Source organism: Ovis aries, chromosome X (genome assembly GCF_016772045.2).
Source record: "Ovis aries strain OAR_USU_Benz2616 breed Rambouillet chromosome X, ARS-UI_Ramb_v3.0, whole genome shotgun sequence".
NCBI classification, from domain to species: Eukaryota; Metazoa; Chordata; class Mammalia; order Artiodactyla; family Bovidae; genus Ovis; species Ovis aries.
In genome coordinates, this window is record NC_056080.1 from 22487011 (window position 1) to 22559099 (window position 72089).

Genomic DNA, 72089 nt, shown 5'->3' on the forward strand with positions numbered 1-72089 from the left:
AGAGAATGTTTTGCCTATGTTCTCTTCTAGGAGTTTGATGTAGTTGTGTCTTATACGTAGGTTTTTAAACCATTTTGAGTTTATATTTATATATGGTATAAGGGAGTATTCTAATTTCTTTATTTACCTGTAGCTGTCCAGCTTTCTCAGCACCACTTGTTTTAGAGGTTCTCTTTTCTCCATCGTATAGTCTTGCGTTCTTTGTCATAGATTAATTAATTGTAGGGATGTGGGTTTATTTCTAGGCTCTGTACTCTGTTCCATTGATCTGTAATGTCTGCTTTTTTCCAAGACCACACTATTTGGTTGCTGTAGTTTTGTAATATAGTCTAAAGTCTGGGAGGGTTATGCCTCCAGCTTTGTTCTTTTTTGGTGGGGAACAGGCACTGCACAGTGTGGCATGCAGGATCTTAGTTCCCCGACCAGGGATTGAACCTGTGCCCCCTGCAGTGGAAGGGTGGAGTCTTAACCACTGGACTGCCAGGGAAGTCCTCAACTTTGTTCTTTTTCCTCCAACTTGCTTTGGCAATTCTGGGCATTTTGTGGTTCCATATAACTTTAACGATTAGTTTTTCTATTTCTTTGGAAAATGTCATGAGTATTTTGACATGGATTGCATTACATCTGTAGATTGCTTGGAGGTAGTGTGGCCATTTTAACAGTATTAATTCTTCCAATTCAAGAGCATAGGGTCGCTTTCCATTTCTTTGAATCATCTTCAATTTCCTTTATCAGTGTTTTATCTTTTTAAGTGTAGAAGTCTTTCACCTCCTTGGTCAAGTTTATCGGTAGGTATTTGATTTTTTTTGATGTGATTTTAAATCTGAATTTTTTTATTTTCTTTTTGACACTTCATTATTAGTATAAAGAAATGCAGCAGATTTCTGTGTATTAATTTTTTATCCTGCTCTCTTGCTAAATTCATTTGTTAGCTCTAATAGATTTTGTGTGGAGACTTTAGGGTTCTGTCTACACATATCATGGCATCTGCAAATAGTGACAGTTTTACCTCTAACCTTCCAATTTGGATACCTTTAGTTTCTTTTTCTTTTCTGATTATTGTAGCTAGAACTTCCAATACTATGCTGAATAGAAGTGGCAAGAGTGGGCATCCTTGTGTTGTTCCTGAACTTAGAAAGAAGGCTTTCAGCTTTTCACTGCTGAGTATTATGTTGGCTGTGGGTTTGTTGTAAATGGCTTTTCTTATGTTCCCTCTATACCCATTTTGGTGAGAATATTTATCAGGAATGGATGTTCAATTTTGTCAAATGCCTTTTCTGCATCTGTTGAGATGATTATGTGGTTTTTGTATTTCCTTTTGTTAATGTGTTATATCACATTGTTGAATTCATTTTGCTAATATTTTTGAGGATTTTTACATCTGTATTCATAAAAGATACTGGTCTGTAATTTTGTTTTTATTGTAGTGTGTTTGTCTGATTTTGGTATCAGAGTGATGTCTTCATAATATGAATTTGACACTGTTTCCCACTCTTCAGTTATTTTGCAATCATTTGATAAAGGTAGGTATAAGTTGTTCTCTGTATGTTTGGTAGAATTCCTCAGTGAGGCTGTCCGTCTTGGACTTTTGTTTGCAGGATATTAATCATATTGTTTAGTGTTTCTCTATCCTATGTATTGGAGAAGGCAATGGCACCCCACTCCAGTATTCTTGCCTGGAAAATCCCATGGGCGGAGGAGCCTGGTAGGCTGCAGTCCATGGGGTCGCTAAGAGTCGGACACGACTGAGCGACTTCACTTTCGCTTTTCACTTTCACGCATTGGCGAAGGAAATGGCAACCCACTCCAGTGTTCTTGCCTGGAGAATCCCAGGGATAGGGGAGCCTGGTGGGCTGCCGTCTATGGGGTCACACAGAGTCAGACACGACTGAAGCGACTTAGCATCCTATGTATAAATTTTTTTAAATTTCAGTGTCATTTTTTAAATGTCAAATTCTACTAATATTTTTCATATTAGATTTCTCTTAGTTTGTATTTGTTTTATATATTTCCTCTTCCTTTACATTAATCTTTTTGTTTCATCATGTGCTTCATTTAAGTTATGTAAAATTGAAATTTAATTCAATTTGTGAATGCTAATTTTTAATAAGGGAGTAGATTCCATTTATATTTATCATGATCACTAATACATTTGTTTTATTATTCATTTCATTTTTCTATGCTACTTTGTTTTCTCATCATTTTTTGGTGGCACAGTGGTAAAGAATCCACCTGTCAATGTAGGAGACATAGGAGATGTGAGTTTGATCCCTGGGTCGGAAAGATCCCCTAGAGAAGGAAATGGCAACCCACTCTAGTGTTCTTGCTTGGAAAACCCCATGGACAGAGGAGATTGGCAGGCTACAGTCCATGAGGTCACAAAGAGTTGGACATGACTTAGCGATTGAACACGTGCATGATCATTTTTTATCTGCTTTGTGATTTTTACATTTATTTTTCTCTTTTGAGTGTTTGCTTTTATCTTCTTTGTTTCTTTGGAAGGCCTATGTGTTCCTTTTGATACTGGTAAGCTTTTTTTTTTTTTTTCCAGTGGCACCATGTAGCTTGTGAGATCTTAGTTCTCTGACCACAGATTGAACCCTTGGTCCTCAATACTGAGACCGTGGAGTGCTGACCACTGGATCGCCCGGGAATTCCCTGATAACTATGACTTTTAAGTTTTTCAGAAGCATTCTGTGGGTCTATGGAATGTCATGTACCCTGTATTGTAATAGCAAGAAAGTTCTCCGTGACTGTTAGTGTCACTTCAGAAGAAATCTGAAGGCAACTTTTTAAAGAAGTTCCTTGTAGCCAAGGATAATTTGGGATAATTTGAACATTAGTAAAAATAATTGCATCAGGGAATTCCCTCGCAGTCTAGTGGTTAGGACTCTGAACCCTCACTGTTGTGGGCCTAGGTTCAATCCCTGGTTGGGGAACTAAGATCCTGCAGTCTAGGTGCAGCATAGCTTAAAAAACAAAAACAAACAAAACAAAACAAAACAAAAAAAAAACCTGCAGTGAATTGAGACACATTGAATATGTTTGAATCACGAGTATAAGACTACCAAGAAAACTTATTTTTACCTTAAAAAAAACAAAACCTGTTTATGGTAGTTGACTTTTAAAATAGTGGGATAAAGAAGTCAGGAGATACTCTCCTCAGTGAAATAACCATTTAACTGGTAAAAATTATTTTAAAAAGTCAATCATTTTAAGTATCTGGAATTTGTTTTAAGGACATACAGCAAATAGAGAAGCATTTATTCAAGAAAATCCACAGACCTTAGTGATGGACCGGGAAGCCTGGTGTACTGTAGTTCATGGGGTTGCAAAGAGTCAGACACGACTGAGCAACTGAACTGAACTGAACTGAAGAACAATGGGAGCCCGTAGAATTTGAGCCAAGGACTGCTTACCATCCCCCAGCTCAGTATGATGGAGGCTCTGCTCTTAGAACTCTTAGAAAATAGAACCAGAAAGATGAGGCTCCATTCCCTTACATCTCCTGGTCTAGAGCTTTGGTTTCACTCCAGGGAGGCAGGCCAACGCCACCTCTCATCACAGCCAGCTCTGTGCTGCAGAAGGTATATATCCAGGCAGGGGCAGGGCAGAGGATTGGCGATCTCTCCTCTGCCCAGCTTCCACAGTAAGATGGAGGGTCTGCACACGTGTGGCAGGCTGTGTAGTACTGGGTTCCAGCATTCCTGCTCCTGTTTGCTCACAGGGCAAAGGTTCCATATCAGGAAGAGCGAGGTGATAAGATGAGGGGCTACAATCCCTGCCCACTTATCCTCCTCCAGAGCAGATGTGTCACTCTGGGAAAAGTGGGCCACCAGCCTCCTCTTCCCTCAGCTCAAGCAGAGGAATACAGAGGTCCCCTTAGAACTTAGAACACTGCCTGTCACACAGTGTGAGTGTGTGTGTGTGTGTGAGAGAGAAAGACAGTTTGGCAGAGCACACAGATCTTTTCAGTTACAGTCTTTTTCCCCCAAAACTTGAGCTGTTGCTAGACTTTTTCTTCTGAAAACTGATGTTGCAGAGAAGTCTGAAACCAAACTGGCTTTGTTGCCTTCGAGCGCAGTGGTTAAGAGCTCTGGTCAGACCGCCTCGCTTTGTGTCCTGGCTCTTTGACTTGCCCGTGATGTGCGACCTCGGGCAAAGCGACTTGACCTCTCTGATACTCTCTGATCCTTACTGTTGTCCTCTGTACAGTGGGGCAGCTCCTAGACCTCCCTGTCGTGGACCCTTGGGATCTGTTAGCCAGACCAGCCTTCCTCTCTTTTCTTCGTCTGTTTCTTCTCACTCTAACCTTTTAGTTCTGGTGGGACTTCTAGTCACAGTACCCTCAGCCCCTGCTTGAATATCACTCCATCCTCTTGCCCACCGTCATGGATCCAAGGGCGAGCATAGAACATAAACCGGTGTCCTTCTGTGGGGAAACCAGAAGAGGGACTCTGTCTTCTTCTGGGGCAGCTGAGCTGGGACACTGTGAGCCCAGAGCTGCCTGTGTGCATCTGGGGGAAGCCTGCCTGCTCCCACGCGCGATGAGAGAGCTGAGGCAGCTGGAGGGCAGAGGGATCCTGACAAGATGGGCTGAGTCGCTGAATCCAGTCCACTTAACGGCCAGCACCACCATTTTATTGGAAGGCTATGAGGGTTAAATGAGAGAATTCATGGAAAGTACCATGTGGCGTGTGGAACTCAAGCCCTCCATTAATGATCACTTGTTTTCTCCCTGAATGAAGGCAGGGCTCTCCCCCCAACCACCACCTCCCCTGCCCCTTATTAAACATTGTTGCCAAATGTCTCTGTGGGCAGGTAGTTAATTTCCTGTGAACCAGGTGAGTTCTTTCAGTCCACAGATACAGATCTTCCTCTAGTTTAGGAAGACCTTCTTCTCAAAGAGCTTTCATCCTACGCCTTGGTGGGAACAGTGAGTCCCTGGTGCTGGGGCTGACTCTCTGTTCTTCCTATCTTTATCTTTGTCCTCCTCTGCCTGATGAGTTCCTGGAGGCGTGGACGTGGTCGGCAGTGTTAATCTCAATAGCGGTTGACTTCTTCCTTGTTCTACCCCCAACTCCCGGGGCCACAGAAGCCCAGGCGGCAGAACTCCTTGCTTACATAAAGCCTACTCCTTTATGCTGGGTGGTTGTGGAGAAGGCTTCAGCTGTTTCCCGGGCCAGGCCTGCTGTCTTTCTAGCAGCAGTACCAGCAGGTACCTGCCATACACTACTTCTCAGTGATAGACTTCAGGCAAAGTTATGGGGACGAGGGCAACTATGCAGGTTCCACAGACCCCTGATGTGCAGGCCTAGCCTGGGCGCTAGTAAGGAAATGCAGAATCTCAGGCCCCAAACTGGACTCACTGCGTCACAGGAAGCCTTTCTCACAACATTCCCAGGCGATTTGTGTGCCCATTTGAGAAGCCTGGCTCCAAAGCACAGGCCACTTTAACCCTTTTATTCACAGTCCTTTTTTTGGAGTGGGGAGATCTACTCACAAGTCATTCTTCATAGCGAAATCCTTCCCAGACTCCTCACCAGCCCACATCATGTCATGTTTACTGCTTACTTCATCTTCATGTGAAATTTCCCTTACTGTCACTACCATAAAGTGGGGGCTCTATTGCCAAGGACTAGGAATCTTATATGCACAATTCACACTTTATTGAAACTTTAATTTTACTAGGTCAGATTCCTGCTGTGTCCTTGGCTCGCCTCACCTTTTGGAGAATTACGAAACTTGCCACATTTCTGCCAGATGCTTCTTCCTGTTTTGTTCTCAGTTTGGGCCGTTTGTTTCTATTTGCTTGATGTTTGTATGCAAAAACAATCAAAAAACATTTGTGGTTTATGTAAACACAGAGCACAATTCAAATTTGTTCCATATGAGATTCTCTGACTAATAATTCTAATGTCCTGTATTGCTCTAAGGTTAAGGTTGAATTATCATTTCTTTTTAGCATATTTATTGAATGTGTTTTGGGGTGAAAAGTCATTATGTCATTAAAAAGAAGTCTTTGTTCAAAATGTGGAAAAATTTTCAAGAGCTGCTTTAACAAATGTTGCTAGCTGAAAGGTCATTCTGTAAGATAGTTATGTTCTTGGCAAAAATTTAAAAGCACAAGCACATCAAGAATTGGCCAAGGAATGGGGAACTGGGAATTCTCTTCTGCTGGAGGGAATGTATATTAGTACAGTCATTTTGGAAAGTAATACTGAAAATGTGCCACATCCAGCAATTTTACTTCTTTGATACTCAAAGAGAAAGTTTTTATAAATGTGGGCAAAGATGTATTAAAGGATGTACTAGAATTTCTTAAAGTACTATTGGTGTGTGGGCCACTTGTTTATGTTATCACCTGAGCTCCTGGTTAAACTGCAAATTCCTCAGCTGTATACTGTACCTACTAAAAATAAGAATTTCTAGGAATTGAGGCCCAGGAATTCACATCTTTAACAATGTGTTCCCTTCCAAATTTGAAAGGCATTGCTGTTTTCCTAATATGTAGTCTAATTTTATTTCTTTTAGTGCTTATTCTTATTGTTTTGAAAATAAGTGGTATTATATGGTCCACAGAAAAGTGAGAAAAGAAGCAACTAGTATCTGTAATGCTTGCCCTTCTGCAAAGATTCTTTGAAAATTTGAAGGTAATGTTTTTCCTTCTATGTTTATATATGTTTGTTTTTTAAACTTGCTACGGAAAATTTCAAATATATGCACAAAGAGAATAATGTAGCAAGCACCCATGTGCGTATCATACAGCTTCAACGATTGTTTGCTCAACTGCAATCTTCTTTCAATTCTATCCACTGCTCAACCTCAACCTCTTTTCCACTCACCCTCTTTGAAGACCATCTCTGACAGCATATCATTTTATCTGTAAATATTTTGATAATATATCTCTAAAAGATAAGGACTCAAAGATATGATCTCACCATCTTTACACCTAAACCAGATTAACAATAATTTATGTCAGCATTTATCTGGTTAGTGTCGATAGCAATCCAGTCAGTGTTCCCATTTCTCTAATTGTCTGATTTTTTTATACTTACTTGACTTAAGATTCGGATGAAGTTCATACACTTCAGTTGACTGAGATATCTTTTGTCGCTTTTCTCATCTGTTGGTTTCCCCTCCAATGTTTTTTGACTTATAATTTATTTATTGAAGAAAGAAGATCCCATAGTGTTTCCTACCATCTAGATTTTGTCGATTACATCCCTGTTGTTTCATTGGTATATTTCTCTGTTCTTTTATTTCCTGTAAATTGGCAGAGAAAGCTAGTGGGTTGATTAGGTTCAGGTTTCATTTTTTTTTTCACCGATGCACTGAGTATTTCCGTCATGAGGCATATGTCTGGTTGTTACTCTAGTTAGCAGCTATTGATGATCATTGTTCAGATCCATTGATTTATTAGTGGTTGCAAAATGGTGATATTCTATCAAGTCTTCTTCATATATTGTAGGGATACTTATTCAGTTCAGTTCAGTTCAGTCCCTCAGTCATGTCCAACTCTTGTGACCCCATGGACTACAGCACGCCAGGCCTCCCTGTCCATCACCAACTCCTGGAGTTTACTCAAACTCATGTCCATTGAGTCGGTGATGCCATCCAACCATCTTATCCTCTATCTTCTCCTTCTCCTCCTTCCTTCAATTTTTCCCAGCATCAGGGTCTTTTCAAATGAGTCAGTTGTTCACATCAGGTGGCCAAACTATTGGAGTTTCAGCTTCAGCATCAGTCCTTCCAATGAATACTCAGGACTGGTTTCCTTTAGGATGGACTGGTTGGATCTCCTTGCAGGCCTAGGGACTCTCAAGAGTCTTCTCCAATACCACAGTTCAAAAGCATCAGTTCTTTGGCACTCAGCTTTCTTTATACTCCAACTCTCACACCAGTACATGACCACTGTAAAAACCATAGCCTTGCCAGATGGACCCTTATTGGCAGAGTAATGTCTCTGCTTTTTAATATGCTGTCTAGGTTGGTCATAACTTTTCTTCCAAGGAGTAAGCGTCTTTTAATTTCATGGCTGAAATCACCATCTGCAGTGATTTTGGAGCCCCCCAAAAAGTCTCTCACTGATTCCACTGTTTCCCCATCTATTTCCCATGAAGTGATGGGACTAGAAGCCATGATCTTCGTTTTCTGAATGTTGAGCTTTAAGCCAACTTTTTCACTCTCCTCTTTCACTTTCATCAAGAGGCTCTTTAGTTCTTCTTCACTTTTTGCCATAAGGGTGGTGTCATCTGCGTATCTGAGGTTATTGATATTTCTCCCAGCAATCTTGATTCCAGCCTGTGCTTCATCCAGCCCAGCATTTCTCATAATGTACTCTGCATATAAGTTAAATAAGCAGGGGGACAATATACAGCTTTGATGTACTCCTTTCCCAATTTGGAGCCAGTCGGTTGTTCCATGTCCAGTTCTAACTATTGCTTCCTGACCTGCATACAGATTTCTCAAGAGGTAGGTCAGGTGGTCTGGTATTCCCATCTCTAAGAATTTTCCCCAGTTTGTTGTGATCCACACAGTTAAAGGCTTTGGCATAGTCAATAAAGCAGAAGTACATGTTTTTCTGGAACTCTCTTGCTTTTTTGATGATCTAACAGATGTTGGCAATTTGATCTCTGGTTCCTCTTCCTTTTCTAAATCCACCTTGAACATCTGGAAGTTCACAGTTCATGTACTGTCGAAGCCGGACTTGGAGAATTTTCAGCGTTGCTTTGCTAGCATGTGAGATGAGTGCAACTGTGTGGTAGTTTGAACATTCTTTGGCACTGCCTTTCTTTGGGATTGAAATGAAAATTGACCTTTTAGTCCTGTGGCCACTGCTGAGTTTTCCAAATTTGCTGGCATGTTGTGTGCAGCACTTTAACAGCATCATCTTTTAGGATTTGAAATAGCTCAACTGGAATTCCATCACCTCCACTAGCTTTGTTCGTAGTGATGCTTTCTAAGGCCCACGTGACTTTGCATTCCAGGATGTGTGGCTCTAGGTGAGTGATCACACCATCGTGATTATCTGGGTCGAGAAGATCTTTTTTATATAGTTCTGTGTATTCTTGCCACCTCTTCTTAATATCTTCTGTTAGTTCCATACCATTTCTGTCCTTTATTGTGCTCATCTTTGCATGAAATGTTCCCTTGTTATCTCTAGTTTTCTTGAAGAGATCTCCAGTCTTTCCCATTCTATTGTTTTCATCTATTTCTTTACGCTGATCAATGAGGAAGGCTTTCTTATCTCTCCTTGCTATTCTTTGGAACTCTGCATTAACATGGTCCACTGGAGAAGGGATACTTCTATTAAAAGAATATTCCCTTCATCAACTATTTTTTTAAATTTGAAGTATAGTTCATACAGGGCTTCCCTAATAGCTTAGTTGGTAAAGAATCTGCCTGCAATTCAGGAGACCCCGGTCTGATCCCAGATCTGCTGGAGAAGGGAAAGGCTACCCACTCCAGTATTCTTGGGCTTCCCTTGTGGCTCAGCTGGTCAAGAGTCCACTTGCAATTCGGGAGACCTGGGTTCAGTCCCTGGGTTGGGAAAGTCTCCTGGAGAAGGGAAAGGCTACCCACTCCAGTATTCTGGCTATTTCAGTATAGTTCAGACACGATAAATACTTGATCTTTCCCTTTACTAGTTTTTAAAATAATGGTTGGTTCTCTGCATGGATGTGTGCTAAGTTGTTTTAGTCGTGTCCAACTCTTTGCGACCCTATGGACTGTAGCCCACCAGGCTCCTCTATCCATGGGATTCTCCAGGCAAGAATACTGGAGTGGGTTGCCATGCTCTCCTCCAGGGGATCTTGCCAACCCAGGGATCAAACCCGTCTCTTGCTTCTTCTGCATTGGCAGGTGTGTTCTTTACCACTAGTGCCACTTGGGAAGCCTGGTTGGTTCTCTAGTATTCTCCAAAGGTGATCATATTTTAGATGTCAAGATATAGTTCACATGCTATAAAATTCACTAGTTTCTAGCATAGTCACAAAGTTGTGCAACCGTCACCACTAGGTGATCATTTTTAAAAGCCTCAGTATAAACTCAGGGACATAGATGATGTATTTTGATCCAAAGCAATTATTCTTTTAACATTCAATTGTTTTTCATCTTTAGCCAGCTGGAGCCTCTTTAAACTGGCTCCTGAGACCTTCTGACACTTTCTTTCTTTGCTTTCTTTTATGAGAAGATATCGCTGGTTCATCTTGTACTGTTCTGCTCCAGCCCAGGAATCAGTCATTTCTCCCAGAAACCCTGGTCCTGTAGTGGGAAATTATATATAGAGATCCCAGTCTGGGTGCCTGGGGTGCTCATCATTACTGGTTATTGTTTCTAGACCTCATATATTGATTTTTACCTCGTCAGTGGAGCTAATCTGTTTGCTTTGTCCTATGATTTATAATCCATGAGGTAGAATTTAGCTATTAGTAATTTTCAGGAATTAAACAGTGTCTTATTCAACTAAGGATTTGTGTGAAAAATACTGTTCGAAAACCACCTAATTGTCACTCAGTGTTTATTTTAAAATTATTTCCCTTGGGTAGGGTGGTTTAAAGATTCAGAGTAAAAATTCTTACTTGGCATTAATTATAGTCAGCTGAATTCCAACATGATGCAACGTGTTCATGTTAAGTATAACTTAAGTATCAAGTACCAGATAAATGATAAATTTTTATAGGGCATGCTTAGTTCAATAAAACTTAAGTTCTTGCCAGGGGAAAGTAAATGCTTTTTTAACCTCTGGAATATAATATAATGAATTATCACAACTTTTATTCAAGAAGGTCTATATTTCTCATAAGCTAGTAATTTATTGTTTCTTATTTGGATTTCTGTCAGTCAGTGATGAGAAATGAAAAGCAACAGCTTCTTTTTTTAACAGCTTCTTTTCTGAATAATCTTTTTCTGAAGAGATGATTGAAAGGCCTTGTATTATTCCTGGCTCAAGGACCCATAAACATGTCAGGGATTTTTAGTTAAGTTATTAAAACACTGTCGAAACCTTGAGTAGTTGCTTTTAACTATCTGATATACATTAACAGCTCTGAAGGAACAAATAAATTTTAGCACTTAACCAAAATCCCTTTGACTGCTTTGAAACCATCTCGTTTGTATTCACAGCATATGCCTTTGAAATGTTCTGCTCTCAATCTCCCTAAATAAAATTTCACTTTATTGTGTGTTTATTTAAGTGAGAAAATGAAAGCACTTAAGAATGTTTGTATTCAGCCATACACAGCCTCCTTATTCTTAGTTCCCCAAGGGCAAGCACCATATCTTTTTACTCCCTGTGCCCAGAATTCTCTAGGTCCCTAATACTAAAACAACAAAAGTATGAGTGCAAGAGAGGCTGCAATAGGTCCCTTAAATGCAAGGTCTCAGGTGCTTAATCACTTAGTGCTTGATTATCAAATGCTTTCAGTGATTTTAGGTGTCTTCAGGGTCCTGCTGTGAATATTTTCACAACCTATATTTTGTGTTTTATATAATATGGAACAATCTCCTTTTTAAAAAATATATTTATTTCTTTTTCGGCTGTGCCGGATCTTAGTTGTGGCATGTGGGATCTAGTTCCCTGATCCCCTGCATTGGGAGCATGGAGTCTTAGCCACTGGGTCACCAGCAAAGTCCCAACATCACACCATCAAACAATTTCTGATCTCTGCTGTTCATACTTCCTTTGCGACTTCACTTTTATAACATGAGAATTTTGTATTAAATGTAGTTCCAGTGAAATGATTTTTATCATATACTGTTTCTTACAGCCTTCTGTAAATGGATTTGAAATACCTTTTTAAAAAATGCAAAAAAAAAATTATAGCTGACCTCATCTGTACAATCATCCATAGACTAATCTTTGTTGGACTTCAATAATGGTCTGTTAAATATAATTAATAGGACTAGGCCATCCTTTCCTTGTTTCCCATCAAAGTTAACAGTCTTTTAAAAAATATATTTATTTTTGGTTGTGCTAGGTCTTAGTTGCAGGGATGTAGGATCTAGTTCTCTGACCAGGGATTGAACCCATTCCTCCACATCTGGAGCAGGGAGTCTTAGCCACTGGGACCACCAGGGAAGTCCCGTAACAGTCTTTTTATGGATGAAAGGCAATGGCAAAAGGCTCTTTAAAAGTATCTGTACCTAAACTGCTTTTGGCTTTTTAAATTGAGTAAACATCTTTTTTATGTTCCTTGACACTTTTTCCTCAAGTGCTAGTGGACTTAGAAGTATTGGAGGGTAATTATGGAAGAACTAGAACAAGAATATTGACATTAGGTTGTGTCCTATGTTGCTTAGTTACATGACTGATGAGACCCATTCTTGACATGTCATAGCATTAAAAGGAGGCCCTTGGAAAGTACCTATTAAATGCTGGTTACCAATATTTTGAAACCATATTAGTGTGGGTATACAAGCAATTTTTCACTTTTTTTTTAACTTGAAAAAATACTAGTTTTATTTACCTTTCTGTGAATAGTCAGTATCTCAGCCCAGTGGAATTTTCTATAAATGATGACATGTCATTTATCATTTAATTGCTTGAAAAAAATCAAGCTTAAAGCCTTGAGAGAAAATTTACCATCAAGTACATTTTCAGAGAGTACTTCTTACTGTACCTTTGCTTTTCCTTTTTGAAAGCAACTTTATAGTTTTAAGAGGTCTGAAGGAAAGGACAAATTGCATTCTGGGAGTTTTAAAAAGTCATCACGGGATACTAAAATAGAAGGCCTCTATATTTGAAGAGATTTCACACTAATATGCTGTTTGCTTTATAACTTTTGTGTTCTTTACTGTTTAGAAGTATCTTTAACATTTAGTGAGCTGAACAAAGAAATAAAGCATATCAGATTCGAATTAATGTAAAGGCTACATTATTTAGCGTTTAACTAGTAAGTTTTAAACATAGTTTGGGTTCACTATGGAAAAAGCATACCAATTTCAGTAGCGAAATTGCAAAATACACATTTTTGGAGTTGATAAATGTTTTATTTACTCAAATACATATTTTTCTATGTCTCTTTAAACTTTGAAAGGCTTAAGTAGTTTGTAAAAAACACCCATATCGCCATTCTGCTGCTCCCTCTAGATTTATTAAAGAATGTGAAAAATTATTTAGTTATGAAACAATCACACAAGACATATATTTCAGACTCCCCAACCGTGAAACAGATACAGAGAAAATATACGTTAAGAATTGCTGTTCGTTGCAATGTGCGAAACAAGTTTCAAAATGTGACACGTAACACTTTTTATTTTTTCCGCCATAATCAATTAGGTTTTCTGAACGTTTATTAAAAAGAAAAAATTAAACGGTTGTTACGTGCTCTAGGATAACCCTTCTCCCCCTCCTTTTGCCCACACACCCATTTAGACTGGCAAGCCTATTTTCATTTTATTTCAAAGTTGCTTTTTTTTTTTTTTTTTTAAGCGAAGGCAGGGGATAGTGGGGGTTGCTAAATTTATCTTCTTCTCCAGCCACAGGGATGAAGAAAACACATTTACTGCGGGCGGGGGTCTGAGGGCCTGCAAACAACTCGAGCAGGCGCCTGGGCCAGGACCGGCGCGGAGAGGCGGTAGGTCTCCGGGGAGGGCCCGGGGGCCGGCCGCGGCCCTCGGGAGATGGTGGGGGGCGGCCGGGCCGGTTGCGGGCCGCTTGCCTCTCCACGGGGTCGGCAGACCACGGCCCCACGCGGGCTTTTACGGCCGAGGCGGCGGCAGCGGCGCGTGTGTAGCGGCGGCGGCAGCGGCGGGCGGGAGCGCGGAGGAGGTGGAAAGAAGGGGGGCGCTGTCACGGAGACTGCGGCCGCCGGAGACCCCGCCGCAGCGAGGCCACTGGGCTCCCCGGTCGCGGAGCGTGAGCGCGCCAACCGGGGCGCCAGGGGGACACACCGGGCGAAGGAGGGGGCCTATCTATCCTTCCGCATTTTCCTGGGTTTCTCTCCCGGGCGGTGACGTGACGTGCTGACGGCGGGCCCGTGCCGGGGAGCTGGGCCGCTTTTTGTCAGCTCCGAACTCGGCCCCTCCTCCCTCCCTCCGCCCGCCCCACCAGCCGGAGCCCGGCCCAGTGCTCCAGAGAAAGGCCGGCCTGCAGCACCCGCCACCGTCGCCGACCGCCCGCACGCCCGTCCGGTGAGTTCCGGGCGCCGCCGCGGCCGTAGGGCCTAGCCTGCGCGCAGGGGCCTGGTCCCGGCCTGGTCGGCGGCCCGCGTGGCGCCCTTCCGCGCTAGGCCGGGCGGTGTGGCGCGCGGCGCCGAGCAGGCCCCAAGGAGGCCGCAGTTAGGCCCGGGGAGGAGCCCGGCTGCCTCGAGCGGCGGCGGAGGCGCGCTCCGCGAACGGGCGGGCGTTGGGGGAGGGTTGCCCGGTGGCCCTGGAGACGGCCGAGGGGCCCCGGGTCGGTGTCGCGGCCGGCCTGGGGCATCTTGCGGGGGTGAGGCCTGGCAAGGAGGCGAAGGCTGCAGGCGTGAGGTGAAGGCCGCAGGCCGGCCGGGCCGATTTTCGCTATGTAAATATCGACGGGGGGGGGGGAGGGACGGGGGACAAGATGGCGGCACCTCGGCGCCTGCTACAGGGGACGGTTGAGGGGGTTGCCGGGAGGGGGAGCCGCCATCTTGAAGGCGGCGTCTGAACAGAAAATTCCGCTACAGCCCGTGAGGGGGGGTGGGAGAGCGGGCGGCGGCGGCGGCGGCTCCGGTGACGGGTCCCGGAGGCCCGGCACGGCAGCGTGTGCGTGCGGAGGGGGCGTGCTCGCTCCCCACAGCGGCCATTGCCCTCGCCGCCATGATGGGCGCTCGGGCTCCAGGCGCTCGGCGGCAGCGCCACCTTCCTGCCCTGCCTCCCGCAGCCCCGTGACTGGCTCCTGCTTCCGCTGTATTTTAACTGAGCTGCCGCAGGCGGCCATAGCTGGCGCCCGGGTGCCGGTGCCATCTCGTCCCTCAGGTCCCTTCCCCCGCGCTGGTAGTCATTTGAGGGTCGTCCGGACGGATGGCCGCCCAGGCTTGTGGATTCATCACGCAAAAGGGACCCCAAGACATTTTTCAATTTTTACCACATCGAAGTCACACGTGACTGTTAGGGTGCCCTAGATGCAGTTGTTTTCCAACAATCACTGTCTTCTCGAGTAAAAAAACTAAGGAGTAAAAAAGAAAAAAACATTGATAGGTAAGAAGTTCTTACCACTTTTATGCTGTAAGGGAAAAATGCAAATTGCACAGCACGGAAACGGAGGAATGAAAAATCTTACGGAGTCATTTGAATTTCATTAATTCGGCAACAGCTTTCTAGCAAAGATACAGTTAAGCTCTTAGCGATCTGTTGGTAGCATTTTTTTTTTTCGGCCAGGAGTAAGAAAAGGGCAGAAGTTTTATATTCTTAACTGAAGGACAGCATAAAGTGATGCAGTGCTGTTCCTGTACCTGGTACGGTATTCAGTTTTTCTATTTGATGTGAAAAATTCTACGGTGCAGTTCCACCTTGTAAGTAGTTTTGATTGCATACTCTACTCTCCCGTGAACTCGGAGCCCAGTGCCAGCTGGTGCTCCGAAAGATTAAAAAGATTCTTGTAGTGCAGACGCCGACTCCAAGAAGTTCGTTGTTCAGAGGCAGATGAGGTGAGATGTACTGAGGTGGTGCGGGGAAGGTACAACCAATTATTGGGGTTTCAGAGGAAAGCAAAGTTAGGTCACATTTTGAGGTTACTGAAGGATGGGTAGGACTTTGACGGAGATGGGGGTGGGGAAAGGGCGTTTCAAGGGTGAACGTTTCTTACAGAAAACAGCAAGTGTGTATAATTTGGCTGGAGTAGATGGTGTAGGTAGGGGAGTGGTGGCTAAGGTAGATGGAGCTTGCTTTGCAGGTAGAGAGGCTTTTACTTGATGGGAAAGGCCCAGAGAGCCCTCAAGTATCAAGAGTGATGACGCACCTGAGCCTGGCTTTATAGTCTCTTGGTCCTTCCGCTGGCCTCAGAAGTTTCAAAGTTGAGATATAATGAGAGTAGCAAGTTAACCTTGAAAAGCAGTGTTTCACTACAGGAATGATTATCAAGAATGTTCGGAAGTTCAGCCAATTTTGCTGCTTTAAAAAAAATTTTGTTATAGATAACTGCTCCTTTTTCTTGTCCTAATTTCTCACTTCAAGTAACCTTTTGTTCAAGAGTTGCTATAATTTCTGTAATAAACCAATGGGGAGGGACTTCTAGCTGTTCATTTACCGTGGTTGAACATTACAGGATCAGTGCTGTGGGTTACTTTACCAAAAGGAGGAATGAACCTGTAAGTATCCCATGGTGATTATTAAAGAAGTCAGTTTTAATGATGATTAAAAAGGCAGCAGCCTTCAGATGGCTTTTTTGGAATCCCTATTTTTCTGCTTGGTAAGAGGAACCACCTTTTTGATTAAGAGGGTAACTAAGGCTGTTCGCTACACTAAGCCTTCTCATGTTTTGATTAATATTTGAACTAGTCTAGATGCACATTTTGGGAATGTTTCCTAGAATTTTATGATAATGTAAATTTATAGGTAGCATAAATATTCATTAGAAAGTTGTTTCACTTTTTCCATTTTTTTTTTTTAAGAGTCTCATGTTGATTGTAAAGGGCCGTGGGTTAGAAACGTTTGAGACAGTGCGTTGTAGGAGGTGGACTCTTAAGCAAGATACTAAGGTGGGCTGTGGTTGTTGAGATGGTAAAGGTAAATGTAAACTTGAAAGAACCAGTTGCTTTGTATCTTGACAACTGGGAAACACACAGAACTCTAAAAGAGAGACTTGTTATTGCTGCACATGCAGTACAGCAGCAGTGGATGTTCCAGTACAGCAAGAGTGGATGAATAAGATTCAGAGTTGGACTCAAGTTGTATAGTTAAGAGGACAGACATCTGTGGTTTGAAACTGGTGGAACACTGGCCATCTTGGATAAACTAAGTGTTGATTTTCAATTTGTGTATCTTTCAGATAGATGCAAGTTTGCCTTTTTTTAAAAAGCATACTCATAATGCATTGAAGAAAAACTTTGGTAAATGCTTCTTTCCTAAACCCATCTAGACTTTTATTGCCCCTGGTGTCCTTGTTTGTATTATTTGTGTTTGTGTACACTGGCAATTCCTGACTTCTCTTTTTTACTCTTTAACTCCTCAACCTGTCCTTTAAACCACTCAGCCTCAGCAGAGATTACCTAATCGTTTACTTAGGCCAGAGAGATAGACGACTGTCAGATATAAGCAATTCAGTTTCCTTCCTGCCACTTGAAACTCTTCCTTTGTCTCTCCCTAGGCTGTCCTCCTGTTCTTCGCTTGCAGGAAGAATTGGCCCCCTTCAGGCCCAGACGGTCTGCCTGTGGGATCCACCGGTCCCAAAGGATGGAGCTCTGTCAGTGTGCTTCTGCCACTTCCATCTTTGCCCTCTAACTGCTGGTGCCTTTCCCTGTCCTTAAAAACATTCCTGGGTTTGCTCATCTTAAAAAAACTTCAGCTGTTTTTCCTTTCACCAGCACTTTTATTTCTGTTCATCCCACTCTTCCTAGATCCGATACTTCCCCAATTGGGAAGCTTTTCCACAGCATGTCAGCAGGTGTATCTCGTAAAAGTGTCTGTGTCTCAGAAACTCTGTGCCTTCTCTGTCTTCTGGATGGGATTTTCCTCCAGGTCAGTCATCTATGCTGTTTTCTTGAATCTTTTCCCGTGGTTTTGGTGCCCTTTACAATGCCCGCCCTCTTTTCTAGTTTCTCATCTGGCATTTCCAGTTGCCTATTAATCACCTCTATTCAGGTGTCTAACATGGCTGAAACCAGATCTATCTGGAACATAGTAGATGCCCAGTACTGTTTATTGAGGGGGGGGGATTGTTCTTTAAACCCAGAGCCCCTAAAATAACTCCTGCTGCTAGCTTGTTTTCTTTCTTTTATGGCATCATCATTTTTCCAGGCTTCTTCTGTCTCATATAGCAGTGTCGGTATGTTTTAATTTAGCATGTAACCTATTCTGTTTTAGCTGTGTATTTATATTTTTGTTATCTTTTCTAAACCTGTAGAGACAGGTTCTCATTTATCCTTGTCCCAGAGCATTACCTGGCACATAGTAAAGACAGTTACCTAAAAACAATTATCTCAATTATTGGGTGCAGAGAATTGTATGTAGTTGGGTAGTTTTCAACTATTAAAGTATCTTGTCTAGTCATCGTGTTCTTTGACCAAGGGGTGTATGTAGTAAGACATACCACATAAGCTGAGTAATCCCCACTGTTTAAACTTGGGGTTAATATAGTCAGTCTCCTCTTATTCCTGTCAAATTATTTTCCAAAGAATTTTTTTTTTATAAAATCCAGGAATCTTGTAACTATATTTTACTCAAAGGGAGGTGCATTTTGAGGAAGCTACATGACCTTGAAAATAAAACCATTAGGATTAAAAAAAATTTAAAATTTTAAAATTATGAAATGTCTCCAAATTACTAAAAAGCAAGTATCGCTTAGATTTAACAGATCCTAAATATCTTACACGTATTTTTTTCATAACTTGCTTTGTGTTTAAAGAAAACCTCACAGATTATAAAGAGTGCCTCCCTATCCCATTCCTGTCTTGTCTTTTCCAGAAATAACCACTGTCCTACTACGTATGTACCAGAAACAATATTAAGTACTGCTTTGTGTGTTTTAACTTTACATGTATGGTATCGTACTGTGTTGATCATTATATATATATTTTTTCACTTCGCAAAGTGTTTTTTGAGATTTTTTTCATGCTTGTATGTGAATCTAGTTTAGCGATTCTCAGAGTGCTCCAGGAATTCCCAGGGATCCTTGAGATTCTTCCAGCCTCATTCTTTTGTGCACTGCACAAGTACTGTACAAAGGCGCCACGAAACATGATGTCATGATAGATGGAACACAGACGCAGTTATGGGAATCCAGCTGTCCTCTATTAAGCCTGTCTTTGAAGAGATTTGCCGAAATGTAAAACAGTGCTACTCTTTTCACAATTTTTTTGTTTTGAAAAATAGTTATTTAAAAATCAGTGTTCATGTTTACATACAGTGGGTTGATTTTTCTATCAACTAATAAATCTTTTTAAGATGTCTCGGATTTAATTTCTAACATAAACATGTCTAGATAAAACCCACATAAACAAAAACTCTTTGAGGTCTTCAATTTTTGAGAGTGTAAAGAGGTCCCGAGTCCAAGAAATTTGAAAACCACTGATATACTTCATTCATTTTACTTATATTTTAATGTGTATATATACTGTGGTTTATTTATCTGTTCTTAGGGAGGAGCCATTAGGTTGTTAGCCGTTTTCTGCAATTTCAAACAATGTGGCCCTGAGCATCCTAATAGGGGGTTCTTCTCTCTCGAGACTGTGGAAGTCGAGTGGCTACATTCAGGAGTCAGCACATTTGTCAGTTTATTGGGAATTGTCGAATTGTGCTCCATTTGACATCCCCACCAACTGTGTATGAGCCTCTATTTCTCCAGACCACTGCCAAAAGATTAGACTTTGCAGTTTTCTCCAGTCTTTTGGGTAAAAATGGTATCTCATTGCTGTTTTCATTTTGCATTTCTTAGATTACTCATGTTGTTGAACTTTTTTTCCCATGTATTTACTGGCTGTATGAGTTTTCTGTGACTTACTTGTGCCTAACCTTGGTCCATTTTTTATTGGATTGTTGCCTTTTCCTCATTGGTTTATGGTTATTCTCTTTATATTCTGAGTATTAATGATGTGTAGTTTTACACACCGAAAATACCATTTTCTAGTCTGTGGCTAATCTTTTAATTTTTGTGCAATGTTTTTTGTGTAGGACTTCTTAATGTGAAAGTACTACTTGTCAGTTTTCTCCGTTTTTTTTTTTTTTTAATACATGTCTTATGTTATATCAGCAAGAAATTCTTCCCTTGCCCCAAGGTCATAAATGATATTGTACTTTTTTCATATTTAGGTCATTAATTCATTTGGAATTTTTTCTCTATTGTGTGATGTAGGGATCTAATCTTATCTTTTTAAATAAGTGTTCTTTTTCAGAGTTTTAAAGCTGTTTTCCTTCCTTTATTTTCAGGTCAGTTTGTTGGTTTGTATGAAAAACTGTTGGATTTTTATTGTATTTGCATCAAATTTACAGAATAATATATAGATAAATATAGATATATGCTAAATAGGGGAGCTGAGATTTGAGTCTTGGGTGTATTCTACTTTTCATAAAGCTCTTGCACAGCTTTTATTAGATTTTTTGCTAGAAAAAATTTGTATAATTTTTGTTATTGTGAATATCTTTTAGATGTTGTTTCTAGTTATTGCTGATATATAGAGAGTACTATGGACTTAATGTGTTGATAGTGTAACCTTGTTGAACTTGCATATTACTATATTTCATAGATTCTGAAGTACATTCCCCCTCTCCATTATATCTTACATCTCTCCCCCTCAGAGAGTCATATAGATCTTCAGTTGATAGTGTCCTGTAATCATGGTTGTCCTCCAATCGTGGTTGTCCATGTCTTGATGTTATCGTCTTTATATGCACGTACGTGGTCAGGACTCTTCATTTTGTCATCACTTAAATGAGATTGTGGATTGTTGTTTTGTAATTTCTTGCTCAGCAATACAACTGAAGGCAGAAGGAATTGTGAAGTGAGTGTCTTACCAGAAAGAAAATCCCATAGATAATAATGGAACATTTATGAAATGCTATATCACCAATACTCTTATTGGTAGAGGACAGTATTGTTAGGAAAAATTGAAGAGCTTTAAGTAGAAGAGCATTAGTAGAACCCTGAATGTGAAGTTTTAGGAGTACCCCTCTATCAATTTCTTTTGCTTCTATTTTTTCTTCTGTATATGCACAGGCTATGATGGAAATACATCTAAATCAGTCTAAAAGAATTGTCTTGATAAGTCTAAAATGAAATTTGTAGATGTTAAAGTGTAGTATCAGTTTAATTGACAGTGTGTTTTCGTTAGTTGTAGGTAGAACAAGGATGCATCTTAAAACAGGTGGTATTTTTGGATTCAGTGAAATGTGGGAGTTTATAATTTGTTTGTATTTTCTAAATACATAAGTGTATGTGAATAAAGATGTTTTATTTCTTCTTTTGATTCCTTTTTGCCTCTTTGTTTTTTGTTTTCTTTTTCTTCTACTTCATTGACTAATGCCTCCAGCACAGACTTGTATGAAAACATTGATAACAGGCATTATTGTCTAGGTACTTTAATGTTTAATGGAATGCTTCTAATATTTTATCATTAAAAAAGATATTTTGGTGGGGTTTTTTTTTGAAGGGGGTATGTATTGAATATTTCTTTTTGAAACAAGTTGTGTTTAATAGAGATGATCTGTTTCTGGAAAGTTAGAATTCATCTGTGAAGTTGTCTTTGCCTGGTGTCTTTTTTTTTTCTGAATTGTTTTTTAATAGTTTTTTTAATGGTGATAGGTCTTTTGGCTTTTCTTGAGTTTTCTTTATACAAAATAAATTATTATAGAAAGATATGACATTTCAAATATATTGGTATAAAATATAGTCTTCTCTAATGACTTTAAAATGTCTAATTTCATTGATTTGTTCCTTTTTTTGATGAGCACTGCCAATAACTTGCCTATATTAAGGCTTTTAAAATAGTTCTTTTTATTGATCCTTTTTGTTTCTGCTCATATGGTTAATATTTCTTTCTATCTTATTTGCATTTATTCTGACATTTTAAAAGTTTAATTTGAAGTTTAGCTCCTTAGTTTTTTATCTCTACTGTTAAATGCCTTTAAAACTATAACATTTATTCTGAACTGTAACTGGGTAGTGAATTTGATGTGAATTGATTTTTTGTTATTTATATCTAAATGTATTGTGATTTTTATAATTTTCCAATTGCCCATTGAATTACTGAGACTTTCAAATTTATGGGATTTTTTGGGGGGGGTGTTATTATCTCTGTGACGTTTCTGATTTTACTACTTTATAGTTGAGGGACGTTGATTAATACACAAAAATAAATTGTATTTCTCTATACCAACAACAAACAATTTGAAAATCAGATTTAAAAGCCAGTACAGTTGATTGATTGTTTCACATTTTTGTTTTAAAAGCCAGTAGTACAATTTGTAATAAGATCACAAAACATTCAATACCTTGAAATAAACTCAGCACAACTTACTAAGACCTTTAGTTAAAAAGCATTACTGAGAGGAAATGAAAGATGAGCTAATAAATGTAGAGAGACACAGTGTTCATGGATCATGAGTGTCCATATTATAAATATGTCAATTTTTACATACAGATTCAATGAAGTCCCAATCAAAACCCCAACAGGTATTTTTTTTTTTTGATAGATCATATCAGATTTATATGGAAATGCAAAGGGCCTGGAATAGCAAAGCCAGTCTTGAAAAAAAATGTTGGAAAACTTACACTACCATATATCAAAGCTTATTATAAAGTTATAATGATTAATGTAGTGGGTGCAAGGCTGAATTGGTCAGTGGAACAGAATAGTCTGAAAGTAGACCTATATATATGAGGTCAATTGATTTACAACAAAAGTGTGTCGGGATTTTAATTGAATGTAGTAATCAAAGAAAATTAATACTACTGATCCAGTATATTGAAGAGCAAGATTGACTTTTCTTTGTATTTGTATTTTTTTTAAAAAATCCTACTTAGTAGAGTTTTCAGTTATTCTTATTATCAGTGGTATTTTACGTTTTTAACTATGGCATAAAAAAGCTTTTGTCTTAAAAAAGAAAAACCTTTGCCTTCAAGTATATTAATTTTGTATCAGCACACTTTTATGAATTCACTCTGAAATTAAGATTTTAGTTGATTCTCTTGAATTTCCTCAGTAAGTCATATGTAAATAAATATAGTTTCTTTCAAATAATAATTATATCTTGCATTTCATTATCTTACTGCTTTGGCTATCAGTTCCCATACAATCTTAAATAGTAATAGTGGGCATCCTTGTCTTAAGTTTGACTTGAGAAGAAATACTTCTGGTGTTTCACCTGAGTTTTAATACATTTCTTTTCGTTATAAAGTGATGCTGATACCAGTCTCCTATCTAAAAATACATATTGTAACATGAACTAGTTTTTGATTTGCATGTACTTGTGTGTTTTTTAAAACAACTTTATTGAGAGAAAGCTGTTACACAATACACCCTTCAAAACTGTACACTTCAGTGAGTTTTTTTGTAGATTGAGTTGTTCTCCTATCACCAGTAATTTTAGAACATTTTTATCACCTCAGAAAGCCTGTACCCAGTTAGCAAACAGTTTCTACCCCCTGCCCCTGCCAGTCTACTTTTTGTCTGTATGGATTTGCCTTTTCTTCCCATTTCATGTTAGTGGAATCCTGTTGTTATCTTCCTGTTCTTCCTTTTTCTCTTCACCACCTCCTTCTTCATAGTAAGAACACTTAACATACGATCTACCCTTTTAGGAAATTTTAAGTGTACACTACAGTATTGTTAGCTATAGATAATATGCCATATAGAGGATTTGCAGAACTCTCTATCCTTTACCATTCTCTCTCCAACATCTCCATTTAACCCCGGGGAACCACATTCTACTCTGCTTCTCTGAGTCTGACTGATGGGATTTTGAGACTGAATACTATCCCGCTGTATTTATATATTACATTTTCTTTATCCATTCATCTGTCAGTGGACATTTAGGTACTAATATTTTGGCAACTCTTAATCTGAACATGAATAGGGGCTTTGGAAAAATAAGATTTTAGGAAGATTTGTCATTTTTAGGTCTAATTTTTTTTCCTGTTTAAAAGCTTTTTAAAGAAAAATTTTTAAATTGAAGTATAGTTAATAGGCAGTGTTGTGTTAGTTTTAGGACAAAATTTTAATAGATTTTGAAAGTTTGCACTCTTAGACTTTAACCAAAAAACCTTGAAGTGACTGATTGGCGAAAATGGTTTTATGGAAAAAGCTAATCTGTAACAACTTGGCATTAAATTTTTGAGCAAAATGTACAGAATTCCGACAGGACAAGGAAGGAGGGGCTCTGACATTTACAACAGGAAGCATTTTTTTTCCTCTTAACACAGAGGGTGGCAAGGTTGTTTAAAATATTCTGTTAGTGGAATTTGAATTAAATCTTTTAGCTTAATATTACTTATATATATCTTTACTTATTTTTTGAGTGTTTGATCTGTCAGGTGTTGATAAAAGTTGTAGCTTTTTACTACTATTGATTTTTTTGGTTCCATTTCTATCTCATAGTTGGTTTTTTTCTTTTTTTTTCCTTTTACATGTTTCCATGCTGTTTTATTTGACACATACAAATTAATAATGACTTCAAGATAGACTAGAGAACACACATTTATTTTTTACTTTCTTTTGAAATCACATTAAGGAAGAAGTATACAGATTCAAAGAAAAAAGAAAACTTGAGGGATATGCCACTTGTAGTCTAGAATATGATGAATTTCTGGTTGCATAAAGCAATTGGGAATCAATCAATGACAAAGCCCTAGAGAGCTTAGCTTAATAAACATGTATCCCTATTTGAAAACCTGGAAGGACCATCCCCAAATTGTCATTTTGTGTTATCCCCAGTGTCAGAAGTGGGGACATCCTAGGAGAAAGAGCAAGCCATGGGCACAACCAGATAATTAAAGTTATGGAAAGCCAAGCATTTATTTATCAGTATAGATGTCTCTAGTGGTTGTCCTCCTGAGCTAATGCCAGAAATTTGGCTTTCTGAATTGCAAATTCATCCATAGGAAATTCCAGTGTGAGTATTGTGGGGAGAAAGCTAAGGACAGTGCTTTAGGTAGCTTATAGCTATCCAGAGGATATTGGACCTCTAGTACCTGTGCTTAGGGATACTCATCCACCATAAAGGAAAGCCTGGCTAATTACATGGTTCCTTTCTCTTCCTTGGCCTTTTTCTAGACAGGACTCCTTTGGTCAGAACTTGGGTTCATTGCTAGGCAACCAGGGATTCTCGCTTGGGCTAAGAAAACAGAATACAGCCCAGCTATCAGAATGTAACTCTAGTCTAGACCCTCATCCACAAATATATGTGGAGAACTGCTAAGAACAATGCTTTTGAGGAATACCATCAGTCTGAAAGAGAGGCACCAAATTCAACTCACTGAATAATGAAACAGCAGAGGAGACAGTTTAATATAGAGTACAGAATAAATCCTCAGAGATATTTGAGAAGATGCAGTATCCGCTGAAAAAGGCTACTGTGAAAAAGAAAACTAAGTTTATTTTGAAATTAAAACTTTTTTAAAAGGCTTTTTGGCCATGCTACTTGGCATGCTGAATATTAGTTCCCTGACAGGAATCGAACTCATGCCTCCTGCATTGAAAGCACAGAGTCCTAGCCTCTGGACCGCCAGAGAAGTCCCAAAACATGATATTTTAAGTAAAAATCAGTGGATGGGGTGAAGATCAAATAGCTAGTTTAGAAGAAAGGGTTTAAGGATTCTGAGGATGTAATAGAAAAGGATAGAAAATACAGGAGAAAAGGTTAAAGCAATGTGGAAGCTAGATTTAGGAGTTCTAACATTCTGTAATAGAAAGTCTAGTAAGAATGAACAGAGACAATGGAAGAAAGTGTAGAAACAGAAGAAAATTTCTTCAATTCAAAAAGGGCTCAAACTTTTAATTGGAAGATTGCCACTGGGTTCTGGAGGAAGCCCACCAGAGCTTGTGGTGAAAATAAAGGGGACATGATGAATTTAAGAGTGACTGGCTGTGAGACAAATTAAAGGGCTGAATTGGTGAGAGAAGTGAAATAGCATTCCAGATTTGAAAGTTAGATACCTGAAGAAATGATGACTACATATCCCACATTGAAGAATTTGGGGGAAAATTGGTAAAGAAATGTAGCTTAAGAGAGAACATGTTAGGCTTTAAATATAAATTTTAAGCAGTTTCATTTTCTTTTTAAGAAAAATTCTGTTACAGACAGGTCTGCTTTTGTTTGTGTTTCCTGTGACTTGAGCAGTTTCATTTAACATGTGTAATACAGTTTGAGTCTCTGAGCATGTCTTAGGGAGAGGAACTAGAGTTACATCATGAAATTAAAAGGCACTGAGTTTTGGAAGACCAGAAGCAGACAAGTGGTTCTTGGATGCTTATGACAACAAGCAGAGGGAATACATAAGCACCCTGTTAATCTGCCTGAGAGGAAGATTGTGAAAGTGTCTAGGTATCAAAAGACATAAAACAAATAAATTATATTCTTTATCCCTAATTTAAGACAGATAAAATGCCACTGCTATACTTATTAACTTGGCATGGTATTTTTATTGCTTTATTTTAAAGGATGGAAGAAAGTTATTTGAATTTCCTGAGTTTAGCTCAATCCATTATTTCTCTTAAAATGGTATGTTTTTCTGCTGTGAATTTTTCCATAGCATTTTTAAGATCATGCATCCAAGGAAGGGAATATTTTACTGAGCTTAAGGGACAGTGGGGTCCTGGAATTATTCTGAGGGCATTTGATAGACTAAAACTATGTGTTCACCCAAATTGTTGGGTTCTTGGTTCTCTGAACCATTCTGCTGATTTGTCTTCAGATTCAGCTGGTCCCTGGACATGGTTCTTGCAGCAAAGGTAGGGGCACTTTCAGTTACATCATCAGTGTGTGCCCCCTACCACCCCGACTTTGTCATAATCCATAGAAGTGTCCTGAGTAGTCCCATTCTAAGAACTTTGGTTTCAGTCTGATGATCAGAGAGGTTTCTAACCCAGAGGGGTTACAAAGTACAGTAACCTCTGCCTGGAAGTTCAAAACATGTTTTTTTCCTGATTTGAGTTTTTATAATGACAAAATAGAAGGAAAAATAACCAGGCAAAACTGTTGAACAGTTACTGCTTACCTGAGTCAAAATAAGGTGAGTGGACGGACACCCTCCATTTGGACCAGAGTATCTGAGGAAATGGATATGATGTGAAATGTTGGGAATAATAGCAAATAAGTCTAATATGGTAACTTGGGTTAGTATTTTAGAGCACCCTGAGTTTTGGGGAACTGCTGGAGCTTTCTGAGCAGGGAGTGCCTTGAACAAAACAGTACTTCTGAAAATTAGTCTGCCCACAGATGGCAGGAATGCCCCGGCAGTTGGCACCAGCCCTGACTTGTAGGTTCCTGGTCATTTGTTGTGGGAGTGGCAGAAAGCGAAAGACTAGTTGAGAGGCTATTTTTGTCTCTTGGGGATCAGGACATATGAAACCGAGAGTGAATGGTGACACTAGGAATAAAAAGGGACAGATTCCAGGGAACCTGTGGAGAAGGAAGGGACACAGTCTGACAACCTGGTGGAATATAAGCAGGGAAGGAAAAGGCCTTAGTGGTCTTACCGGGAGGAGAAAGCAGGATTTTCTCCTGATGAAAATCTTCAGCAAACAGTCTGGTGGAAGTGTTAGGAACTACCCTGAGTATTGGATTTGGGGAATTATCTTTGTGTAAATCGTAATTGAAACTCTGGAATAAAGAGAAAGAAGAGAGTAGGGCTAAGTGTCCTATCCTGGGCAGGACTGAAGTAAGGGAGAGGGCCAGCAGAGTAGACAGAAGCTGGGAAGATAGGGAGAGACGAGAGTTATCACTTAAACTGAGGAAGGAGAGAATGTCAGTCAAGGGGATTAGCTGTCAAACTCTTTCATAGAAAAGCTGAGAAAAGGAGTTACTGTGCAGGTGGGAAATTCTTAGAGCCGATGGGTTTGGGTTTATTACCTTCCAAATTGGCTTAATTTCATGTTTTAAGACTATGTCATTATGCTTAGAAAATTAGCTTACATTTATAATTTTGTAGTTACATTTTTAAAAGGCAAGAATGGACTATGGCCAGAGGTGATTTTGTTGGGGAGAGAGCAGTGACAATTTATTCAGAGCATTTATGTTTTACATTTTTTATAGTTGAAATATTTTTGGTTTTGGTCCATTTAATTTGAACAACTTCAGATAAATAACATGAAACGTTCACTTTCCTGAAAATGGATAGACTACGTCTCAGAATTGACAAGCTGAAAATCTGTTTATTAATGTTAATTGAGTTTCTCATGGATATTTCATTAAGGATTATGTATGTGTATGTAAATGCAAGTTTAGCATCTGAAAATAATCATAAATAATTTACAGCAAGCAAGTACAGTCGGAAAAGGATAAAATGCTGTAGAAGTTCAGAGGAGGGGGGATATTATTTTCATCTTTTTCTTTTTTGGGTGTGGGGAAGGGGGTTTGGGGGAAGAACAGATGACAGGGGAAAGATGTTCTGGGTAGAAGAAATTCTGAGCCAAGTATAGAATTTGGATCTTATGTGGACATTGAGCATTTTTGTTTGGTTGAAGTGTGTGAATGTGGTGTTCGGGGATGTTGCTTGAAGGAAAGAGACTTAGGGAAGATAATGAGAAAAAGATAATTTGCAGCTGGAACTTAGAAGATGGCAGGCGTTTCAACTTTATTTGAAGGAAACAGGAGCCATTAAACATTTTTTGAACAGAGGCCTGATATCACCTAGCTGATGCTTTACAAAAAATGACTCTTGTTTCTGTTATTTGAAATTTTAGCAAGCATCATGCGGCACTTTTATCATCAGCAAAAGATGATAAAAGTAAAAAGAAAGATGTGTTTAATACTACCATTTAGGTTGGATTAGAAAGTGAGAAAGTAGAGATAAGGAAACCAGTGAGGGAGGAAGTTTATGTAATACTTGTAACATGAGTAAGCCCTAATCCCTGATGTCTGCTCTTTTGAAGCAGTGATTAGTATTAAGTAGTATATTATTTGATTGGTTAATTTTTTTGTTGTAAATTTTTGGCTTAAGTAGAAAAGGGAGCATTAAGGTCGTTGGGGTGGCTTGCAAAACTCAAGGCAGACTGTAGCTGGACCTCAGAAAGATCTAGAACCAGGAGCTAAAAAGCTATTATTGGTAAGCTTCTCTTCCCTGCTCCCTCTTCTCTATTTCTCAAGGCATTCACTGGATTCTTTTTGTTTTTTTATTTGTAAACTTTATCTCACTAGTCTAAGCTGAAGTTGGTAAATAGTCTTCCTCACCTCCTATGTTCCAGCCATGAGGAGAGGAGAGAGAGAATGATAGACTGAGTGACCTTTGCTCATGGTTCAATTCTAGGGATAGGACTTTGATTTTATTGTGCTCAAAGATGAACTTATTTGTACTGTTTTATAGTTAGTGCCAATCAGCTATGGCCAGGAGAGTATAAATTCACTGTGGGAATTTACTTCTCTAGACTGGAGGGTTAGTTAAGAGGTCATTTTAAGGTAGGCAGAGATCCTAAAGGGTGTTTGCTACAATTACACACTTTGAATTTTTAACTGTTGTTTAATGTATTGGTTGGAAGATAGCAGACTACGTAAATTTAGAGAAGTAATGAGACAATTGTGCAGGAATTTCCTCCCAGTAAGCTACAGATTTGAGTCTTAATAAAGCCAGTTGACCTTGTGTGAGTGAGGAAGACAAGAGTGGAGACAAGAGTGACAAGACTGAGAGGAGACAAGAGTGCTGGGATGCTGGAAATGTTCTCTTCTTGATCTAGGTAGAGTAGTGATTACACAGATTTATGCATGTATCAGAATTCATCAGGATGTCTGCTGTATGTATGATGTATGTAAGTAGTATCTCAGAAAGTCTAGGCTAAGTTGGTTTTTTGATTTATCTGCCTTTGTTTGCCATATAGATGCCCATATATCATTGTGTTTTTGGCAATTTAATTTTAACTTTTCTCTTTTATTTCACCTAGATACATTTTTGATAGGTATTCATTTGTCACATAATTTTGAGTGTTTCAGAAGTGTAAATATTATATGACATTGTTAATACATGATATAAAAAACCTAATGCTTGGTTTACTTTCCCCCCTAATTTAGGAGCTGTGACTGATGAAAATTAAAGGCCATGGATGAAGATGGACTTGAATTACAACCACAAGAACCAAACTCATTTTTTGATACAACAGGTATAACTATTTGGGTTGTTCCCACTTCCCAACTACCAGATTTGGAGTTGGTTGTCAAATGAACAAATTGCCAGATGCTCTCGTTGATACTCACATTTAGGTATCTTATTATCCTATCAAACCTACAGATGTTGAAGTGAGTACATTATTATTTCCCTGCCTAAAAATATGGCTCCCTCTTAACCATCACTCATATTCTTGTCAGTAACAGCAACAGGATCCAAACCTTAGTGTATAGTTCAGTTAAAGCATTAAGTTTAACTATTAAAGTTCTTCCTTTGAAGATATTCCTTGTTTACATCTCTTCATTCTACTTTCTTCCACATAGACCAACTCTATCATCTCATTCTTAGTCTTCAGGAACTTTTAAATTCTTTTCCTTCCCCTTAGTCTTTTTTGGCTAGCCCAGCAATCAGAGTACTCATCATAAAATAACATATGGATCTCGTCATTTTTGTTTCCCATTATCCAGGAGGTAAAGTCTAAACCTAAGGCACTCTGTTTTCTGACACCATCCTACTTTTAAAATCCTCTCTCTCACAAGGTAACAAAAGGAGCCATTTGCTTCAGGAAGATGGAATCTTACCTCACTCCCCAAACCGTTCAAGGAAAATTAAATTTATGAAGTCCTAAAAATAGAATAAAGTATTCACAATTTTTAATTACTCATGGTTCCTATTATATAACATAGTGAAGTGATTATGCTAGGTTTTATAATGTGAAATGGTTTTATATAACATTAACTAGGAGCCCTTATAAATAAAATGTTAATGAGTTTTCCATTGGACTTGAAATGACTGTTGTAGTATATTAAGGAAATAGTAATTAACTATCAGGAAATTAAATATTAATGATATTTAATTTTAACTTTTCTTTAATCTCTAAATCTAATGGGTTATGTATTTTTCTTAACAATATGGGATAGTCTTTTGATTCACCTTTGGTAATTTCAGCTTGATAATGATAAATGCAAAGTTATGATTCTTTCTTCTTTAGAACATGAAGTATAATTAATGTGCTTGAAGGAGAGACTAAGCTCTTTGGAGAAAAACGCACGCTATTTATTAGCTTAATCTTGCCGCATGCAAGCCTAGATCATGGGCTGAGGGGTAGATTGAAGGGCTGTTGCTAGCCCTGATTGTTAACACTTATGGTGTTTGTTTATCTTTGAGCAAGTCACTTAATCTGCCAGGGCCTCCATTTCCATATGTCCTAATAATAATGAAACCTTTCATTACAGTTTTTCAGAACACTTCCCATATATTCCCATTTGATCATCACAACAGTCCTGTGAGGTATGCATGGCAGATACTACTGTCCTCATTTTACTGATGAGGAAACCTAAACTCAGAGGTTAAATGACTTGCCCAAGGTCACAAAACTAATAAGTGTCCAAATCCTGCCCTGTGGTTTAGATTTTTTAACCGGTACTCTTGCCACTAAATGCTTTCATTTTCATGCCTGCAAAATGGAGATTACAGTGCTCTATTACTTGATGTTACATTGAGAATATTGAAAACAGTATAAAACATTTTGTGTGAGTTCTATGGGAATTAAAGCAAACACTTCGTTATTTCTAGGAATAATTAAAATGAATATTAACTGGCTTTAAGATGTCTTACATTTTTAAAGGTTCTTTGGCCCTTGTTGATTATTTGTGTTCGTTAAAAAATTTTTTTAAAAAGCCCTGTGTGTCTCTGCGGGCCTGGCCATTGATACAGTCATTGAGTTAGGCAGCTGCTTGGACTCAGCTTGGTCTGAGTCACATCCAGAAGCACTAATCGACTGAATAGCTTTTTAGGTAAGACTTTTATAAAATATTGTTTGCTTTTCTCTGGGTCAGGAGCCAAGATACTGGATTTGTTTTGTCTTACATTATGTTTTTGGCAAGGATATCTGATTTTGATTCTCATTTGTGGCATTCATTCAGAGTAATATTTACTGAGCACCATAATCTGTGCAAACTGTGTGATCTTGGTGAAGTCATTTAATCTCACTGGGCTTCAAATGATTCAACCCTCTACCTTCATTCATTAACTGCAGAGTGGACTAGAATAGGGTTTCTTATATTCTGAGGAACTGCCTGGGGGATTGGGATATGGGAAGATGGGAGGAAGCTGGATGGAGGCAGACTACCCTGGTGAGGTTGGGTCAGGCCCTGCTCCAACTAACCTTACCCTCCACTGCTGCAGAGCAGCTACACTTTTATTCATCTTACCTTTCCACAGAGGCTCCTTAATCAGTTGTCTTTCCTCTATAACTGTGGCCTTCTAGCCCTGGTTTTATTTATGGCCCAATCCTTTTTATTTTCTAGATTCAGAAGATAGTTTCTGAATTTCTATAGTCATAAATGGAGGATATTGGTGGGATATTGTCCTCAAACAAAACAGGAGAAAGGGGAAAAAATGGAAGGGAAGTAAAAGAAAACATGGGAGAGATGAAAAGAAGAAAAAACATGAGTTGAGAGAGACGTGGAGCAAGAAGGGAAAGAAGTGAAAAACATATAATGAGGGAAATGGTATATTTACCTCCTGAAGTTGCTTTACTTGCTAATTTTTATAATCATCCCTCAAGTATCTGTACATATGGGTTTAATTTTAGTCAGCCTAGGAAATTACTTTCATGAATATATTTTTTTGTGTGACTATCTCAATTTGCTTTTCTGTTATTTCCTTATCTGTTGATTTGGGATGAGTATAAAAATTCTTGTGTTAAGAATTTCTAATTTCTGATATGATTCAAAAATAGATTCCCTCTTTATTTCTTTAATCTGCCTTAATGTTTGAGACAACTGAGGAGCTCTAGACTGTTTTCCTGGTAGAACTTAACATTTGTATTAATTGAGGTAGTCATGCAGGTCTACCTGAAATGTGTGATTTTAATTTTTGTTTTTTTAAGGAGCTGACGCTACACACATGGATGGTGATCAAATTGTTGTGGAAGTACAAGAAACTGTTTTTGTTTCAGATGTTGTGGATTCAGACATAACTGTGCATAACTTTGTTCCCGATGACCCAGACTCAGTTGTAATCCAAGATGTTATCGAGGACGTTGTTATAGAAGATGTTCAATGTCCAGATATCATGGAAGAAGCAGATGTATCTGAAACAGTCATCATTCCTGAGCAAGTGCTGGACTCAGATGTAACAGAAGAAGTGTCTTTAGCACATTGCACAGTCCCAGATGATGTCTTAGCTTCTGATATTACTTCAGCCTCAATGTCTATGCCAGAACACGTCTTGACGAGTGAATCCATACACGTGTCTGACATTGGACACGTTGAACACGTTGTTCATGATAGCGTAGTAGAGGCAGAAATCGTCACTGATCCTCTGACAGCCGATGTAGTGTCAGAAGAAGTATTGGTAGCAGATTGTGCCTCAGAAGCAGTCATAGATGCCAACGGGATCCCTGTGGACCAGCAGGAGGATGACAAAGGCAACTGTGAGGACTACCTTATGATTTCCTGTAAGTCTTGTGGTGCAGTGATTGTCAAAGGTGTTTTCAAAGGTTGTCTTTCCTAACTTAGGTTGGGAGGATATATTCTTGACTTCTATAAAATTAAATTAAATCTCATTGACCTTTTTTCATTGTTGTTTCTGTCTGGACCCTGTAAGACAACTCAAAATTTAAGAAAACTGAAATGATACAGAATAGAGTTATTTCTTTTTAAGGATACAATAAAAAGATGAAATTTCTTTTGTCTAGAAAGACGAAGGTGGAAAGGAATAGAATTGAACTTTGTGAAATCATGAAGGATGTGGTTAGGTTGTTACGAGCCTTTATTAGAATTAGGAGCCCTGTTGAAACTTAAAAGGAGAAAAATGTGTAATCAAACTACTTATATTCTTGTATATGGATATACAGTACTACTTATATAATACTTATTTACTTGCTGCTGTTACTAGGTTGCCTCAGTCGTGTCTGACTCTGTGCGACCCCAGAGACGGCTGCCCACCAGGCTCCCCCTGTCCCTGGGATTCTCTAGGCAAGAACACTGGAGTGGGTTGCCATTTCCTTCTCCAATGCGTAAAAGTGAAGTCACTCAATCATGTCTGACTCTTAGCGACCCCATGGACTGCAGCCTACCAGGCTCCTCCATCCATGGTATTTTCCAGGCAAGAGTACTGGAGTGGGGTGCCATTGCCTTCTCCAACTTACGTACGTATACAGTATGTAAAATGCTGTTTATTATAACAGCATGGGAAAGAGCTCTGGCATAGTATTTAAACAGATGATTCCAAAACATTTCAAATGTGACAGACTCATACTAGATTATTGAAGAAAAGTAACTGTTTTGGAACACACCTCTAACATCTGGGAGGACAGCTGTGTCGTCTTACAATCTGTTTCTTGGTGCCTCTGTCAGAGATAAAATCCACAGTTGAATAGACCACAGTTCTGACCCAGTGTGGAAATTCCTGTGCCTTTAGGAACTAAATTCAAACAACACTCACAGACTATTTGCTCATATAAATTTATGAGACTGTTTGCTTTGTTTGAATACCTGTTACATTTAATTTAATAGAACATGTTGGAGTCCACCAGCATTTTAGGAAATACCTTTTAAAAGTTCTTAAGATTTTGGAAACCAGAGAATTGTTTTTGTGAAAAGAAGAAAAATGCCTTCACTCCAACACGTTTATTATGCCTCTACTGTGTTTCAGAAATTTGTGTAGATAGTACAAATATAGACTATAGCCTGCCAGGCTCCTCTGTGCATGGGATTTCCCAGGCAAAATTACTGGAGTGGGTTGCTGTTTCTTCTCCAGGGGATCTTCCCAACCCAGGGATCAAACCCACATCTCTTGTGTCTCCTGCATTGGCAGGTGGATTCTTTACCACTGTACCACCTGGGAAACCCAAGAATATGGATATATGCTAAATAAAAAAACACACAAAACCATTGTTCTTGGAGAGCTTGCAGTCTACAGTGGGCGAGAAAAATAGGTCACACTATGATGTAGAGGTATGACTAAATTAATGTGGAGACAGAATGGAGTTGCTGACCTTTGAACTCACCGATGAGTTCTTAGTTTAACAAGATGAAGAAGGTCATGGATGAGAGGGAGCCATTCCAGGAAAATGGTATAGTATGTCAAAAAAAAGTCTTGGCTTCTTCTGAGAATAATGGGAACTTAGGATGTACTTGTATCTTTGTGTACTTTGTTTAATTACTTAGAATGCATTTCTAAAAGTAGTATTGATGGATCAAAGGGTACACATGTTTACAAGTCTGGTTATATTTCCCTTGATAGTTTCCCTCATACTAACTCCACCCACCAAGTTTATGAGAATGTCCATTTCCCTACATTGTGACCAGCGTAGGACATTGTTTCCCCTTTTAACTTTTGGCATTCTGACAAGGAAAAATATTAATACCCTGTTTGAAACTTGAATTTATTTTAGGAAGATAATCCTAGTAGTACTATGGAGTAAGAATAGGTGAGGAGAGGTTAGTGGTAGAGAGTAGTCGAAATGGTTCCTAGATGAGACAAGATCCGAGTACCTTCATAATAGTGGGAGTATAGAAGGGAAGTTCAATTTAAGAGAGTTTAGGAAGTAAAATGAATGTGATTTGGTGATAGATTAGGGGTAGGGATTTAAGGAAGAAAGAATTCGAGGAGGACCCTAAGGTATTCTACCTTGGGAGAATACCAGGGTAACAGCCTGGTTATGCTGTTACCTGGGAGGAGGAATAAATTCAGTGGAAAGAAAGTGATTTAGGACCTGTTTAAAGTTTGGGTTGTTTGCTGGGAACAATCTGGTGGATGTTTCTGTGGAAGTTAAAAATATAAATTTGGTGCTTTTGAGAGAGTTTGTGACTAGAGAGGAAGAAATTTAGGACAAGAGATTATATAGCTGGTATCCTGTCCTATCTGGAAATGGATGGTGGGCCCCAGAAAGTGCTTATCAAATAAGAATGTCAGGTATTGATCCTTTGGGAATTTAAGAAGTAGGCACAGAAGAGCCCATGAAAATCAGGAAGGTTTAGGAAAAAGAGGAAGAGAAAAATCTTTAGACTGTTTTTAACACTGTCAAAGATAAGAATTTCTAAGAGTGTCAGTCACTGAGGAGGGAGTGGCCGTTTTCTTTAGGTAGTTAAGAGGTCATTGGTATCTTTTTCAGTGAGCCTTTGTTTTTATTTTTGTGGAAAGGCAACTTTATTTTTTAATTAAAAAATTTTTTTTTCATTTTTTAAATTTATTTTAATTGGAGGATAATTACTTTACAGTGTTGTGATGGTTTTCTCCATACATCAGCATGAATCAGCCACAGATACACATGTGTCCCCACATCCTGGACGCCCCTCCCACCTCACTCCCCATCCTATCCCTCATGTATATTACCATCTGTAAAAAAATTTTTATTTTAACTATTGGATATAATATAGGCTCAAGGATGTATAGTACAACATGAGGAATATAGCCAATGTTTTGTAATAACTGTAAATGGAAAGGAACTAAAAAAATTATAATAACAAGTTATTGGTATCTTAATTAGAATAGTTTCAATAAAGCATGGGCCAGTGGAGAGGACATAGAGGAGATAAGCTATAATGGGTTGAGAAGCTGGTGGAAGTGGTGGAGTAGGTGAAGCAGTTTGTATAAATTGCCATTTTGGTCACTGAAGGGACAGAAAAAGCATGAGTACAGGTTTTGATCGTTGGCTGGATGGTGGAAGTGTATTGAGCATTTATAGGTTTATAGGTGCAGAACACAAACTGTTGAACAGGGACTGAAGATAAAGGAAGAACTAACAGGTGGAGCAGGTTCCAGAGAAGAGGAATAGAGTAGGTTTCAGGGCAGTAGTGGAAAGCTGATAGGTGAGTCCTAGAAAGGAAGAGTGAGAGAGAGGTAGTTAAGGTTCAGGAAATTTGGAGAGCCTGAGACAGTGAGTTTAAAAGGAGTGTTTGAATGTTGGGAGCTATTTTCTCTGTGTAGCAAATTCACCTGCTAATATAGAAGGACCTGCAGAGGTTGGGTGGGAGCTGAAGGGTAGTAGCAAAGACCTTTATCTTATGGGGATGGGCCAGGATAGGAAGCTAAGAGCCTATAAGATTGATTGCTGAACTGCCGGGGCCAGGTGAGCTTGGGAGACTTATGTTTATTTGTAAGATGCATTATTTACTATGAAAATGCTATTTTTAAATATAACTGCCAGATTTTGTATCCCACAACTAGGCAACCCAAGGGCAAGGCTGGAGAAAGGAGGGAGTTGGGTTCTTTGTGCTTTTCGAGGGGACAAGGATCAGAAAGCACTCTCCATTCTTGACTTGTCTTTCCATTTTCTGCCCTGCCTTAAACCTGTTTTCTGAGGAGTAAAATGTATGTCATTGGTTTGACCTTTAGTTGCACAGCATCTCTCTTTATTACCCTTTTAAGAAGTCAACTCTTCCAAGAAGGTTATCCAAAAAGCCAGAAGTTTCTTTAGTAGTGGTTGACACAGTGTACTAGATTCTCGTATTAGAGCTCAGAATTGCAAAATTTTTATTAAACTTTATAATCATCTTTTTTGTAGGCCTGGGGTTTCTGCTAATTTATATAGATTTAATGTTTCCTGAAAAAGTAAATACAAATGGATACAAACTGCTATTATACTGTATTTTAGTATATTTTATATATGTACATAAAAATACATATTTTAATAATAAAATGCAATTTTACTTTTTTTTGGTTTCTTTCTTTTAAAATAGAATATCACACCTAAGCTCAAAGAATATAAAAACATATATATTAGTACAAGTCCTTATCCCCCTATTTACTGTAATGAAATGGTTGGATTGGTTTTAAATTGGCTTTAGGGATGGTGGCTTTTGGTAGTTTCTTTTGTCTTCTCTGTTACACAGACACATCTTCACTGTTTTCCTCTACTCCACACTGTCATCCCTTTTCCCTTCAAAGTAATAATCATGTTAAACTGTTGGCTTTGGAATCAAACCAGTTGAATGTCTTGTAATTAATTAGCTTTTCTCTTGTTTCTGCCTCCCAGTAAAGATACTTCTTTTATGCTGCATTTTAACTTAAAACCTATATTGATTTCAGAAGTTTAGGATTGAGAGGGCTTTGTGCCAAACATATACAGGAATGGCCTGATTTTATCCGTGATAGAGAATGCTGAGATGCCATTATTAGCAGTCAGCTTTAATGCTCTTCATGAGAGATGATGGTGTATCTGAATTCCTGTGATATTTATTCATTACTTGATAGGTCAAAGAAGAATATGAACAGATGTGCAGATATTCTTCTCATTAAAAATTTCAGGAATTCATTGAATCAAAAGAAAGAAAGATAGCACTAAGTCGTGTCTGACTATTGCAAGCCCATCAACTGTAGGGTGCCAGTTTCCTATGTCCATGGGATTCTCCAGGCAAGAATACTGGAGTGGATTGCCATTCCTTTCTCCAGGAGATCTTCCCGATCCAGGGATCGAATCTGGGTCTTCTCCATTGCAGGTGGATTCTTTACCATCTGAACCACCAGAGGATAAAGTGCTCAAATAAGATAAAAATGTTGTAGTTCCTTCCTTCTCCCCACCACAAAAAAGATTGGGTTAAAAGTTCTACATCTTGAAAGTCTTAGATACAGTTGGAGCTTCAGATTGGGCTTGTGATCCATATTTACTATTTATCTGCTTGAGCCCTAGACAAAAACTGTCTGATACCTTGCTCTTGGGACAGATCTCTGCTTACTTGATGGGGTAATTTGAGTTGGTTAGTGGAGAGACAGGAGAGAGGGAGAGAGAACATACCTGACCTTTCATAGGGATGATAGAGAAGCAGAATGGTGTGTGGAAATAGCACGTGTAGCTTAAAGAGTCAGCCAGCCTTCCTTCAATTTGGATGCTATGCCTGCTGCCTATGAGCTGTATGAATTTGAGCAAATTACTAATTTCACTTTTTTAAAGTCTTTTTTGTGAAAAGGCAGTAATACTACCTGACCGACAGTGTGGTTGTGAGAATTAGAGGTATGCACACCAGGCTTCCAGCACAAAGCATGCCTGTCAATAACTACTGGCCATAGTAATCATCCACACAGAGTCTCTCTGTTGGTGACATCCATTGGGCTAGCAAGACTAACCCTGGACTGGCTTCATTTAAAACCTTCCTGTTGTCCCATCAGGGCGTTTTTGGGTAAAGGCAGGCATAGGGTGGAATTGTAGCAGTCGTTCCTCTTCCCCCTGAATTTGTGAAGAAAGGAGTTCTTGGTTAACTAGGTTTAATTAACTGTGTGTTTTAGACCGATGCAGTGTAATTTGGCCCATATTTTTCACTAATTATATCTGTGATGACATGTTGGAGATGACTGTAACTTAGGGTAGGCACTTGAATGGCTCTGATCCTGTAAGTCTCTGTCTACAGAGACTTAAGAAAGCCTTTGAACCTCTCTAGGAAAGTTTCAAGAATTAAAGGAGATCAGATTATAACCAATTCTTTGAAATATTTTATAGGCTATATAATAAAGTTGAAATTTTAACCTCAGAAAGAGGATTCTTGAGGAAGATAAGAGAGGGAAGTCTAAAAGTGAACTTCTAAGTTAACTGATAGCTTGGTTAGGTATGGAAGTCTAGGTTGAAATGAATTTTCCCTGACAATTTGTGATGGCATGTTTCACTGTCATCCAACGTTTGGTTTAAGAGCCTAATGCCATTTTGATTCTCATTTCTTTGTACATATTTCTTTTTCACCTGAAAGTTTTACAGATCATCTTTTCATCCCCATTGGTCTGAAATATGATCATAGGTTGTATTTAGTTAGGTGTGGATCTTTTTTCATGTGTTGTGTTATCATGCATGGTGAGCCTTTTGAAGATTCATGTTCTTCAGCTCTCTGAAATATTTTATTTAATATTTTGCAAGATGAATTTAAGTACATAGTTTCTAAATTGCACCAACCACATTTCAAGTGCTTAGGAGTCAAATGTGGCTAGTGCAGATAGAACATTTTCGTCATCACAGAAAATTCTGTTGGTTAGCACTGACCTGCAGGCTCAATGAAATTGCAAACAATGTGATTTCTTAAAACACAGAGAACGAGATACAGAGGTTCAAAAAATGTATTATAAGACAATAGAGGTAAATAGTAAACTGACAGAAGTTGAGAAGTAAGAATATGATCAAGATAAAAGCCACCATAGAAGTAACTATAAGAATAAATATGCCTCAGTATGTAACCAGGGAGGGGCAGAGGGATACCTGGCTTTAGAAAATCACAAAAATGAAATGGTTAAAAATAAAAAGATATAAATGATTATGGGGAAGATGGATAGATATGGGAGACAGATAAAGGAGACAAGTGCACATAAGTGAAATTCCAGAAGAAGGGACTAACTGAACTAGAAAAATACTTAATAATGGAAAAAATTTTTCCGAAATAAAGATTAGAATCTTCAAGGAACTTTCCTGAAATAAAGATTAAATCTTTCTTTCAAGTTGACCAAATGATAAAACTACTAAGTCATAATCACAGTGATGTTTAGGAACTTTGAGGATAAAGTATTATAGGGACATCCACACAGAAATAGTCAGTGCTAGAAGACAGTGGAACAGTATCCACAAAGTTCTGAGAAAATGTAACTTAAGGGTAAAGTACGCCTGTATTTTGCTGTAGTTTTGCTTTTGCTAATAAGATCATTGATAAGTCAAATTTTTCTTTAGCTTTTAAGATACTAAATGGGTTGTAATGATTATTACATAAGACTTGACAATATTGTAAAGTAATTAGCCTCCAATTAAAATAAATTAATTTTAAAAGAAAAAACTAGGAAGGAAATTTACTAATGATGCAATCTCTGGTTAGTGAGACTATTGATGATTTTTTTTAATACCAAATTTTATATAGTGAAACCTACATTTCTTTAAAAATCTGAGGATGAGGACAAAGGTCTAAGTTCTAAAAACAGGCACCTGCCCACTCTTTCTCCCACCGCTTACTTATTAACTGATGGGGCTAATCACATATCATTTCAGAGCTTTCCTTTCTTTTTCTGGAAAAGGTAAGAATCAAATGGAATAAAACTATATAGAAATGCTAAGGAAATTGCAAAATGCTATGCAAATGATAGTTATTATTAGAAGTGGTCTTAATATCCAGAAATTATGCTCTTCTGTTTTGGAGAGGCCTTATTCTAAAACTTTAGTTCTTCATTACAACATTAGAAGGAGGCACTTATACAGAAATCATATGTGTGATGACTCAATGTTATGAAAGCTTTCTTTGTCTGTTTTTAGAAATTCATTTTTAATGGAATCTTTAAAATCACAGTGAAATTTTTAGTACTTAATAGGACCACCAAAGTGTTTTCTTTTTAAAGTAAATCACTTCTGTAATATTTCATATTCAGAATAATTTCATAGTTTAAGTTAGTAGACACATTTTCAAGGTGAAAATCTGAAGGTGAATTCTACTTTGGTAAAAGACTGAATAATGAAAATAGATTCTGCTTTATCAATGGAAGAGATCCATTTGTTCAGTTTTAATTTGGGCTCCAGGTTCTACAGTTTTAGTCCTAGATACAGCTCAAGGATAGCCCTCTTCCCCATGCATCCTACCCCTGTCCTGATTTTTGAGGCCTTCTTGCGTTATTGCAGTAGACTCAAAAGTGGTATCTCTGCTTTGTGTCTTGATCCCTTAGAAGCCACCTTTCTCAAGGCCAGCTCTGTGAGACTCATCCACTATCTATAGTAGAAGTTCTTGAACTGCTGATCAGAATCCCTGGGGCAGGGCACCTCTAAATCTGTCAGGCCCCACCCCTGCAGTTTCTGATTCTGTAGACCTGCTTGGCGGTGCCCCTGTTTTTAAGTTTCCTGAGAGATTGTCATACCTGACCAGACTGTGAAACCTCCTGCCTATCAGAGTCAAGTCTGAACCTCTCTGCCTGGTTTTACAAAGCCCTCCGTGACCCTGCTCTATCTTAGCAGTTAGCCACATTTCCAGTACCTGTTACAATCAGTTTTGCGTGTCTACTTGTTGAGGTAAAAATCATCCAGTTTTATGTGAATCAAGTTAAGGGATTATATTTGTAAAACGGGCATTTTAAAATGGTAACATTTTATTTAAATATCTGCTGTTATTATTTATTATATATTTCCTGCCCTTTTTAGTGGATGATGCTGGCAAAATAGAACATGACGGTTCCTCTGGAATGACCATGGATGCAGAGTCGGAGATCGATCCTTGTAAAGTAGATGGCACTTGCCCTGAAGTTATCAAGGTGTACATTTTTAAAGCTGACCCTGGAGAAGATGACTTAGGTAAGAGAAGACCTTCAGCATAGTATCCATCCTGATCAAACACTTCACCCTAATTACTGTTTGGTGGTTTAGACAGTGAATATTTGTAATCTTTTCTGAAAATAACCTTTTAAGCGAGAATTCCAATATAGCAGTAGAAAAGTATGCAAATATAATAAGTAAAACAAGTGGAAATGAAGTTTTCACATAGATTCTTGGAGCTGTCATCTTCCCTGATAGGTGGGACTGTAGACATTGTGGAGAGTGAGCCTGAGAATGATCATGGAGTTGAACTACTTGATCAGAATAACAGTATTCGTGTGCCAAGAGAAAAGATGGTTTATATGACTGTCAACGACTCTCAGCAAGAAGATGAAGATTTAAGTAAGTAGGTGGCCTTTTTGTGGGAGAGAATTTTATGTTCCTGTAGCTCTTTTTTTTTTTTTTTTTAATATGGCCAGTAACTGGAGGAAACAAATAGCAGTATTATAGAAACTGTGATTCTGCTGTATTCCAAGAGAAACATCAATGACTTACTGTGTATGCTTAGAATATGGCTTTAAGAACAAATTATGGAGCTGTATTCAATATAATAAACCATAATGGAAAAGAATATGGAAAGATAAAATTTAAAGCGAATTATGTTAAAAGCCAAGAAATATATGATTCATTCAACAAATATTGATTGAGTGCTATGTGAAAGCTGTGTTCTAGGTATATAACATGTGAACCTTCTTTCTACTTGTCTATTAACCGAATTCACGTGAAAATATGTGATCTCTGTAAACATGGTCACAGAAGTTTCTAAAATTTTCTACTTAGATGTTGCTGAAATTGCAGATGAAGTTTATATGGAAGTGATTGTAGGAGAGGAGGATGCTGCTGCCGCTGCAGCAGCTGCTGCCGCCCATGAGCAGCAGATGGATGACAACGAAATCAAAACCTTCATGCCAATAGCATGGGCAGCAGCTTACGGTAAGTCCTGTTGCAACTCTTGGGATTGAGTTGGTTCTTTAACGTGAATTCATGATTGAAAACAGTTTCTGTGGTCTTACATTTCACAAATCTGAAATACCAGCATCCTGTAAGGGTTATTTGATTTGAATAAGAATAGAGGAAGATTATAAAGTCTACTTTTTGCCTTTATTTTTAAGAGGAATTTCCTTCATGTGTATATCACGTAGAAGGAAGTAGTGCAAGAAGTACACAAGCTTTCAAGCTGAAACTTTTCATCTTGATTATATGTGGCCCATGACTTTACAGTTTGGGGAGACAACAAGGGAGTCCATGGGGCAAAATGCTGACATATATTTTTTAGGTATGGAAGCTAGGCCTTTCTTACAGTCTTGCTATAATAGATGTGGTCATAAAACCCATTACCTAGAATGGGGAATTTCCGTCATTCATGAGTATCATGGCTTATTTTCGTTGTTATAGTTAATAAAGAGTCCCTAATTCTTTATAATACTGTATAATTTTGTTTTTTAATGCACATTGTTAGGTAATAATTCTGATGGAATTGAAAACCGGAATGGCACTGCAAGTGCCCTCTTGCACATAGATGAGTCTGCTGGGCTTGGCAGACTGGCTAAACAAAAACCAAAGAAAAGGAGAAGACCTGATTCCAGGCAGTACCAAACAGGTGAGGGCATATGAGTTCCACAGCGCAGCGTGCTTTGCGAGCTCTCAGATGAAACTCTAGTGTGTATCCTTAAAGGTGTTGTGATGGCATTTTAGCTGCTAGACCACATAGAGTTTTTGTGTATTGAATTTAAAAATATAATTTTAAGAATTCAGTGATATTCATGAATGATTTCCTTGGATTAAAAACAACAGTGAGTGGATCAAATGTAGATTTAAAAAATTCAAAACTTGGGTGATTTTTATGTGGCTATGCAAAGAAATCCCTGAGATATGTTATAGGCATTAACTTTTTTTAAAAATGAACCTATTTAAAGAATCTGATTATGTCAGCATAAAGCAGGAATAATTTACAGAGCAGTAGGACAAGTACTTCAGTTCATGTGGCATATTCCTGTCTATTCTTACATGCTGATTTGCATACTATAATTTTTTAGACATCTTTAAGCTTTACTGTAAATTGACATAAGTTATGTTGTTAAGAATAACCAAAACAGCAATTGTGATTATGAAACTTTTTTATCAATAATTTTCCACCGATTTCTTAATTGGTATAGCTTCAGTTGCTAGTTGGTAAAAGTTACATATTTATTTCATTTATTTTTTCCAAGCTGAAGGGAGTGAGATTGGTACAGTCATACTGAGTGGAGTTGCCAGACCAGGTTCCCTTCATGATGAGGCTGCTAATCTCTTATGTTGAAAAACTGTAAAAGGATTGTTAAGCAGCAAGTAGACTAACATAGGAGTACTTGTCCAATAATGTTCAGAACACACACTTTAAATTCTTCTTCCCTTTTTTTTTTTTTTTAAGAGAATCTGACCCACTAAATGTAATAATGAGAAACCAAAACAGAACTTGGTTTGATCACTCATGCTCCTTTCTTTTCCTTTCTTAGCAATAATTATTGGCCCTGATGGACATCCCTTGACTGTCTATCCTTGCATGATTTGTGGGAAAAAATTTAAGTCAAGAGGTTTTTTGAAAAGGCACATGAAAAACCATCCTGAACACCTTACCAAGAAGAAGTACCGCTGTACTGACTGTGATTACACTACCAACAAGAAGATAAGTTTACACAACCACCTGGAGAGCCACAAGCTTACCAGCAAGGCGGAGAAGGCCATTGAATGCGATGAGTGCGGAAAGCATTTCTCTCATGCTGGGGCTTTGTTTACTCATAAAATGGTGCATAAGGAGAAAGGAGCCAACAAAATGCACAAATGTAAATTCTGTGAATATGAGACAGCTGAACAAGGGTTACTGAATCGCCACCTTTTGGCGGTCCATAGCAAAAACTTTCCTCATATATGCGTGGAGTGTGGTAAAGGTTTTCGTCATCCATCAGAGCTCAAAAAGCACATGCGAATCCATACTGGCGAGAAGCCGTACCAATGCCAGTACTGCGAATATAGGTCTGCAGACTCTTCTAACTTGAAAACGCATGTAAAAACTAAGCATAGTAAAGAGATGCCATTCAAGTGTGACATTTGTCTTCTGACTTTCTCAGATACCAAAGAGGTCCAGCAACATGCTCTTATCCACCAAGAAAGCAAAACACACCAGTGTTTGCATTGTGACCACAAGAGTTCGAACTCAAGTGATTTGAAACGACACATAATTTCAGTTCACACAAAGGACTACCCCCATAAGTGTGACATGTGTGATAAAGGCTTTCATAGGCCTTCAGAACTCAAGAAACATGTGGCTGCCCACAAGGGTAAAAAAATGCACCAGTGTAGACATTGTGACTTTAAGATTGCAGATCCGTTCGTTCTAAGTCGCCATATTCTCTCAGTTCACACAAAAGATCTTCCGTTTAGGTGTAAGAGATGTAGAAAGGGATTTAGGCAACAGAATGAGCTTAAAAAGCATATGAAGACACACAGTGGCAGGAAAGTGTATCAGTGTGAGTACTGTGAGTATAGCACTACAGATGCCTCAGGCTTTAAACGGCACGTTATTTCCATTCATACAAAAGACTACCCTCACCGTTGTGAGTACTGCAAGAAAGGGTTCCGAAGACCTTCAGAAAAGAACCAGCACATAATGCGGCATCATAAAGAAGTTGGCCTGCCCTAATAATACTTCGGCAGACTTTTGTAGAGATGTTGGCTTTGAAGCAGAAAAATCATTTTAAAAGCCAGTCAGTCTCGTTCACATACAATACTGTATATTGATTTATGCTGTGTACAAATAGATTTATTGCTTTTAGTTGACTTTTTTTTTTTTACATTTTGTTCAATAGTGTGTTCTGAATTCTATTCAGTTTGTTTAATAAATGGGGAAAAGCAGCAACAAGCAAGTTGCTTTTAATAAAGTAATCCCTGATTCTATACTGAATTTTTCTATCTTAGAAGTTTTATATTTATTTAAATATTTACCTTGCTTACCTTGATGGTACTCTTCTAAGACCATTTAACTTAAAGTTAAGGTAATTTTAGATTGGTAACTCTGAAAGTACTCATGTTGACTTATTTTTTCCCATAAATTTCTCACAATAAAATTGTCAGAGACATCTACTAACATAAATGGGAGATTTTATGGTCAGGTCTAATTATCCTAACATGGAAGTCATTTACTCTTCTTGTTTAATATTTTCAGACCACGTGACAATGAAAGTTTTCATTCAAGCTTTTGCGTCCCTGGCATTGCTGAGTGAAGAGCAGTGGCTAGGTTCGGGTTTAACTTTCGTTTTGTTCAGCAGACAAAATATCCTTTCAGGGGGTGCTTTCTTTGGAGTATTTACACCTTTTGTCAGCATAGCAAACTTTTAGAAAACTTTATTGAAAAATTTTGCTTGATCCTGTTGTATTTTGTCTGTGCTGCTTTGTGTTGGAATGGTTGTGTGCTACAAATGAGACTTAACTGAGGACTGCATTTGGAATCTCCTAGAGGTAATTCGTGGCTCATAGGATCTTTTGCAACTTTATATATGTAAATGTACCCTGACTTATGTATATGCACATATATATGACATGTATCGTGTGTATTGCTTATTTTACATATTTATACACACAACCCCAATTAGTTGTTGTTTAAAATCTATAATAATGAAAAGTATTAAATTTACAATAACACGAAAGATGCAGGGATGCATGAGAGAGCATTTTGTAAATCATGCTCTTTGGAGAGACTACTCAGGTGAAGAATTAGAAGGAAAATAAGGACACTAGTATTTTTAAAGAGTAAAGGTATTTTCTTTTAAATATCTTTGGTAACTGAAAAATAGAACTTAAGATGTTTCTACATAGAATGTTTTCATATAACTTCAGCTTCATGCCTTTATATTTTTCTGAAAAGCTAATGAGTATCCAGATATATACTCCCTCAGTTCTCTCTGAGAAGCCGGTGAGGGGACTCTGTGTCACCAAGGGAGGGGACTAAGGAAGCAGCGGTTCCATGTACCACAGAATGGGTGCTAATTACGACTTCCACTTAGCAAGTTGAGACTGCTCGTTTACTTCTCCGTTACAGCTAGCAACCTTTCAAAAATGTAACACTCATGTTGGCTTTGATTAGAAGGTAAAGGTGTATTCTCAGTGCATGAGAAAATTTTGAGGCCTTATTTGGAATATTACCAAGTCTTTCACAGTTGTGTTTTTCTTCAGGAGTTAACTTTTTTTTTTAACAAATAGATATGATTCAGGGTCATAAATACATAGAATGTACTTGGTTACTTAGAATTTGGTTAAGATGAATTTTGGAGAACATAAAATAGGTTTTGGGGTCTCACTCCCCTGGTGGCTCAGAGGTTAAAGTGTCTTCTGCAATGAGGGAGACCTGGGTTCAGTCCCTGGGTCGGGAAGATCCCCTGGAGAAGGAAATGGCAATCCACTCCAGTACTCTTGCCTGGAGAACCCCATGGACGGAGGAGCCTGGTGGGCTATACTCCATGGGGTCACAGAGTCGGACGCAACTGAGCAAATCCTTAGTACACTGGCTGTTGACACACGAGTATCTGGCACATTGTGGGAGATTCTGGAATTCTTTCCCCACTTGTTAGCTGCCTTGCCACTTCATTATGGTGCTCTATCCCCTTTGTGCTCTTAGGTTTTTAGCTTTCATCTTTCTCTTTGCCATTGATACTTCTTTGCGAGAGTTATATTTTTAGGGTTAGAAATCTAATAGTGTTTGGCAAGCCTCTAAAGTGCTAGATTGATTGAGTCCATTTCTAAATCAAGTGCTTTAGGCTGGTATGAACACCATCCTTGAATGCCAGTGAAAGCCAGGGCATAGAAACGCCTGTGCCCTTTTGCCCCCCGTAATGTGCTTTTTTTTTTTTAAAGTAACTAACAATTTTGTGATTCATTGCCCCGCAGTACAGTTGAAAGCTCTGTCTGTTTTTTTGTGAGAACCTTTAAAATCTCCCTTAATTTTTATTTTTCCCACAAATAATGTAAAAGAAAACACTTAAATGAAAGTGGAAATTTGTTAATTTTAAAACATCCTGTAAAAATTAATACAGAAAATATAATTGGTCATTTATATTTTTTTAAATAAACTGAAAGATAAAGAACACAACAATTTACACACTTTATATTTCTCTTACATGGTCTGGAATCATACACCGTTCTTTTCTTTTTAAAGCACAATATTGAAACCTTTAAAAGGTATTTAAGGGTTTGGTCAAGTGAATATGATAAAGTGTATTTGTCTGTATAAAGAGAAACTGAAATCGTAGTCACTGTTATGTACTGACATTAGTTACAACCTAGTTTTAATTCTTAAAACAATTTTGATTAGCAAAGCTAAAAGGATGTTTCAGTTAAATGTTTTAAAGAGGTACAGATTTTTACAAGGACATAATATAAGTTATTGTTCTGTAGAAATATCCTATTAAATATTGTATGTCCCTCCCTCTGTACACTTTGTAAAAAAAGTAAAATACATAAAAAGAAAATCATATAGGGATGTGTGACATTATTGTAATTGTGTACTTGAGAATAACGTGCAAAAATAAAAATCAGAATATTTTCCTGTTAATGTTTAGTCTATTTGATACCAGTACTAAGTTAATGCTTTTTCTTAAGAAAAAAAAATGTACAGTTTTTGTAAACCCAATAAACATCAAAAGCAGTGGATTATTTTCCTTTCCCCATTTCTTAATTCCTTACATGCAGCAGCGTAATGCACAATGCTTGATCGCTTTGAATTTTGTGACTTGGATTTAAATACTACTAATGTTTCAGTTCTGCAAATTTGCAAGTAACATTTCAGAGAAGTTAAGAGGTGATTGGGAAGTCCTTGGATGAGCATGTCCTTGAAATTCTTATTTTCTTTTATGTTCATAAAGGATTTGTTTTATTAGCATCTCTAATTCCCCCAAGATAAATTTCCCCACGCACAAAATGGTTTTTGAGAGCACTTAGAGTTTACTTCAGCATCAGTCCAATAGCACATTTAATCAGTGGGGTTGTCCCCACCTCCACAGCAGAAGCCCTGCCCTAGAGTTACCCCTTTGTACACAGTTGGAAGGCTTTAGTAGACACTAACATCCTAGAGAATGGTCATTGTTATAATAAATTCAGAAGCCAGGTAAAAGTTATCAGGAGTCAGAAGAAAATAATAAAACAGATTTGAGTCATCTTTGACTTTTAAAGATGAGATCTTACAGTTATTTAACTGTTGGAACAAGTGTTTCTCTAATAGTTGAAACACTAATCAAAATTTGAGGTAAATGATTAAGAAGACATGGTGAATGTCACTGTCTAGAGCCATGAAAAAGACAAAACCACGCCGTGCTGAAAAACTTAATCACGGTAGAACCCCTGATCTTACTTGTCTGATCCCAACCACGGACAATGTACTGCTCTCTTCTCTGGAAATCTCAGTATTAACAATTTCCTTTATTTCTCACAAATTCTAGGATTTGTGTAAGGAAAAGTTTATGAGTAGTTGAAATCTTAAAAGGGTGATAGTTCAGGGCAGTGGTTTTGAAAGTGTGGCCTGGTAGCAGCAGTGGCATTATCATCACCTGGACTTTGTTAAAAGACGCAAATTCTCAGCCCCACCCTAGATTCACTGGATCAGAAACTAGGCGTGGGACCCAGTCAGTGACCTGTGTTTTAACATGTCTTAACATATGACTTTGATGCATGCTCAAGTTTGGGAAGCACTGCTTTAGAGCACTTGAGGAACTTTAAAGATTACTGGTGCATTAATTTTATGTAGCAGACAACACACACACATGCCCTAGAAGGAAGCAGTGATGGTGAATTGGGACTCAGTTTATACGTTCACTTTCACACCACTTTATACCCCTTTTGAAATGTGAGCCTGTCAGTAAGTCTATCTTTTAGTATACATGTAAATATCCTGTATGTACTTCATAAATCTTGTATGGCCTCCCCAAAGTTACATTCCTCAAAAGTAAATAGAATTTAGAGGAAGGTTCAGCAAGTAAAAAAGAAAGGCTGAAAAATGTGTGTGTTGAATGGCCCAGCAGTACTTAAGTAATTCATATCTGAAAAACCATTTTGCCACATATGCAGCTGTTAAGGTCACATTAAGTTTGCCCTTTTGGATTTTGTTTTATCTTTTGTATATGTATTGTTTGCCTTTTTCATAAAATAACTCTTGGATTTGTTATATATTGTTCCTGTTATTTTTGACACCTTTGCTATTGTAAATAAATTCCTATTTTTAAGTTACTCTAGTGGAGTGTTGCCTGTAGACAAGGCCTACACACACACATACATGGACACGAGGCTTAAATCACACAGTTAATCCCCAACACAGTACAAGCGGGAAGTAATGTGACTCCTTCAGTAGTTCATCACTTCTAGGCCCGATGAAAGTATCACTGTTATACCTAGATATAGCATCTGCACTTGCTCAGACTTCAGAATCTTTTTCATGGCCTCTGATGCAAATTCTTAGTCAACAAAGTTTGAGGTCAAAGTAAAAAATAATCAAGAATTATTTTCCTTGATTTTTCCTAGTCTCTTGGTCTCGGGTTACTTGGGTTGCTAATACTGGTGAACACAAAGGATTTGGTGTTGTAGTGATGTACTGATACTATAGAGCCACAAGGGAAGTTCAGCACAGAAAACCTACATAGTACTTCTGGATGGTCTTTATTCACTGACGATGTGAATTACTCAGAAACAGCTAAACCCATTGACAAAAATGGAATAGTTAACTAGACCTATATTTTACTTTTCAAGAGAGGCCAATTTCTGCTTTTCCTTCATGCTTGTGTTTGACTTTAAATGCAGAACCCATTTCCCTTTGCCTGAACTCTGAAATGAGGGGAGGTATTCCAAAGCTATCTGATGGAGTTTGGGAGGTTCTAATCACATTGAAAACAGACATAAACCACCCTCACTGGGTATGTGGCTTCACATCGTAAAGCTGGATTGAGAGACTCAGAGGCCGAATCTTTTCCTCCATCCAGTCTCAGTTCAGTTCAGTCGCTCAGTCATGTCCGGCTCATTGCGACCCCTTGAATCGCAGCACGCCAGGCCTTGAATAATGCAGCCAGTCACTTGAAAGTGTGGGGTTCACCTTACCGTCTGGGCTATAGAGAGATGGCTTGGCCTTCTACCAGAGAAATGGAACAGCCATCTTCCCCACCCTCTCAGGGGAAGCAAAGCAAAGTTCCCTTAAGCCATTCTCATAAAGTAAGGGTTAGTCCAATTCTGGGTTGCCCTCTACTTTTGGCCTTGCATATTCCTGTTGGTTTTTCCTCTCTTGAGGAAGTTGTGACAGACTTTCAAACATTTAGTTCCTATTTCTCCCAGGGCAGTATGCTTCAATTTTTCTTCAGGAAAAAAATAGCTTTTAAAGGGAACATTTATTAAACTATACAAAGATGGATATCTTGCAAGTTATTTTTATTGTATGTGACCCACAATACACTTGCTTTATTAAAGGGCTGTTCTTTGTTTCTTCCAGTCTCAGTTGTTAATGCATAAATCTTGTGTTTTGTAACCACAGCATTGATTCTGTTGTATGTTTAGTGATTTTTAAACAAGTATTTCTGTAACTATTGTTTGACTTAAAAGGTTTTTTTTAATGCACATTCTTTTTGGAGAGACTATGGAAAATTCAGAATGGTACAGAGAAGAAAGTAAAATGCCTCTCCCTTTTATCCTATTACCCGGAACATTGGTGGTGGTGGTTTAGTTGCTTCAATTGTGTCCAACTCTTGCGACCCCGTGGACTGTAGCCTGCCAGGCTGCTCTGCCGTGGGATTTCCCAGGCAAGAATGCTGGAGTGGGTTGCCATTTCCTTCTCCAGGGGATCTTCTCTACACAGGGATTGAACCTGCAGTCTCCTGCATTGGCAGGCAGATTCTTTACACTGAGCCACCTGGGAAGTCCCATCCAGAACATCCTTTAAATGAATCTTTACTGTGTGATTTCCTGGTGATCCAGTGTTTAAGAATCTGTGTTCAGTGCAGGGGATGAAGGTTCAGTCCCTGGTCAGGGAACTAACATCCACATGCCCTGGGGGCAACTGAGCCTGCGTGCTCTAGGGCCATGTCGTCAGTCGTGTCCAACTCTGGACCCCATGGACTGTAGCCTGCCAGGTTCCTCTGTCCATGGGGGTTCTCCAGGCAAGAATAATCGAGTGGGTTGCCATGCTCTCCTCCAGGGGATCTTCCTGACCCAGAGATCGAACCCAGGTCTCCCGCACTGCAGGCGGATTCTTTACCCTGAGCCACCATGGAAGTGCTAGGGCCGGTGCAGCACAACTACTGAGCCTGCGCACTCTGGAGCCTGTGCGCCATGACGAAGACACAGCGCAGAGAAAATAAAATCTTTACTGAGTTTTAATTTTGTTACATTTTTAGGTTATAAAACGCATGTTATTGTAACATGTCGTATAAAGGCAGCTTAATGGTGTCATCTCTACACTTCCTTCAAGCCAATTTTCTTACGGTAATCATAGTTAATAGACTGTATGCCTTCCCTTCATGCTCATACAAAACTGTACAGAGATAAATAGGTAAACAGAACAAGAGGACGTTTTTGTGAATTGTGAAGTCACTCAGTCGTGTCCGACTCTTTGCGACCCCGTGGACTGTAGCCCACCAGGCTCCTCCGTCCATGGGATTCTCCAGGCAAGAATACTGAAGTGGGTTGCCATTTCCTTCTCCAGGGGATCTTCCCGACCCAGGTATCGAACCCAGGTCTCCTGCATTGCAGGCAGACGCTTTAACCTCTGAGCCACCACGTTTGGAGGAATGTAAATTTTTTTTGACCAAAATAAGACTGTGCCTCTCTATAAGTCACATAGTATATCATATCTATCCCTTTGGGAAAACAGACTGAGCTCTCTCTCATTCTCTTTAACAGCTGAAAAACTTGCCAGAGATTGTACTCACCATAGTTTAGTCAACTTAGATACTATTAAAGCATCTATTGATCTTTATATATTTTTCATAGACCTAGCTACTTTACCACATGACAGTCTCAATTCTAATTTGTTTTAGTAGTCTTGAATTTCTATGTTTGCAGTCATATTGCAAAAAGATGTCAATTATTCCCATTTTCTATTTTATGTTAGCTAGAACTTCTAAAACAATGCTGAATACTATATATGTTACAGCAGACATTTCTGTGTTACTCCTGCTTTTAATGGCAACAGTCCAGCATTTAACCACTTAGTATAATGTTGGTTTTGGAAAACATGTTTATCAAAGTTAGTTTCCGTCCACTATTATTTTACTTAGAGACTTTATTAGGAATAACTAATGTTATCAAATGTCTTTTAGCCACATATTGATACAGTTACTTGATTTTCTCTTTATTTGTTGATGTAATGAAGTATACTGAATTACACTGATAGGTTCCTAACTACTACTACTACTAAGTCACTTCAGTTGTGTCCAACTCTGTGCAACCCCATAGACGGCAGCCCACCAGGCTCCCCCATCCCTGGGATTCTCAAGGCAAGAACGCTGGAGTGGGTTGCCATTTCCTTCTCCAATGTATGCAAGTGAAAAGCGAAAGTGAAGTCGCTCAGTCGTGTCCGACCCTCAGCGACCCCATGGACTGCAGCCCACCAGGCTCCTCCGTCCATGGGATTTTCCAGGCAAGAGTACTGGAGTGGGGTGCCATTGCCTCCTCCAAAAGTTAAACCAAACTTGCATTTCTAGGATAAAAGTACCCTACTTAGGAAATTTTTATTGTTCTTTAAATATATTGTTACTTAAATTTGGCTAGTATTTTTTAAAAGAATTTTTGTATCTGTGTTCATAATTTTGGTGTTTCCTTGTTTTGTACTGTTGTCATCAGGTTTAAATGTTAATGTAAAGCTAACTCCATAAGATAAACTTGGAAACTTTTCTGTAATCTCGATAGAACTCAGTCATGAAAGCATTTGTAAAATGGTAGGTTTTTACTTTAATGATCTCTTCTACTTTAATTGGCCCACCAACTTTTCTTCTTAAATGAGTTTTGATATCTGTATTTCCATGGGAAATCATCCATTTCTTCTAAATCAGTACTCTGCAAACATTAATGTGCATTCACATCACCTGAGGGAGGTTGTGAAAACGCTTATTCTAATTCTGTGGGGTCCAAGATTCTGCACTTCTTGCATGCTCCGTGGAGATAGTGATGCTGGTTCATGGACCATATGGTCCAAGCCCACTAAGAATACAGTGGTTCTCAATTTTGGTCAACCATCAGAATCACGTGAGGCAGGCTTTGTCCCACCCAGTGCCCGGGCAACACTCCAGACCAATTAAATTGGAATCTCTGGAAGGGACTTCAGTTCAGTTCACTCTAGTTCAGTTCAGTTGCTCAGTCATGTCCGACTCTTTGCAACCCCATGAATCGCAGCACGCCAGGGCTCCCTGTCCATCACCAATGCCTGGAGTTCACTCAGACTCACGTCCATCGAGTCGGTGAAGCCATCCAGCCATCTCATCCTCTGTCGTCCCTTTCTCTTCCTGCCCCAAGTCCCTCCCAGCATCAGAGTCTTTTCCAGTGAGTCAGCTCTTCACATAAGGTGGCCAGAGTACTGGAGTTTCAGCTTTAGCATCATTCCTTCCAAAGAGCACCCAGGACTGATCTTTAGGATGGACTGGTTGGATCTCCTTGCAGTCCAAGGGACTCTCAAGAGTCTTCTCCAACACCACAGTTCAAAAACATCAATTCTTTGGCACTTAGCTTTCTTCACAGTCCAACTCTCACATCCGTACATGACTACTGGAAAAACCATAGCCTTGACTAGACGGAGGGACTTAGGCATCAGTAATTTTCTAAGTTCCTCAATTGATGACAATGTGTAGCCATGGTTAAGGACCACTTTTCTAGATTTTTCTATTTATTACCATAAAGATGCACATAATATTCTCTTATAATTATTTTATTCTCTTGCATTTCTGGTAATATCTCCTTTCTAGTGTTGATCACTAGTTTTATTGGTTTGGGTTCATACTGTGGCCCAAATATCCTCTACATTTTTTGGAATTTTATAGTTTTCTCTTTGGGCAAGGCATAATAAGTTTTTTTTGGGGAACATACAGTACAGGAAAATTAATACAATGTATATTTTTCCACTTCTGAAATAGATTTATAGATAAAGTTGGACTTCATTATAATTTCAAATATATATTATACTGTTTTAACTACCTGATTTTTAAATTTTTGAAAAAGTATTCAAGTCTCCCATCATATTGGTGTTTTATTCCGTTTCCTTGTATTTCAAGTTTTGCATTATGTATTTGCCATTTGTACATTTCTGTTAGACAGATGTATGACATATCTTCTTTATGATTGTACAGAGCATCTGTTTTTGTCCTTTTTAGTGTTTGATCTTGAATCCTGCTTTGTCTGATACGTGTTTTCTATTTCAACAATCCTTTCTTATTGCTTATATTATAAATCCTCAGTCACGTTATCTATTTATATGTAAGCATATATTGCAAGATTTATTGCTACTGTTGTTTCTTATTCGTTTTCTCTCTCCCCATTTGACATCTCTGTGCTGAATAAATTGTCGTTTGATTGATGCATACCAAATGTTTATTCCCTCATGTCTGATATGTGGGTGTCTTCTATGCTTTCTGAGGCCTTGACTACCCCAAAATATCTACTTTTGCCTTCCCAACTAAGACAAATGCTGTCTTAGTTGGGAGGTATAAACTTTTGGTCACAGTCCCTTAGTTGGGAGGTTATAAACCTTTCACCGTTGATAGATGTTATTTCACTGGTTCTCTTTTCTATATTTTTCCTTTGTTTTCTAAAGTTCATATGATTTTTAAAATATCTTTGAAATTCAGAAATCTCACTAAGATACATCATGTGTGTGGGGGCTGTTTTAATCATGTCTGGAAGTTACTTGTTGAACACTTTCTTGGTGATGGATCAAGTCTGTCTTCAACTGAAGAAAGAATCTCTTTAATTTCACATCCCAGCATGTGATTGTTATTGTACTGAAAAATTTAAATGTTTGAAACCTGTGTCGTTTGAAGAGCAAAGCAAGAGAGTGGTGATATTTGTAAATGTGTAGCTTGTCCTCATGGACTAACAGTGCTTCTGAATTATTTTTATGTGGTAGAAGGAACTTCAGCCAGAAGTTTCCTGTCATAGAATAACAGCAGTCTGGGTACCCCTTTTGCTTCAACTTTAAGAAGCATGTGAAAAGGTCTTAACTTAATGCTTAGCCTATAGATGGTGCTAGATAAGAATTCTCCATATCCTTCTTTCTCAGTATATTATAAATCTTGTTAAGCTAGCAAGGAGAGCATTTATTGTTGCAGACATAGCTGTTATTTCTGAATGTGTTTTCTCACATTATTCAAATTTAACATGGAATGCCAAGCTTTGTTTCAAAATGAACCCATTTACACTCTGACAGGTGCAGCAATGTATGAGAAGTCCCACTGCTACCCATTCTCACCAAAGCATATTCTCAGACTTTCAAGTCTTGCCAACTTTGTACATGTGAAAAAAAAAATTTACATTGAGGCTTTAACATATCCCTAAATATGAATAATATTGAGCATCTTTTCACACGCTTACTGATCATTTGTGTTTCTTCTTCTGTGAAAGCCTGTATAGATTTTTTTTTTTTTGCCCATTTCTGTTGGATTGTTTACCTTTTCTTTGTTGATATTAGTCCTTTGCCAGTTATATGTAATTTAGCAGTCTCTGCATGTATCTTCTCTTCCTCTATGGCTTGCCATTTTACTTTCTATTGCTTTGTTTAATGAACATAAGTCTTCATTTTAAAGAACCAAAGTTGAAATATTTTCATTATGTTTAGTGCTTCATGTGTCTTAGGAAAGCCTTCCCTTCCCTACTCTAATGAAGATACTCTCTGATAATATCTTCAAAAGCTTTGTAGTTTGACTTATCACCACTAAGTCTTTAATCCAGAGTCAGTTCTAGAATATATATGCCTAAGAATTAGGCATCCAATTTAAATTTTTTCAATTTCAAATGGATACAAGTTCAACTATTTATTGAAAAGCCAGTACTGTCTTCACTGATTTTCAGAGCCAGCTGAAAATATTCCTATGTATATGAGTCTGTTTCTGGGTGTTCTGTTTTGTTCCATTTGTCATTTGTCTTTTTCTGCAGCTATACCACCCTGTTTGAATTACTATACTTTTTAAAAAGCATCTTTATTAAGATATAATTCACATACTATAAAATCCATCTATTAAAATATACAATTGCGTGCTTTTAGTATAATGAAAGAGTTTTGCAACCATCACCATGATCTAAGTTTAGAATATTTCATCACCCCAAAAGGAATCTGGTACTCACTAGCAGTCACTCCCTGGTCCCCCTCTCCTCCCAGCCTCTGGAAACCATTGGTCTACTTTCAGTCTCTATAGATTTGCTACTCTGGTAATTTCAAATAAATGGAATCATATGATACGTGCTCTTTTTGACTGGCATCTTTCACTTAGCGTAGTGTTTTCAAAGGTCATCCATATCGTAGTATATGCGAGTGTGCTTAGTCACTTCAGTCATGTTTGACTCTTTGTGATCCCATGAACTGTAGCCCACCAGACTCCTCTGTCCATGGGATTCTCCAGGCAGAAATACTGGAGTGGGTTGCCATGCCCTCCTCCAGGGGATCTTCTTGACCCAGGGATTGAACCCAGACCTCCTGCATCTCCTGTATTGCAGGTGGATTCTTTACCCACTGAGCCACCTGGGAAGCCCCCCATATTGTGATATGTATCAGTAATTCATTCTTTTTATGATAGAATAATATTCAATTGTATGGGTATACCAATCTGTTTATCCATTAATCAGTTAATGGACAATTCAGTTCTTCCACTTTTTGGCTATTTTGTTTTTTTTTTTTATTTTATTGAAGTATAGTTGATTTACAATGTTATGTTAATTTCTGCTATACAGCAAAGTGATTCAGTTATACATACATATGTATAATCTTTTTCATATTCTTTTCCATTATGGTTTATCACAGGATATTAAATATAGTTCCCTGTGCTATATTGTGGTATCTTCTTGTTTATCCATCTTATATATAACAGTTTGCATCTGTTAATCCCAAACTCCCAATCTGTCTGTCCCCTACCCTGCCTCCCCCTGGGCAACCAGAAGTCTGTTCTCTATGTCTGTGAGTCTGTTTTGTTCATTCACATTGTATTTTAGATTCTACATGTAAGTATTGGTATATCGTATGGTATTTGTCTTTCTCTTTCTGGCTTACTACATTTTGACTATTACGAATAATGCTGCAATAAGCTTTTGTGCACAAGTTTTTGCACATACGTGTAGTTTCATTTCTCTTGGGTATGTATACTTAGGAGTAGAATTGCTAGGTCATATAATAATTCTGTTTAATATTTTGACCAACTGCCAGACTATTTTCCAAAGCAGTTGCATGATTTTACATTCCCATCAGTAGCCTTATGAGGGTGCCAATTTCTCTACTTTCTTGCCAACACTTGTTATTGGCCGTTGTTTTGATTATAGTTATCTTAGCGGATGTGAAGTTTTATCTCATTGTGGTTTTGATTTGTGTTTCCCTAATGACTAAGGAATGCAGTTTCCAACTTACTGTAACATTAGAACATTATTTCATTATTAGAATGTTATTTCAGTGGGTTAATTCTACTTTATTAAAATTTAATGGGGTAAATAGCATACTTACTTAATACATTATTGGGCTTCCCTTTTGGCTCACCTGGTAAAGAATCTGCCTGCAATGCAGGAGACCTGGATTCGATCCCTGGGTTGGGAAGATCCCCTGGAGAAGGGAAAGGCTATCCACTCCAGTATTCTGGCATGGAGAATTCCATGGACTGTATAGTCCATGGGGTCACAAAGAGTCAGACACGACTGAGTGACTTTCACTTAATGACTAAGGATGTTGAGCACCTTTCATATGCTTACTGGCCATGTATATGCCTTCTTTGGAGAAATGTCTATTAAATCCTTTGCTCATTTAAAATTGGGTTGTCTGTCTTTCTATTATTGAGTTGAAAGAGTTTTTATATACTCTGGATACTAGTCACATGACCTACTATAGTTTAAGAATAATTCTTATATTTCTTTTTAAAATTTTATTTATTTATGTATTCGACTGTACCACAGCTTAGTAATGGCATTCAGGATCTTAGTTGTAGCATGTGGGATCTAGTTCCCTGACCAAGGATGGAACTTGGGCCACCTGCATTGTGAGCACGGTTCTTAGCCCCTGGCCCACCAGGGGAGTACCAAGGATAATTCTTATATTTCTTAGGGAAAGTCTACCCATTTTGTTCTCCTTCAAGGATGTCTTGAGTTTCTTGGTTCTTTGCAATGACCGCATAATATAAATTTTGGGAGCTTATTATGTACTTACAAATGTACCATTCTTAACATTTTCCTTTTTTAAAAAAATATTTTTACTTATAGCCTTATGGTGTCATCATGCTTTAAAATTAATCTCTTGTAAGCAGAACATAAGAAAATTTTAAAATATTTGTGATATTTATCAGTGATAAATATTTCATATTTGTCTAACCTGTACATTTTTATATTTTTATTATAAAAATTCAAGTATAAACAAAAGCAGTCAGGATAGGATAATGGACCCCCCATTTACCCATTATCCATATTCAATAATTATCAACATTTTGCCAATCTCCTTCATCTATTCCTCCCATCCCATTTTATGCTGCAGTATTTTAAAGCAAATTCTAGATATCATGTAGCTTCACTGATAAATACCCAAGTATGCTTCTCAAGCAGATGGCATTTAAAAAATGTAACTACTATGCCATCACCATTTACCATAATTGCTTATCTTATATTACCCAATCCATATCCAAATTTCCCTAATTGACTCGTTTATTCTTTAAGAGTTCTTCACCCACTCAGCCGCCCATTTTTACAGAATTAATTTTTCAGAGAAATCAGGTCATTTGTTATATGGAATGTCTCACAGACTGCATTTGGCTGGTTGCTTCCTCTTGATGTCATTTAACTTGTTCTTCTGTTGCTCTTATTTCTTGCAAATGAGTAGTTAGATCTGAAGCCTTGATTAGATTCATATTCAGGTTTTTGGCAGAAATACTTAATAGGTGGTTCTTCATATTGCATCATATGCTTGGGCACAGAAGACCTGGTTTTTGCACTTTTAGTGATTGTTGAGTAAATTTAGATGCATATTTACCTTTTATCTATTTAATTGCTTTATTTTGGATTTATTGTTTTTTCCTGCTTCACTTTTCCCCTTCTGTTGGTCTGCAAATAAAAGAAATTTCTTTTGCTGTTTTGATAATTGTTACCCTGTCCATTATAATATGACTTCTTCACTTATCAAAGTCAAATGTTAATTGGTACTTTTATACTTCTCTGAGAAAATGTAAGGACTATAGATTAGTCTTCCTAACTTAAATGCTACTGTTGTCATATATATGTTTTTTTGGAAAAAAAATTTAAAATATTTTATTGAGATGCAGTTGACATATAACATGATATTAGTTTCAGGCATTTAACATAATGATTCAGTATTTGTATATACTGTGAAATGATCACCACAAGTCTAGTTAACAACATCTGTCACCATATATAGTTACAAGAACAATTTTATTTCTTGTGATGAGGACTTCTGATTTACCCTTTTAAAACTGGCTTTTTATTATAGTTGGTTTACAGTGTTGTGTTTCTGCTGTACAGCAATGTGAATCACCCATACATATACATGTATCTACTCTCTTTAGACTCCATTCTGATATAGGTCATTACAGAGCACCAAATAGAGTTCCCTGTGCTATATAATAGTTTCTTATTAGTTATCTTTTATATATAGAAGTCAGTATATGTCAATCCCAGCCCCCCAGTTTATCACCCCTTATTAACCATAAGTCTGTTTTCTAGATCTGTGACTCAATTTCTGTCTTTTAAACAGTTTCATTTGTATTGTTTATTATTATAATTTTATTTATTTGGCTGTGCTGGCTCTTTGTTGCTGCAAAGGTTTTCTCTAGTTGTGGTGAGCGGGGGAGGGGGGTGCATGGGCTTCTCACTGAGGTGGCTTCTCTTGTTCTAGATCATGGGCTCTAGGCCCATGGGTTTCAGTAGCTGCAGAACGTGGGCTCAGTAGATGGGGCTCCTGGCCTCTAGGGCACAGACTCAGTAGTTAAGGCACATGGGCTTAGTTGCCCCACGACTGTTGTCATACATTTAAATTCTCGATGTGTTGTAAACTCTGCATTAGAATACTATGTTGGCAGTTATTTTCACTATAGTGTTTTCTGGATTCCGTTGTTCTCATTGAGAAGTCAGCTACTGATCTAACTATAGCTCTTTGGCAAGTGATTAGTTTTTTCGCTTGTGTGTGCTTTCCCCACCCCTGTAATTCTGCTGTGATATGTCTGGGTGTGAATTTCTTTTGATTTTTCTTGTTTAGGATTTGTTGGGTTTCTTGAAACCAGAAATTAATGACTTCTGTTCTCTCTTCAAATGCAGCTTCTTCATTCTCTCTCTCCTCTCTTTCTGGGAGTCCAGTGAGATCTATTTTAGGTCTCTATATTGTAGCCCGTGTCTCATACTTTTTAAAATACATTTTTCATCCTTTAAATCTCTCCGTGCTTCATTTTTGGGTAGTTTCTTGTGACCTACCTTCCAGTTCAGTAATTCTATCATTGGCTGCATATCAGTTCAGTTCAGTTCAGTCGCTCAGTCATGTCTGACTCTTTGTGACCCTATGGACTGCAGCACACCAGGCTTCCCTGTCTATCACCAACTCCCGGAGATTACTCAAACTCATGTCCGTCAAGTCGGTGATGTCATCCAACCATCTCATCCTCTGTCATCCCCTTCTCCTCCTGCCTTCAATCTTTCCCAGCATCAGGGTCTTTTACAATTAGCCAGTTCTTCACATCAGGTGGCCAAAGTATTGGCGTTTCAGCTTCAGCATCAGTCCTTCCAATGAATATTCAGGACTGATTTCCTTTTAGATTGACTGGTTTGATCTCCTTGCAGTCCAAGGGACTCTCAAGAGCCTTCTCTAGCACCACAATTCAAAAGCATCGATTCTTTGGTGCTCAGCTTTCTTTATGGTCCAACTCTCACATCCATACATGACTACTGGAAAAACCATAGCCTAGCTAGCTTCGACTAGACAGACCTTTGTCAGCAAAGTAATTGAAGAAAGTAGGAAAAACCACTAGACCATTCAGGTATGACCTAAATCAAATCCCTTTCAGTGGAAGTGACAAATAGATTCACGGGATTAGATCTGATAGACAGAATGTCTGTAGAACTATGGACGGAGGTTCGTAATATTGTACAGGAGGCAGGGGTCAAGACCGTCCCTAAGAAAAATAATTGCAAAAAGGCAAAATGGTTGTCTGAGAAGCCCTTACAAATAGCTGAGAAAAGGTGAGAAGCTAAAGGCAAAGGGGAAAAGGAAAGATATACCCATCTGAATTGCAGAGTTCCAAAGAACAGCATGGAGAGATAAGAAAGCCTTCCTAAGTGATCAATGGCTGCATATAGTCTGCTCTTAACTCTGCTATTCTTTTTCTTTTCTTTCTTTCCTTCCTTCTTTCTTTGCTTTCTTTTGTTTCTTTCACTCAGCATGATTATTTTGAATTTCCTCCATATTTGCACATATACTAATAGTTCATTCCTTTTCATTGCTGAGTGTTATTCAATTGTATGGATATACCACAATATTTTTATACATTCACCCATTGATGGATATTTGGATTGTTTGCAGTTTTAGGCTATTACAAATTAAACTGCCATGAACATTTATGTATTTGTGTGGATATAAGTTTTCATTTCTTTTGGGTAAATGAAGTGAGTGGTTTGTATGGTCTATGTTTAACATTTTAGACACAAACTTTTTCCAATCTAGTTGTATCATTTTAAATTCCACTAGCAGTATTAAGAGTTCTGGTTGCCTCATATCCTCACCAAGACTCATGATCATTCTTTTAAAAAATTATCCCCATTTTAGTGCTTATGTATTGATATTAATTTTTTTTCTTTTTTGAAATTTCATTTTATTTTAAAATAACACAGTGCAGTTGACTTTCTGGTATAAAAGTTTATGAGCTTTAGAAATTAACATAAAATAAAAATGATTCCTTTTTTTGTTTTTGGTGTACAGTTCCATGAGTTTTAACAAATAAATATGTTTCCATAACCCCTGCCACAAACTGATTGCAGAAAAATTCCATCATCCTAACAATCTCCCTCAACCTGTCCCTTTGTGAGCCTACCCTTATCACATCACTAATCCATGGCAACCAACAATCTTCTATAATCTCTTTTCCCAAATTCCATAGAAAAAGTATCTTGCAATATATAACTTTTGAAAGTGGCTTCTTTCACACAGTATAGTGCCATTGGAACTCATCCACGTAATAGTTTGTTCCTTCTTATTGCTCAGTAGCATTCCATTATAAGGCTGTACCGCAATTGTTTATTCATTCACCCGTTGAAGATCATTTGGGTTGCAATTATGATTTGAGTTGCTATAGACATTCACGTTTTTGTGAACATAAGTTTTCATTTATGTAAGGTGGTTTCCTAGGAATGGGATACCTGGGTCATTAGTGTGGTAAGTGTATGTTTTACTTTATAAGAAACTGTCAAAACATTTCCTGGAGTGGCTGTACTGTTTTGTATAACTATCAGCAATGTATGAGACTTCCATTTGTTCTGCGTGCTTGTCAGTGCTTGGTATTGCAAGTTTAATTTTTTTGTTTTAGTCATTCTATTAAGTTTGTAATGCTATCTCATTGTGATTTTAATGTACAGTTCCCTAATGACTAGTAACTTTAGCCATCTTTTCATATGCTCATTTACCATCCATATATCTTCTTTGTTTTAGTGTCTATTAATGCAGTTTGCCCATTAAATTTTTAAAATTTCTTTTAATTTAAAAAAATTGAAGTATAATTGATGTGCATTGTTGTGCTAGTTTCTGGTGTACAGCAGAGTGATTCAGACACACACACACACACACACACACACACACACACATATATTCTTTTTCAGATTCTTTTCCATTGTAGTTTATTACAAGATATTGAATATAGTTCCCTGTGCTATACAATAGTCAAGTGAAGTCGCTCAGTCGTGTCCGACTCTTTGCGACCCGGTGGACTATAGACTACCAATCTCCTCTGTCCATGGAATTCTCCAGGCAAGGATACTGGAGTGGGTTGCCATTTCCTTCTCCAGGGATCGAACCCGGGTCTCCTGCATTGCAGGCAGACACTTTACCCTCTGAGTCACCAGGGAAGCCTGTGCTATATAATAAGACCTTGTTATTTATTCATCCTATCTATACTAGCTTGCCTCTGCTAATCCCAAACTCCCAATTCTTCCCTTCCCTCCCCCACTTTCCCTGTTGGTAACCATAAATTTGTTTTCTAAATTTGTGAGCCTGTTTCTTTTTTGTAAATAAGTTCATTTGTATCATATTTTAGATTCCACATATGAATGATGTCATACGATATTTGTCTTACTCTGTCTGACTTACTGCACTAAGTATGACAATCTCTAGGTTCATCCATGTTGCTGCAAATAGCATTCTTTTTATGACTGAGTAATATTTCATTGTGTATATGTACCATATCTTCTTATCCATTCCACTCTTAATCAACATTTAGGTTGCTTTCATGTCCTGGCTATTGTAAATAGTGCTGCTATGAACATAGAGTGCATGTATCTTTTTGTATTATAGTTTTCATCTTTTCTGGATAGGAGCGGGATTGCTATATTGTATGGTTGCTCTACTTTTAGTCACCATGCTACACATTAGATCTTCAGAGCTTATTCATCTTGCATAACTGAAATTTTGCACCCTATGACTAACATCTCTCTATTTCTCCTACCCTTAGCTCTTGGCAGCTACTATTCTGCTTTCTGCTTTTATGAATTTGAGTTTTTTAGATTCTACATATAAGTGAGATTTTGCAGTATTTGTTTTTTTTTTGTGGCTGGCTTATTTCACTTAGCATAATGTCCTCCAAGTTGACCCATATTGTTGTAAATGGCAGGATTTCCTTCTTTTTAAAGTCAGTAATATTCCTTTATATGTATACATATCACATTTATTCATTATCCATTTATCCATTTTGTTTCCTTTAGTTTTATACACAGAAGTGGGATTGCTGGGTCATATGGTAGTTCTAGCTTTCAGTTTTTGAGAAACATCTATACTATTTTCCATAACATCTGCACCAATTTGTATTCCCACTAGGAAAGTACAAAGGTTCCCATTTCTTCCTTTTCTCCTTGCCAACACTTACTGTATTTTGTCTTTTGGGTAACAGCCGTTCTAACGTGTGAGTGATATTTCACTGTGGTTTTGATTTGCATTTCCCTGATGATTTGTGATGTTGAGCACTTTTTCATGAATCCATTAGCCATTTGTGTCATCTTTGAAAAAAATGTCTGTTCAGATTTTTATCCATTTTTAAATTGGGTTATTGGCTATTTTGCTATTGAGTTGTATGGATTTCTTATATATACCAGATATTAACTCATCAGTTATACAGTTTACAAATATTTTCTCCTATTCCATAGGCAGCAGCATTTTGTTGATGATACTCTTTACTGTACAGGACCTTTTTGGTTTAATGTTGTCTCACTTGTTTATTTTTGCTTGTGCTTTTGGTATTATAGCCAAAAAATCATTCCAAAGACCAATGACAAAGAGATTTTCCCTGATGTTTTCTTCTTGGATTTTCATGATTTCAGGCCTTACATTTAAATCTTTAATCCATTTCAAGTTAATTTTTGTGTATGGCATAAGATACAGGTCCAGTTTCATTCTTTTGCATGTGGATATTCAGTTTTCCTTTGGTATTGGAAAAGACTATTGTTTCCCCATTGTGTGATGACTTCTTTCAGCTTTTGTAAATCTGAAAAAGTCTTTACTTCCCTTCATGTTTGAAAGATATTTTCACTTGGTATAGAATTCTCGGTTTACTTTTTTTTTCTTTTAATATTCTCAAGATCTATCTTCACTGTTTGCATTGTTCCAAAGAGAAATATGATGTTCTTCTGTTAAGTAACATTTTTTAAAATTGTTGGGCTGCTTTTAAGATTTTCTCTTTATCACTAGCTTTGAGAGATATGATTATGATGTGCCTTGGTATAGCTTTCTTCATGTTTCTTGTGTTTGGGATTCACTGAGCTTCTTAGATCCGTGAGTTTATAGTTTCCATTATATTTGGAAAACTTTTGGCTATTACTGATCACTAGAAATCCTGTCCAGTGTAATTTCATGTCTGACATTATAATTTTTATTTCTTAAAGCTCAATTTGAGTCTGTTTTTTAAAATACATATCTTCCACATCATAACTTCTGAGGGCATGAAATACCTTTTAACCCTTTTTAATGGTCTTGTCTACTAATTCTAGCATCTGTGTCATTTTGGGGTTTGTTTGATTGATTGATTTCCCCACTCTTCATTTTGGGTTGTATTTTCCTCCTCCTTTGCATGCCTAGTAATTTTTTTAATTGGACACCAGACATTGTGCATTTTACCTTGTTGAGTGATGGATAATTTTGTATTCCTATAAACATTCTTAAGCTTTATTCTGTGACATAGCTCCTTGGAAACAATTTGATCCTTTCAGGTCTTGTTTTTAAGATTTGTTAGACAGGATCAGAGCAGTGTTTAGTCTAGGGTTAATTATCCCCTCAACTGACCTCAGATTCTTCTGAGTACTCTGCCAAATTCCCTGTGAATTTTGAGGTTGTCCAGTCCGGTTAGTGGGAACATGCAGTATTCTTGGCCCTGTGTTAACTCTGAGTCCTGTTCCCTCTAATCTCTTCATTTGATTCTTTCCCTGGCCTTGGGCAGTTTCCTGACATGCCTGTGTTGATTAGTACTCTGCTGAATACTCAAGGGAGGCCCTCTGCAGAGAAACTGGACTTCCCTCTCTGCAGTTCTCTCCTCTCTGAAACTCATTCCTGAAGATTCTAGCCATTTTGATCACCTCAGATTTTCAGCTCTGTCTCTTCAGCTTGGGGAGGTCACTGGGCTATTTCTGAGTTCCCCTTCCCTGACCCATGACCTAGGCACCCAAGGCCGTAATGTGGGGTGCTCCTAGTGTTCACCTTGTTTGTTTTCCAGCTCTCTCCATCACTGTCATCTGTCGCCTAATGTCCAGTGTCTTGTAACCCAGTGTCTCATATATTTTTTCATCTTTTGGTTGTTTCAGATGGAGGGTAAATTCAACCTTCTTAGTCCATCTTGGCCAGGATTCTCCTAATAATTTTTGATGGAATGTTTGACATATATATGAAAAATTATAGAGATAATTTGATTCTCTGTAAAGTATTATTTTCTTATAGAATTGTTATACTTTAGTTTCGGGCTGGCAACTGAAAGAGGCAGTTCTCCTTAATGTAATCAGTGATTAAACTGATTTGAAGTGGAGAGTAAGTCTTTTTGAGTGTTTATTCATTTCTGATTCATCCTTATTCCTAAGATAAGGCCCTTCAGAGATTCTAGCTGAAAACATGGAGTATTTATCAGGGTCCCTTTTCCTTCGTGGACCCTAAACTCTTAATTTCTCCCATCCCTTTGGGACTATTGGAAGCACTGCTCAGTTCCTCAGACTATGAGTCATTGCTTCTGCTAAGCTTCTCAGCTTTTCAGCTGCTTTTTTAAAAATCAGTAAATGCCTTGAAGGAAAAGCAATGAATGTTGGTCTCATCTTTGTGTGTTTTTCATCTTTTATCTTGGCTCTCAAGACCTCATTGCATTGGCTCTGATACCTTCAAACAGATTTTTAAAAATATTTTACCTAGTTTTTCCAGTTGTACTTGATGAGAGAGTTGGTATGCAACAAGTTAGTCCACTATTGCCAGAAATAGAAAAGCTACCTTTCATTTTTTTGTTGGTTACTTTCCTTCATCAAGGTGTTTGAAATTTGCTTTATGTTCTATAATTACAATTCTCATTTGTTTAGTGTAAGTTCTAAATTAACTTACATAGAATATTCATCACCAGTCCTTTCAGCATTGCAGGCCATTTTTGAGCTCTTTATTTTATTCAGCATTAGGTTGCTTGGATTTTATTCCCAAAAGTTTTTCTCTGGAAGCCTCCTTTCCCTGTTTCAGCTGGCTTGGTTTCTTTCCAGGTCTATTTGTACAGCTGCTATCCTCAAATTATTTCTACTTATTATTTTCCTGGTTGTATGTACTCTTTCTTTAATATTATGTCTTTCTCTTTCTAGGCTTAAAAATTACACAGTCACATGCTCTAAATTCCTGAAAAGGGTTTGGGAACATAAACTTTTGAGTCTTTGCATGTTTCACTATGTCTGCCTTCTGTTTTCACTCTTGGTACTTGAAGCTATATTATTTCCTTTTTTATAGCACATAGAGGCAATGATGAGAATTCTGAAAATGGTATTATTCTAGTTCCTTTGAAGGCAATGTTTTTCCTCTTTGGGAATTTAAAGAATTTTTTTCTTCATTCTTGATGTTCTGAGATTTCACTACAATAGATCCAGATAAATATTTAAAAATTTGTCATACCTTAGCATTTGCTTCACTCTTTAAATATGAAAACTGTGTCTTTTTTTACCTCTGAGATTTTCCAACTCATTAATTTTATTATGGTCTCCCCTCTATTGTCTTCAGCTACTCTAGAACTTTCATTTGATCAAAGCTGATACTTCTTAATCTGTCCTTGTTCTTTTAACTTTTCTTTAATATTGTAATCTCTTTTGTTCCCTGTTTGCACTGTGTTCTAAGAAAATCACTCAGAAAAACTTATTCTTCAGCTGGGGTTTTTTCCAGTCTTTAATTGGTTTGTTTTTTTAACAGCCAACTCTTGTTTTATGAATGCGATAGCCTCTCTCATCTTTCTCCAGATATTAACAATTAATTTTAAGTTATTTTCTGTATGCTACATCTACTCTTAATAATTTTAAGTCAAGGTCTTATGTGATCCATTTATTACAAGTCTGACATCCAGAGAAATCTAGGGCAGCAGCCAACATTCATGATGAGTAATTTAAAGCTTTACTTGGTCTCTTGAGAAAAACCGAAGAGGAAATGCATTTTAAATACCTACCTAACATCTTAAATATGCCTTTTCTCCACTGCTGCTTCTCAGTACACTTTATACTGCTGGTAAGAGAGCTGTGAAAGTCACCTTCCAACCCTCTCAAATCCTCTCCAATATCTTGTCCATACAGCTTCTTCTTTATACCCCCTCCTTTCCAACTTGGATTCTCTATGTTCTCTACTTAAAAAAAAAAAAATCTCCTTATGCCTCACGTGTGGATTCTCCACAACAAATGAAAACCCAAGAACTGCAACATGCAGAAGAATTTTTCTCCCTTAGAAACTGGACATAGTGAGGTAAGATTGTGAATACTCACACTCTAAAGGAATTCCCTGGTGGTCCAGTGGTTGGAACTCTGTGCTTTCACTCCCGAGGGTGTGGGTTTAACCCCTGGCCAGGGAACTACGATCCTGCAAGCTGCGCGGCATGGCCAATAAATAAATGAATTAAATTGTTCCCGTGACAGTTTTCCCGAGGAAGTATTTGAAAGTCTCTGTGGAAAGAATCCTGGCAGCCAGAGATTACTCCTCCAGTTCTCTCCCCATCCTTCTCTGTCAGTTTAATTACTTTTTTGGCATCCTAGAAACCATGCCAGGCTGAGCCTGAGTGCATCATGGTTTCTTCTCAAAAACCTTAGAGCCAGAAAGTGGCACACTCCACAGTGTAATGTGAAAAAGAGGAGATGCTCACCGAGTAGCTGTCATCACGTTTGCCAGCTGCTGCTGGATGGCCATCTTCCTTAACAACTTGAAACAAACCCAGGCCATATAAACCTCCCAATGTTTGGAGGTAGCATTTTCAGTTTCATTTCCATTTGTCTCAGTTTCCAAAATGCCAGGGTATGGTTGGTCCAAAACTCACTGCCCCTGCTCTTCTGAATCATCTTACTCAAACGAAAGCAAATGAGTGGGTGTAGTCTCCCAACTGAACTCTGGGAAAGAGGGTCCTGCTCGGGTTTCAAACTCTACTTTATTCAAGCCACTGGGATCTTGCTTATCTTGGATACAGTTTCATATTTTTGAATAACTTCTCTCCCCTAGATCTACACTAGAATCTTTAGTCTGTGCTTTATTGTTGAATCTTGCTTTTGGAAAACATGTACAGTGACCTTTTGCTCTTCTTCAGATTAGCTTCACCAACAATGAGAATTCTGAGTTTAATGAAATCTAAGATGACTTCACTTTGCTGACAAAGTTTCATATAGTCAAGGCTATGGTTTTCCAGTAGTCATGTACGGATGTGACAGTTGCACCTTAAAGAAGGCTGAGCACTGAAGAATTGATGCTTTCGAACTGTGGTGCTGGAGAAGACTCTTGAGAGTCCCTTGGACAGCAAGGAGATCCAACCAGTCAGTCCTGAAGGAAATCAGTCCTGAATATTCATTGGAAGGACTGATGATGAAGCTGGAGCTCCAGTACTTTGGCCACCTGATACAAAAAGTTGAGTCATTGGAAAAGACCCTGATGCTGGAAAGGATTGAGGGCAGGAAGAGAAGGGGACGACAGAGGATGAAATGGTTGGATGGCATCATCGACTCAATGGACACGAGTTTGAGCAAGGTCTGGGAGATAGTGAAGGACAGGGAAGCCTGGCGTGCTGCAGTCGTCCATGGGGTCCCAAAGAGTTGGACATGACTTAGCCATTGAACAACAACAAGATGACTTATTAAATCTTGACTATAAATTAGGATTATCATTGCTGTTGTTTAGTTGCTAAGTCATGTCTGACTCTTTTGGGACCCCATGGACTGTAGCCTACCAGGCTTTTCTGTCCATGAAATTCCCCAGGCAAGAATACCGGAATGTGTTTCCATTTCCTCCTCCAGAGCATCTTCCCGACCTAGGGATCAAACCCTCATCTCCTGCACTGGCAGGTGGGTACTTTACCACTGAGCCACCAGGAAGCCCATCGATTAGGATTACAAGCCCTTATTTCAGGTCAGAGGTTCTCAACCCTAGCTGCATATGAGACTCATCTGGATGGTTAAATGAGTTCCTGTGCATAGGACTCAGCCCAGGCCAACTGAACGTGGATCTCTGAAGGAGGGGCCAAGGCATCAGGTTTTTAAAAAGCTTCTGGGTGACTCTATGTGCAGTCACAATTGAGAACCTCTCCTCCTGGTGCTTCTGGTCCTTCTAGCCTTGATGTCTCTCCCAGGAGACACCTGCTGTAAGAGGTGGTCCAGTCTGAAGATGTAAATAGCACCCTTTTCCTTTTCTCACTAATATGTACTAACAAATTGGGCCTATGAATTGAGGCCATCGTCCATTCTGCTGTTCTCTCTAGGGCTGTGAGGCAGCTGTCAGACACAAAGATTTGGTGACCTAGGGTCCCTGAACAACCCTAATGTGGGAGCCATTTAACTGATGCTCTGTTCTTGCAGCTTCTGCCCTTGTTCCGTTTCATTGGCATTTCTAATCACAGATCAGTGTTTTGATCTGGTACCCTGAGGTACTTCTCACCAACTGATCATGTTTCTGGTAGCACATACTCCACTTCAGTGATGTCAAAGTATACATCATCACTAGCTTCATAGAGGCTGCTAACTCCCAGTGGACTGATGGAACCTAGGAGGACCCTGGGCAAATGCAAACTGCAAACACATCAGTCACAAGACCCCTACTCCCATCTAGAAACAAATTACATTTCTGAAGAAACTGATGACGTGTCATTTATAACTGCATGCTTTCTGCATTTGGTAGACTTAACTAATGCTACATATGTTTGGTTTTTCTCTCCAGTATATACACTTCTAACAGCGTATTCTCCACCAAGTTTGCCACTTTGGCTTCACACCTCATCCTGT

The 72089-nt window shown here is 38.2% G+C and overlaps 2 protein-coding genes across 15 annotated transcripts; one reads left to right on the top strand and one right to left on the bottom strand.

The window, feature by feature from the left end:
- The first annotated feature begins 13501 nt into the window (after window positions 1–13501).
- ZFX (zinc finger protein X-linked) lies at window positions 13502–50450 on the top strand. 14 transcript variants are annotated; one of them, XM_027963307.3, is made up of 8 exons: window positions 13502–13580; window positions 29839–29927; window positions 32826–33395; window positions 42030–42179; window positions 42399–42542; window positions 42981–43133; window positions 43660–43800; window positions 44696–50450. In XM_027963307.3, the coding sequence occupies exons 2-8, from the start codon at window positions 29867–29869 to the stop codon at window positions 45877–45879; spliced, it is 2403 nt and encodes an 800-aa protein (XP_027819108.1). In that variant the 5' UTR covers window positions 13502–13580; window positions 29839–29866; the 3' UTR covers window positions 45880–50450. The 14 variants fall into 14 exon arrangements, with proteins under 14 accessions (XP_027819108.1, XP_060264108.1, XP_014960319.1 ...); XM_015104833.3 differs by lacking the exon at window positions 13502–13580 and adding an exon at window positions 14071–14136; XM_060408124.1 differs by lacking the exon at window positions 13502–13580 and adding an exon at window positions 14875–28882.
- Window positions 14169–14905, bottom strand: LOC114111439 (basic proline-rich protein-like). Its single transcript, XM_027963222.2, has 2 exons — window positions 14574–14905; window positions 14169–14505 (listed from the first exon to the last, which is right to left on the bottom strand). The coding sequence occupies exons 1-2, from the start codon at window positions 14903–14905 to the stop codon at window positions 14169–14171; spliced, it is 669 nt and encodes a 222-aa protein (XP_027819023.2).
- Window positions 50451–72089: the final 21639 nt, after the last annotated feature.

Coding starts and splice junctions, on each gene's coding strand:
- ZFX (XM_027963307.3), top strand. CDS start 29,867: ATGGATGAAGATGGACTTGAATTACAACCACAAGAACCAAACTCATTT. Junction 42,543..42,980: donor GCAAGAAGATGAAGATTTAA/GTAAGTAGGTGG, acceptor TTTTCTACTTAG/ATGTTGCTGAAATTGCAGAT. Junction 43,801..44,695: donor TTCCAGGCAGTACCAAACAG/GTGAGGGCATAT, acceptor TTCCTTTCTTAG/CAATAATTATTGGCCCTGAT.
- LOC114111439 (XM_027963222.2), bottom strand. CDS start 14,905: ATGGCCGCCTGCGGCAGCTCAGTTAAAATACAGCGGAAGCAGGAGCCA. Junction 14,506..14,573: donor AACCCCCTCAACCGTCCCCT/GTAGCAGGCGCC, acceptor ATATTTACATAG/CGAAAATCGGCCCGGCCGGC.